This window comes from Squalius cephalus (assembly GCF_949319135.1).
Source record: "Squalius cephalus genome assembly, chromosome: 11".
Lineage (NCBI taxonomy): Eukaryota > Metazoa > Chordata > Actinopteri > Cypriniformes > Leuciscidae > Squalius > Squalius cephalus.
In genome coordinates this window covers 7,796,266-7,857,213 of record NC_137132.1, presented here as the reverse complement: position 1 = coordinate 7,857,213, position 60,948 = coordinate 7,796,266, and the positions used below count along the sequence as shown (strand labels likewise).

The 60,948-nt window shown below is 37.2% G+C and overlaps 2 protein-coding genes and 1 pseudogene across 4 annotated transcripts in view; 1 reads left to right on the top strand and 2 right to left on the bottom strand.

Moving 5' to 3' along the window:
• Nucleotides 1-2,097: 2,097 nt before the first annotated feature.
• On the bottom strand, nucleotides 2,098-4,086 carry LOC307167583 (NLR family CARD domain-containing protein 3-like). The gene is made up of 2 exons (XM_079886796.1): nucleotides 3,980-4,086; nucleotides 2,098-3,889 (listed from the first exon to the last, which is right to left on the bottom strand). The coding sequence occupies exons 1-2, from the start codon at nucleotides 4,024-4,026 to the stop codon at nucleotides 2,416-2,418; spliced, it is 1,521 nt and encodes a 506-aa protein (XP_079742922.1). The 5' UTR covers nucleotides 4,027-4,086; the 3' UTR covers nucleotides 2,098-2,415.
• Nucleotides 4,087-23,158: 19,072 nt separating this feature from the next.
• Nucleotides 23,159-27,163, bottom strand: LOC307167272 (NLR family CARD domain-containing protein 3-like; annotated as a pseudogene). Its single transcript, XR_013824085.1, has 5 exons — nucleotides 27,150-27,163; nucleotides 25,506-27,108; nucleotides 24,763-24,936; nucleotides 23,395-23,568; nucleotides 23,159-23,315 (listed from the first exon to the last, which is right to left on the bottom strand). The product of XR_013824085.1 is annotated as an NLR family CARD domain-containing protein 3-like (transcript).
• A 12,131-nt stretch (nucleotides 27,164-39,294) lies between these two features.
• slc8a2b (solute carrier family 8 member 2b) overlaps nucleotides 39,295-60,948 on the top strand; it is a 111,020-nt gene continuing 89,366 nt past the window's right edge. For both annotated transcript variants that reach the window (XM_079886740.1, XM_079886737.1), the window contains exon 1: nucleotides 39,295-39,507. The gene's annotated coding sequence lies outside the window, so the exon portion shown is untranslated. The remainder of the gene's footprint in view (nucleotides 39,508-60,948) is intronic.

Below are 60,948 nucleotides of genomic sequence, written 5' to 3'. Positions count from 1 at the left end.
AGTGTAAATTATGACTGACACAGCTGTGTAATTTTCACCACAACTAACGGTTCTTAAATAAAGTTTTTTTTTTTTATTAGTATACTTTGTTTACCAAGGAAACAACATCAGTGAAGAGCTTGAGAAGAAATATGAGCAGAGTATTTTTATTGTGCATTATTTCTAATTATTATTATAATTATTTCTAACGCTTTTGGACAAAGGTGTCTGCTAAATGACTAAATGTAATCAAGATGTCAATGTTTCTCTATGCAAAAGTGCCTTTAGATCGAGATACACCCTATTACTAATATATTTATTTGAAGATCCTTGTGTTTTGTTTTTTTTGACTTAATGAAGTGACAAATTATGCTGTAAAAATGTTTACTTTGATGCGATTTATTAATGACATTTAATATAAATGAATGTTCTTGATAATGATCTTACCTCAGTTTCTCTAGTACACAGAGAGAATCTTTCTGGACATCAGAAAGGAGCTTTAGTCCCAAATCTCCAATCTTATTTTCAGTGAAATTCAGTTCTCTCAGGTGTTCAGGGTTTGATCTCAGAGCTGAAGCTAGAGCAGCACAACCTTCATCTGTGACGCCACAATGGTACAGACTGCCAAAAGAAAAATGAAAACTCTTTTAGTAGATTTAAGTTAACTAATATGTTCTTTTTAAATTATAAATACATATCACTGTGCCACTGTGTATGTAAATGTGATTTATTTGGCCATGTTTATGCAAGTCTATTAAAGCAAGTGCTGATATAACAAATAAATACAGTCCATAACATAATGTTAAATTTTCCAAGTCCTGACTGTGACAAACAGTTTTATAAATAATTTGATTACGTTGAATTTTCTCAAATTATCTTCACAGATATATCAAATATCATGATATTAAATCCAATTTTCAATCTTGATTTTTAATTTGTTTTATAACCAGAAAATATTCATAAGAATTAATTATTGTATATGAAAGTCATGAAAAACATCAAACAGAAGATCTTACTTCAGTTTCTGCAGTTTACAATGAGGATCCTTCAGTCCATCAGATTGAAGCTTCACACCAGAATCTCCTAGTTTATTCTCAGACAGATCCAGATCTCTAAGTTGCGAGGGGTTTGATCTCAGAGCTGAAGCCAGAGTGACACAAACTTCATCTGTGATATTACAGTCATCCAAACTGTAGAGAGATTGAAAACAATACATTTAACAAAGTAAGAGTTTAAAAAGCCTCTTGCTGCAAATGCAACGGACGTTCAGTTGACGGATAACCTGTAGCATTGCACGGTCGTTACAGAGCCTTAATTTTCCTTGTCTATTATTTATAAATATATGTATGAACTGATTATTTCATTATATATTTAATATAATTATATATTTAAATTAGTGCTGGGAAAAAAATTAATCGCAATTAATCGCATCCAAAATAAAAGTTTGTGTTTGCATAATATATGTGTGTGTACTGTGTATAATTATTTTGTATATATAAATACACACATATGCATGTATATATTTAAGATTTTTATTTATTTATATATAAATTATTTATATTTATATATAATATAAATTATGTATAAATGCATATACAGTATATACATGCAAATATTTCTTAAATAAATACATGCATATGTGTGTATTTATATATACAAAATAATTATACACAGTACACACACACATATTATGCAAACACAAACTTTTATTTTGGAAGAAATTAATCGCGATAAATTTTTTCCCAGCCCTAATTTAAATTATTTCTCTAGGGATGCCCTATATTATTTTTTATATCAGTGATACTGATAAATAATAATAATAATTTAATTTTAAAGAACAACATTAATATTACAACAGTAATATGCATGGCTGTCTTAATTTCTTTGATTTTAAATGTTAAACCACAGAGGAGTATGGTCTCAAATATCAAAATATGGCATCAAAACTAGAACGAAGGCTCTGGTTATAGGTTGCATCACTATTCACTATTAAAAACATGGGTCAGTACTAACAGAAAATCATAGATCCTCCAGCATGAGGGCCAGCACTCTTTCTGTAAAATGTTTTAAAAGATCATCTGTCACTTACTGTGCTGATCTGAATTCTTTAATCACAGGAAGCAGTTTCCGAAGTACTTCATCTGGAACATTTTCTTTTGCAACAAATTTATTCAGCTCAAACACATCCATCACTTGCTCTGATGTCAACAACACAAAGACTACAGCTGACCACTGAGAAAAGGAGAGTTTGACTTCAGCCAATGTTCCATATTTCAGAGACTGTTGTATTTCCTCCACTAGTGAATGATCACCCAGTTCATTCAGACTGTGGAACAGATTTATGTATTTCTTTGGAGAGTGAATGGTTCTGATCTTCTTCTTGATGTACTCAACTGTTTCCTCATTGCTGTCAGATCTGCTTCTTGGCAGAGTCATTCATCCTTGGAGGAGAATCTGCTGAGACTCCACTGACAGACCCAGAAGGAACCGCAGGAAAAGATCCAGATGTCCATTTTTACTCTGTAGAGCCTCATTCACAGCTCTCTGATGCAGCGCAGATATTGACACATGTTCTTCTGGTGAATTGAGTTTAAACCTGTCCTTAACTTTAGGCCGCAAGCTCTGCTTTGTGTTTGGGTCTAATACATTTATGCTGAAGTTTGTGAAGGAGAGGTGAACATATAGAGCTGCTAGATGTTCCTGAACGCTCAGATGAACAAAGCAGAAGACTTTCCCCTGATACCAGCCAAACTCCTCTCTGAAGATCTGAGTGCACAATCCTGAGTAAACTGATGCTTCGGTCACATCAATGCCACACTCTCTCAGGTCTTCCTCATAGAAGATCACATTGCCTTTCTCAAGCTGCTGAAAAGCCAGTTTCCCTAGTTTGAAGATCATGTCTTCATCTGTCACGTTATTCTCATAGTCCTTCTCATGTTTGATGTTGGTCTGAAGGATCAGGAAGTGTGTGTACATCTGAGTGAGAGTCTTGGGAATCTCTCTACTCTCTGCTTCGCTCAACATCTTCTCCAGAACAGTGGCTGAGATCCAGCAGAACACTGGGATGTGGCACATGATGAAGAGGCTCCTTGATGACTTCAGGTGTGTGATGATTGTATTGGCCAGACTCTGATCACTGACTCTCTTCCTGAAGTATTCCTCCTTCTGTGGATCATTGAAGCCTCGTACCTCTGTCACTCGATGGACACACTCAGAGGGGACGAGATCGGCTGCTGCTGGTCTGGAGGTGATCCAGATGAGAGCAGAGGGAAGCAGATTCCCCACAATGAGGTTCGTCAGCAGCACGTCCACTGAGGCTGATTCACTTACATCACACAACCTCACATCGCTCTGAAAATCCAGAGACAGACGACACTCGTCCAGACCATCAAAGATGAACAACACTTTATATTTGTCACTGGATATTTCCATTTCTTTTGTTTCAGGGGAAAAGACATGAAGAAGATCTGAAAGACTGAGTGTTTTGTCCTTCATCAAATTGATCTCTCTGAAAGGAAGTGGAAATATGAGCTGGACGTCCTGGTTCTCTTTCTCTTCAGCCCAGTCCAGGATCAACTTCTGCACAGAGACTGTTTTTCCAATGCCAGCGACTCCCTTTGTCAGCACAGTTCTGATGGGTTTGTCTTGTCCAGGTAAAGGTCTAAAGATGTCATTGCATTTGATCGGTGTGTCCTCTGTTGCTGCTCTCCTGGATTGTGTCTCAATCTGTCTCACCTCATGTTCATTACTGATCTCTCCACTCTCACTCTCTGTGATGTAGAGCTCTGTGTAAATCTCATTCAGGAGTGTTGGGTTTCCACGCTGTGCTGTTCCCTCATACAGACACTGAAACCTCTTCCTCAGACTTGATCTAAATGTGTTAAGGACTTCAGCATGATTAGAGTCATGGCTGTAAAATCAATACAACAGAATATAAATACAAGAGGTACATGTATAGAGCCATAAAAAGAGGCTATTTTGTTTTAATATATTATTTTACCTGATGCCAGGATAAGTGCTTTCATCAAATTCTTGTGGTTGATTCATAAACTTGTCATATTTTATTTTTTTACAGATGGGTTCTCTTACATCTGGTCTGGGTCGCAGGGTTCGCCTTAAACAGCATGAAGTAAAACAGCAGAATTGATTATACTTTGAAAGTGAATTGTGAAAGTGAATTGTGTACTTTGAAAGGGAATTGTGCTACTAACTGAATAATTCTGTTGCTGGTTTTACACTTAATATTCAACAATATTCCTGATCTGCCTGCATCGACACCATTATATGAGAACTGAACTGAGCTGGTTGAGGACATCATTGTTTTCTCCAGAGTGGCTGTATAGATAAATGACCTAAATACATTTTTTACAACAGAAATGAACCATCATTGAACTTACTTAAGCTGGACTATGATGCTATTTTCTTCTAGATCTGCTGTACAGCCGCAACAAACATTATTTTCCTGTTATCTCTGTGAAGCTGGTTTAAATCAATCTGTACTGTAAAAAGTGCTATATAAATAAAGGTGACTTTTTATATTAGAAATATATAAAAAGGATAATTTCAAGTGGTGATAAAATGCTAATACTGTGTAAACACACATCGATATCCATTTTATATGAATGTACCCAAATGTTATTTAGCTTGGTAGCCATAAACCACTGATACAGTGAGGCTAATGAGATAGATTACTTGATGAAATGAATATGTATAGTGATTATTATTAATAAATGCAGCTATTTATTTAATTTATTAATTTATATATATATATATATATATATACAGTGTTGGGCAGTAACGCGTTACTGTAACTCAGTTACTTTTGACAGTAACTAATACTGTAAGGCATTACTTTTTAATTAAATTAACTCCGTTACCGGTACCATATGGTGCGTTGTCCGTTACTTTTTAAAATTAATTATGTGCGGCAGACCGGCAGTCATGGCGAGTCAAGTCGAGAGCAAGGCGAACAAAAGCGAGGCGAACGCCGCGAGCGCCCTTGAAAGTGCGCGAGAGAGACCGTTGGAGAGCGCGCTCGGAAGTGCGCGAGAGAGACCGATGTGTTGGAGAGCGCGCTCGAAAGTGCGCGCGAGAGACCGATGTGTCCGAGAGAGACCGGTGTGTATGTTGGAGAGCGAATGTGTTCGAGCATAATATAGTTTGTTTATAAATAAATTACACACTTCAGCATTTGAATAATATCTGTAGCATATTGGTATCATCTGCAAAGTTTTAATTAGTTTACATATGAAACAAAACTCCAAAATAACCTGCAGAGAACGTTCCCAGAACACATGACCGGTTGTGAACACGTGCGGCAAACACGACTAGAATTTGGCTTAAATAACCTCTGATGGTGAAGTTCTCTGTAGGTTATAGAAATAAACCCCCCCAAAATTATATTTTATTATTATTGTTTATTTTGGTACATTGTTCAGTATTATTGAGAGCACATTTTGTTAAACTGCTTACTTTCGTGAGGAAGAAAATACTTCAAGTAGGCTAGTTGTAAAGGTGTGTGAGTTTTATCATTTTAATTTGCACTACAAAGAGTGTATGTGTGTGTATATTTTTTATTACTGTTTATTTATTTTTGGTACATTTCTTAAGAAGCATCATTTATTTTTAGACTTATTTCTTGGCCAGTTGTTGACTGTGCAATAAATATTAAAAGTTCTAAACCTTCTATTGTTTTGTTGTTCCATAGTAAATATAACATTTTAATATTTAAGGTAATAGGTGTCTCTCACAATGTCCCACACCAAATTAACATTAAAATAGTGTGTACAATATTTTATAATAATAATTTATTCTATTTAGTGTCCATTTAATTCATTTAACTTTTTTTTTTAAGTAACGCAATAGTTACTTTCCCTGGTAATTAGTTACTTTTGTAATGATGTAACTCAGTTACTAACTCAGTTACATTTTGTGAGAAGTAACTAGTAACTATAACTAATTACATTTTTAAAGTAACTTGCCCAACACTGTATATATATGTTACTGTTTCATAACAGTATAAGACCTGCCTTCTGTCTCCACTCTTAATTTGGGGTGGAGGATCCATAGACCAGTCACTCTTCATGGACACACAGCTGGGCTCTGGAGAATCTGATCTCTTCTGCTGAGTCAAACTGTAATACAGCAAATAATAGGGCTTGGTGACATCAGATGAAAAGAGCCAAAACAACCTTTTCTATTTTGAAGATGTCCACTGTAGTCTTTCACAATAAAATCAGGAAGAGTGTATTAACAATTTAAAATGGTTGATATCATGTTGTCTTTATTGAGTGTACCTGCATCCTGGAGAACAATCTCCATCTTTGGATTGTTGTACATGACTCATTCTGTCCTCATGGAGCTGCACTCGTGCATCTGATTAGTCTGATCTCCTCCACTGACTCTGAATGGAAAGGACAGAAGTAGAGGTCTGCGCGGGACTGTTTTTTAAGTCCCGCTCCCGCCCGCTCCCGCCCGCTCCCGCTGGGGTTATATCCCGCACCCACCCGTTCCCGCTGCCTATACACTATTTGTTCACCCGCTGTCTGCTTAGAATAATTTTCTTCCCGACCCGACCATCCCGCTTTAATATAGATCTCCCAGAATTTCACATGTACATTTTCACAGAGAAAATAAAAATGTAGTCTGGACAAACATTTTTTTATTATTATTTTATTCGCCTTTTCAATATACAAAATTTAACATTTTGCTGCAGACAGTATAGGGGAAAAAATATCGCAGCGAAAAAAAAAAAGAAGTGGGCTATTATTTTTATTCGTATTATCAAAATTCGTAACATTTTGCTGTTAAGCAAATACAATCAATGCATGACAGAAAGAACCGTTACTGGTCCGTGCGTGCAGCGCGTGCATAACGGTCCTGAGTACAGGGCAGACTGTAGCCTATACCCAGCAAACATTGGTCCGACGGCAACGTCGTGTCCCTGGCCAAAAATAGTCGCGGTATGACGGCATAAATCGGTAAAAATATGTAACACAGAACATTTCCTAAAAATGCATTCAGATTGTACATGTCTACAGTTCTCTGGGGTTGCATGTATAATTGTTATTTTGACTTTTAGCTACGTGTAGTTCAATATAGTGTATGAGAGGACGTCACCTGGCGACGTCTTTTACACGTGCATTTATAGTCCATCATGACCCTCCATCATGGAATCCTTGTGAAATATGCAAAAGCTGTGCTTAATCCTTGCATGGTTAATACTGCAAAAATTAATTTAATTGCCCAAGTAGTTTTTAAGAGGTTGTGAAGACGTCCACTGACGTCCTTTACACGTCAAGGCTGTGAACAGACGTCCACTGATGTCTTTTACACGTCTAGTCAAGCAAGACAGAAAAAAAAAACAGGAATTATCTTTATGAAATACACGAATTGTATACAAAGTAAATATATTTACTTTATCTTGTTTAAATAAATTATAATCACACAGTTCCTAGTGTGGTTAAGTGAATGCAAAGCCTCTGCATTCTAGTCATTATTTCAACCTGTAGCCTACCTGATACGTTGTGTGTTTTTTTTATTTTTTTTTTTTTTATGGAATGTATGCATATACATGTAAAACAGAAATATATCTGGTCACCATTTATGTCTGAGTTGGATGTAATTGCCAAAACTGTGCTGCCAAGATGTAACAAAAGATCTCCCGACATTACCAAATCCCGCGATAGGTTAGATTATCTCACGAGATGTTAACGCGTTTTCCCCATAGACTCACTCTGGAACACTGAAGTTTGAATAACCACGGAGAGAGGAGGAATTGAGGCCCATATTATTAGAAATCTACTGTTGGGTACGTACATTTTGTATTATTAGATTCACGTGCTAGAGTTTTACTTGTTTGACATGAATGAACCGAAAGAAATGATGCCCACATTGTCAACTGAAATTGGCTAACTGAGTTTGGCTAAAATTAGCTAGTAGGCTAAAAGTTACTTTGAACTTATACAACGGTATACCATAGTATAAAGTATGTTTAATGATACAGTCAAAGTTATTACTGTAAATTATTAATGTAGCCTTTTGAGAGTTTCTTTCAGAAAGTAAATTATCTGAAGTAGAATGAAATTACCTGGATTTGAACATGTATGTTTTCAGTAACTGCTTTAAAAATATTTTGTAATTTTAGAATTGCTAAACATGTCTATTCAGGGGACATCACAGCCCACCTGTCTTTATCAGAAATGTCCTGTTCACTTTCTCACTGTTACACACCTAGTAAGGGTCTTTCTCAAGGGCACCACAGTGGTATTGAAGAGGCAGGGGACAAATGCTGTTTTGAATTTAGCTGAAGACCATAAAAATATTTTGAAAATAAGTGCATGTCATTTACCTCAAATTTTTAATTTTCATTTATTTTAAAAATAAATATATTCTCTTCCCTTAGATGCTGTGAAGAGGTGGAGCCCACATGCTACAGACACTGAAATTGATGCAGCAATGGCAGAACACCTGAAACACGCTCCAGGAAGAGCTGGGGGTGGTGGATACAAAAAATGAGCCAAACAATGTGTTTAAGGGATAGTTCACCCAAAAATGAAAATTGTCATCATTTACTCAACCTCATGTTTCCAACCTGTATACCTTTCTATGCTAAACACAAAGATATTTAGAAGAATGTTTGTAACCAAGCAGATGTCGCTTCCCATTAATAATCATTTTTTCTCCAATAATGGTAGTCAGTGGATGCTCTATTTGCTTGGTTACAAACATTCTTCAAAATATCTTCTTTTGTGTTCAGCAGAAGAAAGAAACTCATACAGGTTTGGAATTTGGTGAGTAAATTACATAATTTTCATTTTTGGGTGAACTATCTTTATATAATAATTCAGTATTTTGCTATTGGTATTTAGTTTGGTTAACAAATCGAGAGCTTAGAATTATAAGGTTCTATCTCCGTTTATTGTAGTTTATTGAGGATCAAAGTTTTTAAACTCGGTTTATGTTTTGTGAGATGGAACCTTTTATTTTATTAATAACTACTAACAAAATATTTTTTTTACAAAAATAACACCACACAGGCATTAATAAACACCTAATGAATCAGACTGTCAAAAACTCAATTTCGACCAAAAGTGGAGATAGAACCTTATAATTCTAAGCTCACGAAATGTTAAACATTGAAAAAAATAAAGAGAAATTTTGGCTGTTCAAGATCAATAAAATGTTGTGCTTAATCAGAACATGCTTCTTTTTTGCTTATGTCCACAAATAATGTGTTATTGTTTTTGATGTACACGTGATTAAAACGTTTTATTGACGTTCAGGTCTGACTGGACCAATTTTGGACCTTTTTAGAACCTTTGTCAAGATATGTAGGCTAAACCTCAAGACTTGATTGTCTTTCACGATGTTACACAATAGGTGTGTGATTATTTTATATGCAGGCTTATACACTTAAATTATGCAGCAACACATTTAAACACATATGACGACGCATTTAGACGTCCAGGGACGCGCAGAAGAGACGTGTAATTCAAGGCCAGAAGAGACGTGGAATTCACGGCCAGAAAAGACGTGGAATTCACGGCCAGAAAAGACGTCGGTTCAACTTCCATTTTGGAACAATTTTTCAACCATGACGGGACGTCTCGGACGGACGTCTTTTCAACGGTCATTAAACGTCCAAATGTTTGCTGGGTACCGGGTGGTCGATAAGATTAAGATTAGGTAAAGCGAAGATATGCTGTTCTGAAAGAACGTCGGCGTCGGGAACGTGATATTGAATGACCGACCGCTCCCGTTCAAATTACACCAGAGTTACCGACCGCTACCGTTTTTTAGTCGGAAATTTAATCCCGCGGCGCAAAATATCTGGTCGGGTCCCGCGGGACAGCCGCGGGAATGCAGACCTCTAGACAGAAGCACTAATTAGTAGTTTCTACCGTTTCCTGTTATGCCTCACTTTAAAGGCACACTATGCAGCTTTCCGTTTTTGTCAAACAGCGACCCCTAGAGTCGCTGTGGAGTACTTGTATTTAACGTTACTGTCGTAAATAGCACTCGCGCAGAGCCGTCTCTGCACTAGGATGGAAGCTGTAATGAGTGGAAATAAGGTGTGGCCCCTTTAAGAGCTGCTCGCGCCCTGTTGAACTGTCGTCGGCAGTCTGTATTGTATGTGCACCTCGAACACCCCTATGCGGGTTATTTCAGTTTGATGCTCATTCTTATCCTACTTTTGTTTATCAAGTAAAGATGTGGATGGTAGAACGGGTGACAGACAGTTACACGAGTTCGACTGCGGAATAAAGTGCAAGTTGTAAGATGCCAATCGCCTCCGTGAGTCTGTCTGGCTCTCGGTAATAACTTCATCTGTGAGCTATCCCTATTTCTCCTCCTGACAGAACGCGTTACAAAGCGTCGGACATTGAACAGGCACAGATAACCTCTGAAGATGTCTACTAGTCCATCAACAAGAACGATATTTACTCGAGTCTGACTCCTTGCTCGGTCAGTCTGCCGTTTCCTTTCTTTCGTCCTCCGACAAAGCTTTCCTAGCTTTGTGTGCAGTGCCGTAAAGCAATTTGTTACATCGCGAGACCTGATATCACACGATACTTCCTGACGCGACCCGCCGGCCCAAAGTTGCAAGGGTGGTTTTTCCGCTCACAGGCGCTCGGGGGATGCGCGACGACCACCATTCAACCCGAAACAAGTCATATAACTATTCCAATGACTCCGAAGCTGTTCGGTTAAGGTAAAAAAGTTACTTAGTGCACCTTTAAGGGCAGAAAACTAGTTGCTCCCCCCACAACTAGGCTTTACTTGGTATGATCCAAGTGATGGTATGGCCTAGCCCTATGCTGCGTTCCAGTCCACTTTTAGACACGGACTTGCAAACTTCCCTAAGCACTTCCCCTCGGGGGAATCCCTGCCGCCATTTTGAAGTGCGTTCCACTTCGTGAAGTGGACGAGGGAAGTTTATATGGACAGACCCTCGTTCCCTCGATTTTGACCGAGGGAGCGAGTCTACTTCAAATGTACACTTCAGGCACCTATATGTCCCACAATGCAGTACGATTGTCACGTCACCACAGCTGTGATCTCGTCTAATCACCACCACAACAGACAACTCTATGATATATTAATTATAATTTTTTTATTTAAAACAACCCAAACACACATAAACATTTAGTTGTTGCATTAAACAAATTCTTAAAGGAAAAAAAATGTATAATAAATCAACTCCACAGCTGATTCAAGTGATCAAGGGCTTAGTGCGTTCCAGTTCAGCCCATTGCAGTTTCCGCCAGTAGTGGGCACTCGTGCAACGTAAGCAATGACGTACATCCGTGTGAACGAGACGGAGGGAAGTTAGCGAGTGAAGGGCATGACAATTTGGACTGGAACGCAGCATTTTTTGTGTGTGTGAGAAGCAGTCAGTCATACCGAGGAAGAATAATGAAGGAGGATAGAAGAACTGTCACACGCTCATTTACAAGGAAACGATTTTTTTAAAAGAAGAAACAATGATTGGTTTATTCCTGTCTGCATTTGTATTCTTACTCATTACGGGGTTTATATTCTATTTTAATATACGCTATATATATATATATACATTACTTTTAAATGATTATTATTATTTTTTAATCTCACAAGTTCCGCATTTAATTCGATTATTATGGAGTTTGGTAAGGAAATAGGATAGGTCGAGTCAGCAACATACAGCAATATTAAAAAAAGAAAAAGAAAAAAAGAGGAAGCGATTGAGTAGCCTAATATTAATCCATCAATAGAGGAAAATCGTAGTTCGTATAAATTTACTTAAAGTTAAGAAAAATATTTACCCGCGCTAACGTCAAACGATCGCGACCTCAACTTCATCTCGACCAACTGCATGCTTTTGCGATCGATTTTACAGGCACAAGTTTACAAAATTGTACAAATTGTGTTTATCTACCAAATATAAACATAACGAGAGCTTTTGTGTAATACATCACCTTACTCACTTGAAAACAGCTACGTGACGCAGTTATTTTAAGAGAAAACGGCTTTCACTTTTGCTGGCTTAATTATCGATGTCAACATGGAAGAAACCATTATAGCGTCAGTGGGCTTTTTTCGGTCAACTTGTATTGGTAGTTTTGCATGAGACTAAAGCGGTAGCCTATTATAGCCTCGCGTGAATACCGGTGGTGGGGGATGAAAAAGTAGGCTATGATATTAATTTGGTTCCATTATTGGTAAACAGAGCGAATGTACAAGGTGAGGCTTGGCTGATGAATATTAATTACGTAACGTGCCCAGCGTATCTGATTGGCTGAAAGTAAGAGGGCAGTTTGCAGTATCCAATCGAATCCCTACTGAAGGCCTTTCCAAATACCCACACTTGCGGTCTTTGCACTTAACTACTTGTCTACTTACATGACATTTCCTTAATTCGGCCCAAGTGTTCAAGTAGGCGTGAAGACTGCAAGTGTGTGTAGAACTTTTGATTACCCGATGGGACACATTTATAGTGTTGCAAAAATGCAAGTGTTTACAGAGCTTTATTTTGATTTTCAATACTTTGCATTTTAACATAACTTCTACAGGGTTGCCAACTCTCACGCATCTGGCGTGACACTCACGCTTTCAGCATCAATCTCACGCTCTCACGCACACGCAAGAAATGTCACGCCAAAATCCATTTTTCTCCCCTCTCAGTCCGTTCATTTTCTGTTGATGACTAGACCACAGCGTATTAATGACAGGGGAGGAGTTATGGCCCACAGCTGCAATATCTGGGTCAGGGTATATTCTGGCAAACCAATGTCTTCTAGCCTACATTAACATTTGAATCTTCGGCTAAGCCGAAAGTATGACCTGAAACATCCTTAATACCATGTCCTCCAGTAAAATATAAAACATAAAAATGACAATAGCCAGTTCTGGCTCCATAGCATATCAAATGAATTATCAGGATGGCAGCATACTCTTGCACCGTTGCTTGGCGCCTGGAGCGGTAATCGGGAACACCTGGCTGCGCAATTAGGAAATCCTACGGAGGCTACATGGGCCCTGTCCCAAATGGCGCACTTCATGCGGACTTTCGGTCTCGTGGACTTGAATTGCGCGTGCTCGCTGAGTTTACGAGTCCGTAGGCTGTCCCATTCAGCATTTTAGCGCTCTGAAGTGTGCTCAGCAGCGCCCCCTTTGTACCCTTGAAGCGGTCTTCAGCGAAGCCCGCATAGAAGCAGGCTCCACGCACTTTAACTACCCAGGAATCCTTGCGAAAGGCCAATCAGACAACAGATGGGAGGAGATTTCACTCGCGGATAATTGTTGACATGGCTGAGAAGAAAATATTACGGTTTTTATGACCTAAATGTACATTTTACCAGTTTTTACCTACAGTTTATACAAACATTATGGTCTTCGACCAGTGGTTGATGTCTCAAACATAATAATAGCGCGTTTAATAATACGATCGCATTATGATTCATTAAATAAATAGAACCGAATGGGCAGGGCTTTACTGAGTCATATGTAAACATAGTATGAATATTGAAACCTGTAAATTCATCTGAAACGCATGCACATTTTCATTATGTTTTAAAATTGCAATCTTAGTTCAAATGGAACATTATGTATTATTATGTACAACTGTATACATCATTTAAATAAGCATGATATATCTATTGTCTAATGCCCAGGTGATATGCACAATATCAAAATATAGAACTGTAAAATTAGGCTGTGTAGTTGAGATAAGACGTTGGAGCGCAAAAAATGTGATTTCTCCTGTCCAACAACAACCAGGGGCCCGTTCTTCGTACGTTGCTTATTACATCCGAGATCAAATGACACATCCAAGATGATATTATCGTGCTAATCATGATCCGGCTAATTGGGTTCTTCGAACTCACCTGTTGTTTATGATTAGTATAGCTGGATTGAGTTATCTGAGATAACTGCGCGTTCATGCGCTGGTTTAAAAGGGGATATGTATCGATCGTAGAAACATTGATCAGCAAGGCTGCTATTGGCTGTTCAGCGTGGCCAAAGAGCGCGCACAGTTTTTCTCCTCAGCAGAGCAAGAACTTTTAGTCGAAGTTTATTCGGAATTTTAATGTTTAATCAAAACGCCAGGGAACACAAAGTCTGCAAAAGCCAGGAGGGCTGGCAAAAAGTAGCAGACAATTTAAATCCGTTAGAAGTGGCCATGTTAGATGTTTTTATCACTTATTAGCCTTTTTTGTATTTTAATAATTGCATAATTAGGCTACTTTGTTCATTGTAATGTCAGAGTCACCACACTAGAACATGGGAACAAATAAAAGTGAAGTACAAAAATATTCTACATAGCCTAATGGTAATTTTTAGTTATATTATCTCTTGTCTTCTATAAAAGGCACTGTTAAATAAATGGTTGTCTGTTTATAAAAGCAACCAAGAAAAAGGCTGAAAAAAAGAAAAGATCTTAGTAGCCTACACTGTAAAATAATTGTACAAATATTGCTGCATTAAATGAAGGCCGCATTAAAAGTAATGATGAATTGCTTTGACTTGTGAAAGTGAAAACTGATAAACTTATGTTAATGTAAAAATATTTTGCCATGAGTTATTGATCACATTTTCCCCCAGTGTAGTTCATTGTAATGACATTGTGTTTTCCTCTTTTGTGCACTTTTACATAATACACCAACACTTGTATCTGTTCCCAAGAAAGTGGTGGCTGAAATATGTGCAGTAAGTGGACATTTTCTAACTTTCCAAAGGAAAGAAAGTATAAGACTTTGTAATGTCCATTTGTTTCCATTGCACTGGACAGTGAATAAACCCTCTCAGATAACTGTCATATGGAGGAACTAGCCTACCTGCAAGAGCATAAATAACTTTACTTCATTTATACTTGTATGCTTTATGGCTGCAATATGAGTTGCAGGATTCCACATCTACAGAAAGGCCTACAGAAGAGTCTGCACAGACAGAGAAGACATAGGCCTACAGGTGGGCAGTGTATAGCCAACTTTTCCTTTTTATTTGTTGCATGAGGCATTTGTCTAATATCTCTTGTTATAGGCACTTGACCACTGGCTTTTCTTTACAAAGAAAAATTGAAATAAAACTCAAGGAACTAAGCATATTTGTCTTTTATTAAACATTTAATGAAAGGTGTTGTTGTTTTTTTGCAATGTTGTGTAATATGGCACATGCAACAATGTCACAGGCCCTGTCAGGTGTGCAACCCTCAGACTTTTCAGACTCTGAAATCTTCCCTTTAGTCAGCTGAAGTTCATTTCATTGTGTGCCCTTGTCCTGGCTAGAGCTGCATTGTAACTGGTTTGGGTCAGGGAATGGGGTCATAAAACACCTGTCTGCAGGAACATGTCATAATCACCTATGAAAAAATGCAGTTCTGTTAGGATCAATAAGTGTATGTAATACAGTGAGCTTGATATTTAATTGTGGAACTTTCCTTACCACTTTCAAATAATGTGCAGGAATGTGAATCTCTGAAAATTCTTAAGTCATGCACAGATCCTGGCCTTTTTGCTTTCACATTTGTGATTATGGAAGATTTTAGTCAACTGCCTTTTTTTTTATTTGATATAATATTATGAATCTGGAATATTAAGAATCCCAATTGTAACTGGGCTGCACATTTACATTGTGAACCCCTTTTCTGTTCACATAATCCCCCTTTCTGTTCACATAATCCCCTTCATTGAGGCCTTGATGGCAGCCTAGTCTATGGTACCAATCACGTTAGTGAAGCCTGAGTGACATACTGTAATCGGCATGGTCATGATTGTATGATCTTCATAAAAAATGATGATAGCCTAATCAAAAATTTGCTTTAAAAAAAACTGCTTTACAATATTGGGTCTTAAGTGGCTTGGAAATGCCAAAAAAAAAAAAAAAAACCTTTGTTAAACCTAAAAGCGCCAGGTAAACTCCAAATGACACGACAGACAGCACTTTCCATCAAGTTCTCCGCATCTCCAATAGTGTAAAGGAAAGAGCCACTCGCAAATAATCTTAGGGCAATGCAAACAGTTTGTGCTGCATTTAAAGCCAGACTCCGACAAGTCGAAAATAAATGTGCGTTTCCAACAATGTAATAATGTAAACGACAATCTCACGAGTCACGAGAAAAAAAAAAACATCTCAGAAAGTGCACTATCGCACTGCGCTGGACTTCCCGTATCAGCTCCGCTCATGAAGCCGGGATCTAATCCTGTTTAGGCTACATGAAATAAGACTGCTCCCGAGCAGGTTTAAGCTTGCGCACATGTTGCTATGACAGCAAGTCCAGGGGCCCGTTCTTCGTACGTTGCTTATTACATCCGAGATCAAATGACACATCCAAGATGATATCATCGTGCGAATCATGATCTGGCTAACTCGGTTCTTCGAACACACTTGCCGGATATGATTAGTATAGCTGGATTGAGTTATCTGAGATAACTGCGCGTTCATGCGCTGGTTAAAAAGGGGATATGTATCGATAGTAGAAACATTGATCAGCAACGCTGCTATTGGCTGCTCAGTGTGGCCAAAGAGCGCGCTCAGTTTTTCTCCTCATCAGAGCAAGAACTAATAGTCGAAGTTTATTCGGAATTTTAATGTTTAATCAAAACGCCAGGGAACACCTCAAAGTCGGCAAAAGCCAGGAGAGAGGGCTGGCAAAAAGTAGCAGACAATTTAAATCCGTTAGAAGTGGCCATGTTAGATGTTTTTATCACTTAATAGCCTATATTTTTGTATTTCAATAATTGAATAATTACTTTGTGCATTGTAATGTCAGAGTCACCACACTAGAACATGGGAACTAATAAAAGTGAAGTACAAAAATATTCTACATAATGGTAATTTTTAGTTATATTATAGTCTCTTTTATAAAAGGCACTGTTAAATAAGTGGTTGTCTGTTTATAAAAGCAACCAAGAAAAAGGCTGAGAAAAAAATAGAAAAGATCTTAGTAGCCTACACTGTAAAATAATTTTTGCTGCATTAAATTAAGGCCGTATAGTCATTTCAACTGTTAAATCTTGAGTAATGATGAATTGCTTTGACTTGTGAAAGTGAAAACTGATAAACTTATGTTAATGTAAAAATATTTTGCCATGAGTTATTGATCACATTTTTCCCCAGTGTAGTTCATTGTAATGACATTGTGTTTTCCTCTTTTGTGCACTTTTACATAATACACCAACACTTGTATCTGTTCCCAAGAAAGTGGTGGCTGAAATATGTGCAGTAAGTGGACATTTTCTAACTTTCCAAAGGAAAGAATGTATAAGACTTTGTAATGTCCATTTGTTTCCATTGCACTGGACAGTGAATAAACCCTCTCAGATAACTGTCATATGGAGGAACTAGCCTACCTGCAAGTGCATAAATAACTTTACTTCATTTATACTTGTATGCTTTATGGCTGCAATATAAGCTGCAGGATTCCACATCTACAGAAAGGCCTACAGAAGAGTCTGCACAGACAGAGGAGACATAGGCCTACAGGTGGGCAGTGTATAGCCAACTTTTCCTTTTTATTTGTTGCATGAGGCATGTGTCTAATATCTCTTGTTGCAGGCACTTGACCACTGGCTTTTCTTTACAAAGAACAATTGAAATAAAACTCAAGGAACTAAGCATATTTGTCTTTTATTAAACATTTAATGAAAAGTGTTTTTTTGTGGCAATGTTGTGTAATATGGCACATGCAACAATGTCACAGGCCCTGTCAGGTGTGCAACCCTCAGACTTTTCAGACACTGACATCTTCCCTTTAGTTAGCCAAAGTTCATTTCATTGTGTGCCCTTGTCCTGGCTAGAGCTGCATTGTAACTGGTTTGGGTCAGGGAATGGGTCATAAAACACCTGTCTGCAGGCAGGAACATGTCATAATCACCTATGAAAAAATGCAGTTCTGTTAGGATCAGCATAAGTGTATGTAATACAGTGAGCTTGATATTTAATTGTGGAACTTTTCTTACCACTTTCAAATAATGTGCATAAATGTGAATCTCTGAAAATGCTTAAGTCATGTACAGATCCTGGCCATTTTGCTTTCACATTTGTGATATGGAAGATTTTAGTCAACTGCCTTTTTTTTATTTGATATAATATTACTAATCTGGAATATTAAGAATCACAATAGTAACTGGGCAGCACATTTACATTGTGAATCCCCTTTCTGTTCACATAATCCCCTTAATTGAGGCCTTGAGGCCTATGGTATCCTATAGTCTATGGTACTAATCACGTTAGTGAAGCCTGAGTGACATATCTGTAATCGGCATGGTCATGATTGTATGATCTTCATAAAAAATTATGATAGCCTAAAAAAAAAAAAAAAAAAAAAAAAAAAAAAAAAACACTGCTTTACAACATTGGGTCTTAAGTGGCTTGGAAATGCCAAAAAAAAAAAAAAAAAAAAAACTGAAACTGTCTTTTAAACATAAAAGCGACAAAAAACGACAATCTCACGAATCACGAGAAAAAATATATATCTCAGAAAGAAAGTGCACTATCGCGCTGCGCTGGACTTCCCGTATCAGCTCCGCTTATGAAGCCGCAGTCTAATCCTGTTAACATGAAATAAGCCTGCATGCTCCCGAGCAGGTTTAAGTTTGCGCACATGTTGCTATGACAGCAAGTCCAGGATGAGCGTTGAAGAACCAAACAATCCAAGATCATGCCAAATCGCCAACAATCAAATCCAGCTAAGTGAGTTAGCGACGTACGAAGAACGGACCCCAGGATGAGCTTCGAAGAACCAAACCATCCAAGATCATGCCAAATCGTCAACAATCAAATCCAGCTAACTGAGTTAGCGAGGTACGAAGAACAAGCCCCAGGGGCCCGTTCTTAGTACGTTGCTTATTACATCCGAGATCAAATGACACATCCAAGATGATATCATCGTGCGAATCATGATCTGGCTAACTCGGTTCTTCGAACACACTTGCCGGATATGATTAGTATCGCTGGATTGAGTTATCTGAGATAATTGCGCGTTCATGCGCTGGTTAAAAGGGGATATGTATCGATAGTAGAAACATTGATCAGCAACGCTGCTATTGGCTGCTCAGCGTGGCCAAAGAGCGCGCTCAGTTTTTCTCCTCAGCAGAGCAAGAAGTTTATTCGGAATTTTAATGTTTAATCAAAACGCCAGGGAACACCTCATAGTCTGCAAAAGCCAGGAGAGAGGGCTGGCAAAAAGTAGCAGACAATTTAAATCCGTTAGAAGTGGCCATGTTAGATGTTTTTATCACTTATTAGCCTATATTTTTGTATTTTAATAATTGCATAATTACTTTGTGCATTGTAATGTCAGTCACCATACTAGAACATGGGAACAAATAAAAGTGAAGTACAAAAATATTCTACATAATGGTAATTTTTAGTTATATTATAGTCTCTTTTATAAAAGGCACTGTTAAATAATTGATTGTCTGTTTATAAAAGCAACCAAGAAAAAGGCTGAGAAAAAAAAGAAAAGATCTTAGAAGCCTACACTGTAAAATCATTTTTGCTGCATTAAATTAAGGCTGTATAGTCATTTCAACTGTTAAATCTTGAGTAATGATGAATTGCTTTGACTTGTGAAAGTGAAAACTGATAAACTTATGTTAATGTAAAAATATTTTGCCATGAGTTATTGATCACATTTTCCCCCAGTGTAGTTCATTGTAATGACATTGTGTTTTCCTCTTTTGTGCACTTTTACATAATACACCAACACTTGTATCTGTTCCCAAGAAAGTGGTGGCTGAAATATGTGCAGTAAGTGGACATTTTCTAACTTTCCAAAGGAAAGAAAGTATAAGACTTTGTAATGTCCATTTGTTTCCATTGCACTGGACAGTGAATAAACCCTCTCAGATAACTGTCATATGGAGGAACTAGCCTACCTGCAAGAGCATAAATAACTTTACTTCATTTATACTTGTATGCTTTATGGCTGCAATATAAGCTGCAGGATTCCACATCTACAGAAAGGCCTACAGAAGAGTCTGCACAGACAGAGGAGACATAGGCCTACAGGTGGGCAGTGTATAGCCAACTTTTCCTTTTTATTTGTTGCATGAGGCATGTGTCTAATATCTCTTGTTGCAGGCACTTGACCACTGGCTTTTCTTTACAAAGAACAATTGAAATAAAACTCAAGGAACTAAGCATATTTGTCTTTTATTAAACATTTAATGAAAAGTGTTTTTTTGTTTGGCAATGTTGTGTAATATGGCACATGCAACAATGTCACAGGCCCTGTCAGGTGTGCAACCCTCAGACTTTTCAGACACTGAAATCTTCCCTTTTAGCCAAAGTTCATTTCATTGAGTGCCCTTGTCCTGGCTAGAGCTGCATTGTAACTGGTTTGGGTCAGGGAATGGGGTCATAAAACACCTGTCTGCAGGAACATGTCATAATCACCTATGAAAAAATGCAGTTCTGTTAGGATCAGCATAAGTGAATGTAATACAGTGAGCTTGATATTTAATTGTGGAACTTTTCTTACCACTTTCAAATAATGTGCATAAATGTGAATCTCTGAAAATTCTTAAGTCATGCACAGATCCTGGCCATTTTGCTTTCACATTTGTGATATGGAAGATTTTAGTCAACTGCCTTTTTTTATTTGATATAATATTACTAATCTGGAATATTAAGAATCACAATAGTAACTGGGCAGCACATTTACATTGTGAATCCCCTTTCTGTTCACATAATCCCCTTAATTGAGGCCTATGGTATCCTATAGTCTATGGTACTAATCACGTTAGTGAAGCCTGGTGACATATCTGTAATCGGCATGGTCATGATTGTATGATCTTCATAAAAAATTATGATAGCCTAAAAAAAAAAAAACTGCTTTACAACATTCGGTCTTAAGTGGCTTGGAGATGCCACAACAAAAATAAATAAAACTGTTTTCTGAACATAAAAGCGACAAAAAACGACAATCTCACGAATCACGAGAAAAAATATATATCTCAGAGAGTGCACTATCGCGCTGCGCTGGATTTCCCGTATCAGCTCCGCTCATGAAGCCGGGATCTAATCCTGTTAACATGAAATAAGCCTGCTCGCGAGCAGGTTTAAGTTTGCGAACATGTTGCTATGACAGCAAGTCCAGGATGAGCGTCGAAGAACCAAACAATCCAAGATCATGCCAAATCGCCAACAATCAAATCCAGCTAACTGAGTTAGCGACGTACGAAGAACGGACCCCAGGTGTAGATTTCTTTCGTACCAACTAACATTTAGGAAATACGAACATTTTAATGAATCCGAAAATTTACGCCAGAACCACTTTACACACGATTTACACAAAAAATCGTTCTGCTCATGAATGAGACCCATTATGTGTAGGCCTACTGTTAATAAAGAAGAGAGATAAAGTTTGCCAGAAAACACTACTCATTTAGCCAGATTATGAGATGATAGGATTGAGTGACCAAACTACATTTTCCATCATTCTCTGTGGCAACATAATAATAATAATAATAATAATAATAATAAAAATGTCTTTTAACAATCAAACATACTTCTTTACATACTGATGCACATACACATATTTTTTTTATATATAAAGTTAGTTATTTAAATGTAAACGTTAAAAAGTGAAATTGATCTTACCAATTGGTGGCACTGTGTCCCATGTGACTTTGCTTCCAGAAAGGACTGCCCCACCCCCAAACAAAAGGCCACAACCACTTTAGCCCCTCATTTGATTGGACAGACATTTCAGGTGATTTTATAATAAAAAAAAAATAATAAAAAAAATTAAAGGGGCAGTGTGAGGTCCAAAAAGGTAGTTTGTTGCCTGAGGTTTAAACAAACTACAATACTTAACGTTCATTCGATCCCTAAACCTAACTGCGCATATCCATCAGATGTCATGCAGCGTTAAGCATTAAAACCAATTGCACACGTTTCTGTTTAGTTTATGAGTGTGATGGCCAATCAGAGGCATTCATTTCTTATATATATATTTTTTAATTATTTACATTATAAATGCATCATATTTTCAAGCTAGTTAACAAAGGCACATCTGCATGTACTGAAGTATTTAGCCAAGAGACTATCACTGTGCTGAGGAATGCACAGCCATTACTTTCAAAATATAGCAATTATAATCTTAATGTTCAGCCAATCGTCAACCGAACCACAGGCCCCACTCTTCAGCACAATGGTAACCCCAAAAACTCGGACATACCAGAAACCTTTTAAATTCCAAAATAATAGAACATTAAAACACTAACAAATCTCCCTATATATTAATATTGGGCAAAACCCATTAAATAATACTTAATTTTAACATTTGCTCTGTTTTAACAGTCAGAAGAAAAGCATTAATCTATAATCTGTTGTAACTCATTCAGTGAATGTGTGTATATACATTTACATTTATATTGAGAACATGTATGTGCAATAAGTACAAAATAAAGGATAAAACTTTGTGAATATTACATGTAATACTATTTTTGTCTTCATTTATAAATATTGTATATGTATTTATTATAGCCATACATGGTCAATGCATGTATGGCTATAATAGTATATATTGTAGTATACTGAAAAAAATAAGCACTAGCACTATAATACATCATGGAAATGTATTATGTAATATATTGCATTATATTTTGCAGTATATTCCCAAATATTTTTGTTCCGTAAGGAATCGCTGTGTGTCTCTGAGTCTTCAGTCTCTGTAGTGTAGTGGCTCTTTATTCACCATCAGCTGATCCTGAAGAAACTGAACTGACATCTAAATACTGAGAGTCCTACAATAAAACACAGACAGGCACATATGAGTATGAGGCATTACTGCTGTCACATCACATCACATTAGGAAATATAATCTACAAATATGAACTCAACCAAAAGCTGTTAAATACCAGTAAACAACTAACTAAAATCTGTTTAAAAATAAAATATTGATATTCTTTCAGGCCAGTCTCATTAAAATAATCAGAATTAAATTCATATTAATGCAATTTATAATTACAGCTAAAGCATAATTTATTTGCTTTACATTTGAACATACGATATGATGTCAGTGAATCACTTTCAGTCACTGTTTTTTCATCTCTATGGAGTGTGTTCACAAGAGCACAAGCAATAAGTTGCTGGCTGCAGTTCAATTAACAGCCACCAATGTAGCTAATAACAAGAGTTTTTGACTTCTACATATAACCCCCGTTAAAATTTTTTATCTGACTCACGGCTGATTTTAAATTTTTTCCAGTGTATGCTGTAGAGAAGAGACTCTGACTCGATCTAGATTATTAAGAGACAGATCCAGATGTCTCAGGTGTTCAGGGTTTGATCTCAGAGCTGAAGCCAGAGCAGCACAACCTTTATCTGTGACGCCACACTTCATCAACCTGCAATGAACAAACACACTGTTTAGCAACAACTTAATTATAAACACTAGTGAATCTCATGTCAGTCAGATCATTATACTTCAGTTTCTCCAATCTGCAGAGAGGATCCTCCAGTCCAGCAGAGAGAGCAATCACTCCAGAGTCTCTGATTTTATTCTGAGAAAGATCCAGATCTCTCAGGTGTTCAGGGTTTGATCTCAGAGCTGATGCCAGAGCAGCACATCCTTCATCTGTGACGCCACACTGACACAACCTACAGAGAACAGACATTTTTCACTCTCTGAAACTACAGACTTAAACTATGTCACAAACACAAACTAACACAAACTTTTGTTTTTACAGAACTGTCACAAAGACACTATGACAGAATCTTTGTTAATTCCATGTTTTACAATCAATAGTTTATTACTGGTAAATTTTATATTTGAAAAAAATATATAACACAATATTTGACTATTTTTGATCAAATAAATGCATCCTTGTTGAATGTAAATGTAAATGACTATTATTAGGTATTTCTTTAGCACTTTTATGTTAATGGGGTTTCTTTTTATTAAAACTAGCAGATTTCAAAAATGATTTACTATCTGTTATATGAAGGTCAATAATAAACTATAATTAAAAACGTATTACATAATGTATATATTTTTTTAAACTTTCAAAAATATAAACTATCTCAAAATGTATTGCTGACAATTGTTTACATACATTTTTACATACACTACCTTTTAAAAGTTCTGTGTTTTATGTTTTTAACACAAAGAAAGGCTCTGGTTTCACAGAGAGGGCTTAGATAAAACAAAGATTAGGCCTTACTTCAAAAAAGGACATTTAAGTAGCTTATTTTTAATCATGCCTTAAAAAATTACTTGTGTGACAAAACAATGGCACTGACATATTTAAAGATTTGTCAGTGCAAGTTGCTTTCAGTTAAAACATCTCAAACATGGCTAGGCTTAACTAATACGCCTGGTCTGTGAAACTAGGAGCATTATTCTTAACAAGGATGCATTTATTTGATCAAAAATAGTCAAATATTGTGTTATATATTTTTTTCAAATATAAAATTAACTGTTTTCTATTATATTATATGTTCAAATGTTTCCTGTGATCAAAGCTGAATTTTCAGCATCATTACGCCAGTCTTCAGTGTCACATGATCCTTCAGAAATTAGTATAATATGATGATTTGCTGCTCAATAAACATTTCTGATTATTATCAAAGTTGTGCTGCTTCATATTTTTGTGGAAACTGATACATTTCTTCTAGGATTATTTTATGAATAGAAAATTCAAAAGAACAGAACTTTGAAATTTGTGACATTATACATTTTCAATATTGATTTTTAATTTAATTTGTTTTATAACCAGAAAATATTCATAAGAATTCATTTTCATGTTTTTTTGTATATGAAAGTCACGAAAAACATCAAACAGAAGATCTTACTTCAGTTTCTGCAGTTTACAATGAGGATCCTTAAGTCCATCAGATAGACGCTTCACACCAGAATCTCCTAGTTTATTCTCAGACAAATCCAGATCTCTCAGTTGTGAGGGGTTTGATCTCAGAGCTGAAGCCAGAGTGACACAACCTTTATCTGTGATATTACAGTCATCCAAACTGTAGAGAGATTGAAAACAATATATTTAACACAGTAACAGTAAAAACAGTTTGATAAGCCTCTTGCTGCGAATGCAACGGACGTTCAGTTGACGGATAAACTGTAGCATTGCACAGTGGTTCCAGGGCCTTAATTTTCCTTGTCTATTATTTATAAATATCATATGTATGAACTGATTATTTAGTTATATTTAATATAATTATAATTTAAATTATTTCTCTAGGGATGCCCCGTTTTATTTTTTATTTTATTTTTATTTTTTTATATGATACTGATAAATAATAATAATAATTTAATTGTACAGAACAACTGTAATATTACAATAGTAATATTCATGGTTGTCTTAAATTCTTTGATTTTAAATGTTAAACCACAGAGGAGTATGGTCTCAAATATCAAAATCTGGTATCAAAACTAGAAGGAAGGCTCTGGTTATAGGTTGCATCACTATTCCCCTCTCAAGTCAAGTTAAAAACATGGGTCAGTACTAACAGAAAATCATAGATCCTCCAGCATGAGGGCCAGCACTCTGTCTGTAAAATGTTTTAAAAGATCATCTGTCACTTACTGTGCTGATCTGGATTCTTTAATCACAGGAAGTAGTTTCCGAAGTACATTATCTGGAACATTTTCTTTTGCAACAAATTTATTCAGCTCAAACACATCCATCACTTGCTCTGATGTCAACAACACAAAGACTACAGCTGACCACTGAGATGAGGAGAGTTTGACTTCAGCCAATGTTCCATATTTCAGAGACTGTTGTATTTCCTCCACTAGTGAACGATCACCCAGTTCATTCAGACAGTGGAACAGATTGATGTATTTCTCCGGAGAGCAAATGGTCTTGATCTTCTTTTTGATGTACTCAACGGTTTCCTCATTGCTGTCAGATCTACTTTTTGGCAGAGTCATTAATCCTTGTAGGAGAATCTGATTAGACTCTACTGACAGACCCAGAAGAAACCGCAGGAAAAGATCCAGATGTCCGTTTTTACTTTGTAGAGCCTCATCCACAGCTCTCTCATGCAGCGCAGATAATGACACATGTTCTTCTGGTGAATTGAGTTGAAACCTGTCCTTAACTTTAGACCGCAAGCTCTGTTTGGTGTTTAGGTCAAACACATTTCTGTTGTTGTTTGTACAGGAGAGATGCACATATAGAGCCGCTAGATGTTCCTGAACACTCAGATGAACAAAGCAGAAGACTTTCCCCTGATACCAGCCAAACTCCTCTCTGAAGATCTGAGTGCACAATCCTGAGTAAACTGATGCTTCTGTCACATCAATGCCACACTCTCTCAGGTCTTCAGGAGATCCAGCAGAACACTGGGATGTGGCACATGATGTAGAGGCTCCTTGATGACTTCAGGTGTGAGATGATCCTGTCGGCCAGACTCTGATCACTGATTCTCTTCCTGAAGTATTCCTCCTTCTGTGGATCATTGAAGCCTCGTACCTCTGTCACTCGATGGACACACTCAGAGGGGACGAGATCGGCTGCTGCTGGTCTGGAGGTGATCCAGATGAGAGCAGAGGGAAGCAGATTCCCCACAATGAGGTTCGTCAACAGCACGTCCACTGAGGCTGATTCACTTACATCACACAACCTCACATCGCTCTGAAAATCCAGAGACAGACGACACTCGTCCAGACCATCAAAGATGAACAACACTTTATATTTTTCACTGGATATTTCAATTTCTTTTGTTTCAGGGAAAAAGTAATGAAGAAGCTCTGAAAGACTGAGTGTTTTGTCCTTCATCAAATTGATCTCTCTGAAAGGAAGTGGAAATATGAGCTGGTCGTCCTGATTCTCTTTCTCTTCAGCCCAGTCCAGGATGAACTTCTGCACAGAGACTGTTTTTCCAATGCCAGCGACTCCCTTTGTCAGCACAGTTCTGATGGGTTTGTCTTGTCCAGGTAAAGGTCTAAAGATGTCATTGCATTTGATCGGTGTGTCCTCTGTTGCTGCTCTCCTGGATTGTGTCTCAATCTGTCTCACCTCATGTTCATTACTGATCTCTCCACTCTCACTCTCTGTGATGTAGAGCTCTGTGTAAATCTCATTCAGGAGTGTTGGGTTTCCACGCTGTGCTGTTCCCTCATACAACCTCTTCCTCAGACTTGATCTAAATGTGTTGAGGACTTCAGCATTAATAGAGTCATGGCTGTAAAATCAATACAACAGAATATAAAATACAAGAGGTACATGTATAGAGCCATAAAAAGAGGCTATTTTGTTTTAATATATTATTTTACCTGATGCCAGGATACGTGCTTTCGTCAAATTCTTGTGGTTGATTCATAGACTTGTCATATTTTATTTTTTTACAGATGGGTTCTCTTACATCTGGTCTGGGTCGCAGGGTTCGCCTTAAACAGCATGAAGTAGAACAGCAGAATAATCAGATACTTTGAAAGTGAATTGTGCTGCTAACTGAATAATTCTGTAAACAGATTAGTTGCTGTTTTTACACTTAATATTCAACAATATTCCTGATCTGCCTGCATTGACACCATTATATGAGAACTGAACGGAGCTGGACGATGACATCATTGTTTTCTCCAGAGGATAAATATAGATAAATTAACTAAATACATTTTTTACAACAGAAATGAACCATCATTGAACTTACTTAAGCTGGACTATGATGCTATTTTCTTCTAGATCTGCTGTACAGCTAGGGGCTGGGTATTGACACAAATTTCACAATTCGATTCGATTTCGATTTACAAGCTTGCAATTCGATTCGATTTCGATTCGATTCAATATCGATTATTTTGGATATCAGGTACAATGCATGGCAAATTTTCTCAAGGAAAACAAATCTCTTAACTAATGCTGTAAACTATGGGAGTCAGTTAGCCTATAGGCTTCATTAGCCTACTATAATATTGAAGGTAAAAATTAACTGATTTGTATACAAACACTTAAAATACACTTTTATTTATTTTTATAATAATAAAGTTATATGAAATTATATACAAATTTAAATGGTGGCTGTCATAAAAAACTTTCCAGATTTATTCAAACATGCATTAAATATTGAAGAACATTAAAAATTATAATGAATATGTAATATGGTGCATATATTTAACAAAATGCTCCTCTCTAGAGTTATTTTTTCTAGCTGACTAACGAGTTTATGGTCACTGGATAATATGTTTTTTCTGAGGTAAATGTGACGTTACATGACATTGTTTACTAACGTCTTTCCACGGTTGAAACACTGATTGAGCGATTCCATGTGACATGATACGGACTTCGATAAGTTGTACTCTACCTTTTAACACACTTTCAGAGATGCTCATTCATGTTTATTTCGCGCTGTAACTGGTGTTATTAAGGTGGAAGAGAAGATCACGTGCGCTCAGCGCTGCTGCTTCTCTTGAGCTGAGCTGCGCCAGATCGAGCGATTTCACGCCACAGCGCCAAAACGGTAATATGTTTTTGAATTTCGTAAGAAAATGGACTAATTTGAAATCTGATACTTTGTTTCATATCAATAATAACAAAGCACAAAGATTATTGCAATTTATTGGATGGGATGCGCGCTACAGTCTTCCATTCATTCGTCAACTGAAAACAGGATGACTAATCGATTCTTGGGATTTAAGAATCGATATCGTTTCGTAAAAATGAGAATCGATTAAAATCGAGAAATCGATATTTTTTACCCAGCCCTATGTACAGCCGCAACAAACTTTGTTGCATTTTCCTCCTGTTATCTCTGTGAAGCTGCTTTAAATCAATCTGTACTGTAATAAGTGCTATATAAATTATATTAGAAATATATAAAAAGGATAGTTTCAAGTGGTGATGAAATGCTAATACTGTAAACACACATCGATATCCATTTTATATGAATGTACCTAAATGTTATTTATCTTGGTAGCCATAAGCCACTGATAGAGTGAGGCTAATGTTTATAGTGATTATTATTAATAAATGCTAGGGGTGCAACGGATAAAAAAAACTCACGGTTCGGATCGTTTCTCGGATCAGAGTCATGGATCGGATCATTTTTCGGATCAGCAAAAAAAAAAACAACAACAAAAAAAACAAGACAAATAAACATAAGTTTTGTCTTTTTGTTTATTAACACTTTTAAACTATTAAATTAAAATACATAAAATCAACTTAAAGTGCACAAGGCATAATATCTTCTTTTTAACATAATTAATGAAAATTCATAATTAATGAAAAACAACTTAAAGTGCAACATAAAAAGGCATATCTCCTTCCTTTAAACATGGACCAATGACCGTTAATGAAAAAACTTTTTCGCTGAAGTGGGTGCACTCAAAAAAATGATTTTAGCTCTTTGTTCAATTTCATTAATTAAAATGAGCATATACAACACAACCCTTCGTAGAAATGATTCCAGCTTAATTTCATTAAATGTAATCAATGTAATTTAAAAAAAATTTGGTTTACCAAATTTTTTTTAATTGAGTCAACATGAATATTTTTCGTTCGTCTTAACTGGATGTCACTCAAAAAAATAATGTTGGCCTCTTGTTAAAATAATTAATTACAATAAGCAAAAGTAACACGATTGTTTAATATTGTCACAACTTAATTTAAATGTGTTCAATCAACCTAATTCATTTGTGTGAAAACTACATGAATCATTGTTGTTGACATCTAACTGGGCAGTGGATCTGTAGTTCCCAGCATGCTTTGCAAGGGACTGCATTAAGAGGGTCAATTTAGGGAAAAAGTGTTATTTTATGTGTTTTTCAGTAAATGGAAAGATGTTGTTAGTTAATGTTAGTGTTTAATGTTCAGTTATGTTAGAAACTTAGAGGACTTTCTGTAATGTTTTTGAATTTTGTGGTTACCATTTTGCAGAAGAGTGGCGACTGTGTTTAGGCTGTGGGCTCAGTATTATGCTATATGTGCATTAAACCTCGTGTTCAGGCTGTGGGCACTCAGAATACACTGTGTAAACCTCGCTCACAGACCTGCACAAGTAATAATTCAATTGAACACTAGTAGTGTCTATCATTAGAAGTGACCATAGAGTCAAATTAACTAAAATTATAATGTTGGTTATTTAAGGCAGGACAAAAACTAAATGTAGTTAACCTGACAAAACTTTATCTAGCAGGAATGACTAAATTAATTTAAATTCATACAACAAGATTACAACAAATTATTTCAAACTATTTCGATTTTGTTGGAAAAATGTAATTCAATTTCGTGGAAAACCTTTCCTTAATTTAATTAAGTTCGTTCAACAGATTATTTTTTTGAGTGTGCGCGACGGGATGTCATATGTCGTATCGTGGCTCAAGCACTTTCAGCATGTGTTTAAAGCCCTCGTTTTAAACAACCGAATATGGCCTGATTGGCCTCATGTCTGCACCTATAAGTGTATTGTGATTGTCAAACCATTTTAGTAACTAAACTGAATTTTATTAGGTTTAGTGACAACATGTTACAATGTTTACATGGTACAATTTCTGGTAAGCTACGCTTTTTTATTATTTCAATTCAATTCAATTATTGTGATTTGATTTAATATTGACTCATTTGGATAAATATTAGGTAGGCTACACAAGACAGGCATTCATTTTTCTCAAGAAAAAAAACATCTCACCTAATGCTGCAACATACAGAGAGCCCTATCAGCTGGCAGTATTAAGGTTAAAAATAACTCAAATTAAATAGAATGCGTTTTTTATTATAATAACAACTTTATTTAATGATATAAGTAAAAATATAATAAATAACACATATTTAGCTAAATAGCCTACTCTCTATAGCTCTTTTCTAGCCAACTAACGTGCTATAGCCCATATTATGGTCATTAAATGGCTTTCCTGAGGTAAATGTTATGTGACATGATTGTTCTCCAGCTGTTTTATTGACCCCTTTGTTTGACTGATTAGTCGATGTTATGTATGAGGAATATACATTTCGGTAAGTTGTACTGTATCTTTCAACAGTGTTCATTCATGTGTATTTACTATTAGCTAGTAGAGATGATCGGTTCACGTGCGCTAGGGATCTGTCGCGTCACATTTACAAGCGCCAAAACGGTATTTAGGGCCCAAGTCCTGAAAGGGCGAAGGCCCTATTGTTTCCGGAAGGATTTTTTTTTTTTTGCCTTTTTGCCACTTTTGGGGCCCTTAACATGCTCAAAAACTCTTGAAATTTTGCACACACGTCAGAACCTGCGGCCATCAGGGCCGGGCTGAAGTTGGTACCGGGGCGTGGCAGGGGGGCTCAACAGCGCCCCCTTGGACACGGTCTGAAAACTTGGTCTATATATCAAACACGCTTGCATGAATTAATATGAACTCTGTACACATATAGATCTCATCGGGCCGAACAACTTCCGCACTCTAAGTTATTAGCTCCGCCCAACAGGAAGTCGGCTATTATGGGTTGTTTGAAAAACGCATGCTGTGGAATTTGATGTACTCATCCTAGAGAATTCATCCAATCGCCTCCAAACTCGGTCAGCATGAAGTCAAGACATTGAGGATGATAAATTCCGGGCGGATTTTTGATATCTCGAACGGTTTGGCCGTGGCGTGGAAACAATGGCGAGAAAAGAGAAACACAAAGTAATATAACTTCTGCATACGTTAACTGATGTTGATGAAACTTCAGCAGTGTGTTCGTGGTAAGAGGCCGATCAGATGGATGTAACTATTGTGAGTCAAAGTTATAGCGCCACCAACTGGCATATATATATATATAAATAAAGCTGCGAGCAGCGATGGAGGGCCCAAGCCGGTGACACCGCCACCCCGGTGGCTTTAGGCACATTAACTGATCTTGATGAAACTTCAGCAGTGTGTTCATGGTAAGAGGCCGGTCAGATGGATGTAACTATTGTGAGTCAAAGTTATAGCGCTACCAACTGGCAGCAGGAAGTGTGTCACTTTCAACATGCTTTTGACAAAAGTGGGGGGGTTAGTTTTACCAACAGTTACAAACATCAGGATATATATTGGTCTCACCGAGCCGGACAACTTTCTAATTTACAGTCATTAGCTCAGAGCAAAAGGAAGTCAGATATTTTGGTTTGAATGTGGATTTTTTGGATATTTCAGACTCTGAGTTTTTAGCTACTCTTCCTAACTGGTTTATTTTATTCACACCAAACTTTTTCAAAATGATAAAGATACATTAAAGATGCTAAATTGTGAACGGATATTAAACATCTCAAACGGTTTTGCTATAGTGAGGGACTAAAGTAATGTACAAAAAGGAAACACTAAAAGCCTCATCTTCTAAAAATGTAATTAAACATTTATTTCTATATAAAAGTATAAAAATATCACAACTAAACCCATTTTATTCTTTTTTTTTCAATTTAATAAATATTTATAATAGGGCTGTCAAAAGATTAATCGCATCCAAAATAAAAGTTTGTGTTTACATAATATATGTGTGTGTACTGTGTATAATTATTTTGTATATATAAATACACACACATGCATGTATATATTTAAGAAAAATGTGTTATTTATATATAAAAAAATATATATAAATAACACATTTTTCTTAAATATATACATGCATGTGTGTGTATTTATATATACAAATTTAATTATACACAGTACACACACATATATTATTAAAAACAAACTTTTATTTTGGATTTTTATTACTTTTAATCGCGATTAATCTTTTGACAGCCCTAATTTATAAGTTTAAAAATAGTAATTGTACTATTTAGTCCCATAAAAGTCAAGTCATACATAGGGCTATACTGCCCTCTTGTGTTCAAAATCATACTAGGTCATACTGTAATCATACAGTATAAAAATATACTAGGTATATGACGGTGAGAATATTTTGCCACCGGTTAATCGACGTGTGACACCGCTGGGGGCTTTTAAATCGCCAACTTAAAAACGAAAGTAAAATATGTTCGTCTGCACTGACATTGATAGTGGTTGAGCGAGCGTTTCAAATGAATTCCTATGGAAGTAGGAATTAACTGAAAAACGTTCACTCTGTTCTGCTCGTTCCTCGCCGTGGACGCGCACCGTTATGAATGCCCGTGCAGCCATGAGCATTTTAGTTTAATTTTAAAATTAGCGCCTTTCGGGGGGTGGATTGCTTGAAATTATTTTACAAAAGCACAATGTTGTGTTTTATTGCGACTGTACACAAAGTTAACACTTTGCAGTTTGAATGTCGTCCTGTATAATGACGGAGTATGTTTTTATGTGTCCACTGTTCAATCGCGCCCACGCCACACACACACACCCACACACAAACACACACACGGTTTACTATCTTTGTGGGGACTCTTCATAGATTTAATGATTTTTATACTGTACAAACTGTATATTTTATCTCCTTACACTAACCCTACCCCTAAACCTACCCATCACAGAAAACTTTCTGCATTTTTACATTTCCAAAGAAACTCATTCTGTATGATTTATAAGCTTGTTTACCCATGGGGACCTCTATTTAGGTCCCCACTGTGACACGAGTCCCCATGAGTCTGTGTGCATTCAGGTTAAAGTCCTCACCGGGATAGAAAAACATGAACACACACACATACACACACACACACACACACACACATTCCAGCATTGCAATCTTGACATTGCAGCCTGTTCATTATAGCCTTAATAAAATATAATAATAAAATGGTCAACCTAACATATAAAAATTACACTGCTCTAAATAGTCAGTAGTACAATTCGTACATTCACAGTAAGCACCGCTCCACTGTGAATTTTCCAAGCACATTTTTGCGCATGTGAAGAGGATAATTTTTCCCTTCGATATTGGAACGTGAGTGAAGTACAAAGCATATAATAAACAATAGTTTAGCATCCAAAAAAAAGGTTTTGTATATATCCAAAATATATAAATATAGGTTATTTATATATTTTTAGTTTAGTTAGGTTTAGTTACACTAAAGGCACCGGGGTGGCGGTGTCACCGGCTTGGGCCCTCCATCGCTGCTCGCAGCTATATTTATTGTTTGAATTTCGTAATAAAAGTGACAGAATCTGAGAGCTGAGATTTTTTTTCATATCATAAGTAACCTGCTCTGTCTAGTCTGTCGGTCTCCGTGTCCTCTTTGCTCCGCGATTTTTTTTGTGCGTGAGAAAATGGATGTGTGGCGTGAGAGCGTGTGAAAAGTGTCAATTGCGTGAGTCTCACAGTGAATGTGTGAGAGTTGGCAGCTCTGCGATTTAAATGACGCGGGGCGTTCAAGCTCCTCCGTTCCTCCGCTCGCCATGACCACGCTGTGTGTGGACTGAACATGCGCACAACATTTTTTTTTTCATAAATCAATCTGCGGATCACGTGTGTGCCGAACCGAAGATGTTGATCCGAACGGATCGATGATGATCCGTTGCACCACTAATAAATGCAGCTATTTATTTAATTTATATATATTCATATTACTGTTTCATAACAGTATAAGACCGGGAGGGACCATAAACGGTCATGGCAATACCATAAGCAATTGTGTACCTGAGACTCTGCCTTCTGTCTCCAACCGTAATTTCGGGTGGAGGATCCATAGACCAGTCACTCTTCATGGATTCTGGTGAATCTGATCTCTTCTGCTGAGTCAAACTGCAACAGAACCTCTTTCTATGTTCGATAGTTCAATCAACCTTTAAAATAGAGTGCTACTAACAAAAGAGACGTTGGAATTTTTTTTTTTTTTTTTTTTACAGTGGAATGTAGTGCCTGATGAAGGTCATGAGACCGAAACGTTGCCAATAAATATTTTTCATACGTTTTTGCAAGTACAGATAGAGTGCGGGAGTTCTTTGTTTTTTATCAAATTTGAATGTAGAAAAGCTGTAACCTGAGCAATACAATGTAAGAACATCAAACCAAGTTAAAAGTACCATCAATTCACCAAACAAATTTCCTGGGGAAAAAATCAAAACATTCCAATATTTTTTTAAATATACTGAAAATAAAAGTAACATCTGAGATTGGGCTGTGTGTCTCCACCCTTAAGTTCAGGTGGAGGATCCATAGACCAGTCACTCTTCATGGACACACAGCTGGGCTCTGGAGAATCTGATCTCTTCTGCTGGACTGAACTGTAACAGAACAGAACCTCTTTCTACGTTAGATAGTTCAATCAACCTTTAAAATAGAGTGCTACTAACAAAAGATACCGTATTTTCCGGACTATAAGTCGCACTTTTTTTCATAGTTTGGCTGGTCCTGCGACTTATAGTCAGGTGCGACTTATATATCAAAATTAATTCAGACTGAGATGAACCAAGAGAAAACATTACCGTCTACAGCCGCGAGGGGGCGCTCTAGTTGGCGGAGTTGTTCAGAAGCGACACGGATGATGAAGAAAATGATGAGGAATGAGATCGCGGGAGCTTGGTGAACTTGTACTGGTAACTTGCTTGTTGGACTCGCTGGCTTATGTTAATTTAGCTTATTCAGCCTCCCAGATATTTGTTCTTATGCTGTTCGCCAGCAGCCATTCTTTGTTTTCAAGTAGCAGGAAATTCGGGGGTCTTCTTCTTCTTCTTCTTCTTCTTCTTCTTCGTTTTAACGGCGGTTGGCAACCAGCTTTTGGTGCATTACCGCCACCTTCTGCTCCGGAGTGTGAATCAGACAATAGGCTTACAATCTAGTTTCCACATAAAAACACACAAAAGAAATAAAAGAAAAAATAATAATCTTATAACACACACACACACACACACACACACACACACACACACACACACACACACACACACACACACACACACACACACACACACACACACACACATTCATTCATTACCCAACACACCTTCCCATATCCCTGTTTATCCTCATAACCTATAAAACAAACCAGTTTCCCTTAAGAAAGTTAACAATATTCTAACCTGTGCCCTATGCTCAGCCTGTTAATTCCTGCACCTCTAATTCCCTCAAATTATTCCTCATTATCACTCTCTATACCTCATACCTCCTACATCTTATAATTATGTGCTCCACTGACTCCTCTTCTTGACACCACTCACACAAGTGCCCACCACCTAACCTAGTTATTTTTACACTCTTTTAAATTTGATATAAATGCCTTCCTTTCTCCTCTCTGTTCCACCTTTCTTGCCACATTTGGTTAGCTTTTTCCCAGATGATACTTTTGACATCTGCTTTACTTAATTTAATTTGCATTTCTATATTTCCCATCTTTAAAGTCCTCTTTCATGTAGTATCCAAGATAGCACACGTCTATTTGATGTGCGTGTTTACATCTGGAAGACATATTTTTAAGAGTGTTTGCTCATCTGCAATACGTCTATAACATTTCCTGTCAGATGTCAAATAGACATTTAGAAGATGTCTTTAAGATGTACAGTAATGATTTAGAATGTATACATTCTAAATCATTACATCTTAAAGACATTTGACGTCTATTTGTAAAATATCTGCTAAGTGTAAATATCTTTCTGATCTGATTATGAAAAATAGGCATAACTCTCGTGTCCTCTTTTCCACTATTGACTCTGTGCTAAATCCACCTGTTAATCTTTTCCCTGAGCCTTCTGTCTCCCTTTGTGAAAGCTTTGGAAACTTTTTCACAAATAAGGTTTTGGATCTTAGATCTCAAATGGCTCAGACTGGATATACTATGTCAGAGATTCCTTTATACTCCTCCACATGGTCTGTGTTTGAGCCACTCAACTTGCACTCCTGTAAGGAAATTGTGGATTGCCTTAAGCCCACTTCATGCCCATATGATATTGTTCCTTCGCATTTCCTTAAACACACTATGGATGCAATTGGTTCAGGTCTATTATCTGTCATTAATAAATGCTTATATACGGGCACTGTTCCAGTCTGCCTTAAACATGCTGCGATCACACCATATATTAAAAAAACGAATCTTGATCCTTCATCTCTTTCCAGTTTTCGACCTATTTCAAATCTTCCTTTTATATCAAAGATCTTGGAGAAAGTTGTATTGGCTCAATTACAATCTTTCATGTTAAATAGTTCTATCAATGAAGTTTATCAATCAGGTTTTAAAGCATTACATAGCACTGAATCTGCTCTTTTAAGAGTCTTAAATGATATATATCTCACTCACCACTGACTCAGGCAAACAAATGGCTTTGGTCCTGTTAGATCTAAGTGCTGCTTTTGATTTAGTCGACCACAACATCCTTCTGTCACGCTTGGAGTCTTGTGTAGGACTTCGTGGTTCTGTTTTGCAATGGTTTCACTCTTACCTGACAGATAGATGTTTTACTGTTCATTTGGGACAATACTCATCCACTAACAAACATCTTGGTTGTGGTGTTCCTCAGGGATCAATCCTTGGGCCTGTGTTGTTTTCTCTGTATCTGCTCCCCGTGGCCGCTATTTTTAAAAAGCATGGTGTCTCTTTTCATCTATATGCCGACGATACACAGCTCTACCTGCCCTTGCAACGCAGTAATAATTATACTCTTCAGCCACTATTAGATTGTCTAAACGAACTTAAGTCATGGCTTTCAAGCAATTTTTAAAACTTAAATGAAAATAAATCTGAGTTTATTATTTTCGGCCCCAAGGAAAACTGTGTTTTTGATTTTGATCTGGGCTTTCTCTCCCATTATAACACAAAGTGTGCCAGAAATTTGGGCTTCCTTTTTGACTCCAGTTTAAAGTTTGATAAACAGATTTCAGCTGTTGTCAAGTCATGCTTTTACCAACTTCGCCTTCTCAGTAAAGTAAAGCCGATTTTATCTAGGAGAAATTTGTAAACAGCTATTCATGCATTTGTTACATCTAGGCTTGATTACTGTAATTCTCTGTATTATGGTATTTCTCAGGCTTCCATCTCTCGTCTACAGTTGGTCCAAAATGCTGCTGCTAGACTACTTGAAGGGAAGCGAAAGTATGACCACATAACACCCATCTTAATGTCGTTGCACTGGCTTCCAGTAAAGTATAGGATTGAGTTTAAAATTTTATTGTTTGTCTATAAATCTCGGAATAATTTGGCTCCTCAATATTTAACGGATCTTTTGACTCCGTACACTCCATCCAGAAACCTGAGATCGTCCGACCGTGGCCATCTTACAGTCCCTAAAGTTAAACTTAAAAAACGTGGTGAGCGTGCTTTTGCCGCTGCTGGGCCGAAGCTCTGGAACTGCCTTCCTCCTTCTATTAGGCATGCTCCATCCATCTGTAGTTTTAAATCTCAGCTCAAGACTCATTTATTCACCTTGGCTTTTAACACTCTGTAGTTTGTCTTCCTGGATTTTTAAATGTGCTCTATAAATAAATGATTGATTGATTGATTGATATTTGGTGCTCAGTAGCCTATTTTAGATGTGTGTAGCCTACTAGTAATCTACCCCAAAAAAGTTAATAACTTAATAAGGAAAGTAATTCATAAAGAATAATGTTTCTGAATTAAAATCAACATTTTAAAAACTTCTTTCTGATTTTATAATGACACATTTCATTAATGATATTTCTGATCTGATTTCTGAATTATCACTTTCAACTAAGTCTTTTATCACAAAAACGATCAGTCTTCTTCAATAGGCCTAATTTATTCATAAAGAACAATACAATCTTAATCTTTACTAAATTGAAACCATGTGTTCTCTAAAATGCCTGACGATGTTGATTACAGCATCCTTTTTTTGATTTTCTTTTCTTTTCTAATACAGATAAGATATTTAAGTAGCCTATGTTTAACTGTTGTTTTATTGTCATGCCAGCAGAGGGAGTTATTGAACTTTCTAATCATTTAACAGAATTTGATGGGAACTGGAATATTAATATTAATGTAGGCTACAAGGATATTAATGCAATTAAAATGAACATTTGGGTCTGTGCTTAATGATTACACGTTAGTTTTACATGTTTTTACAGTTACAATATTGTTCTTGGATACTTTCTTACCAGAGCAACTTAAAGGAATAGTTGACACCAAAATTAAAATTCTGTCTTCATTTTCTCACCCTCATATCATGTTGCAAACTTGTGTGATTTTCTTTCTTCTGCTGAACACAAAAGAAAATATTTGATATAGGCCTACATTATTTATTTGTGATTATTTATTTCATAATAATGTTTTTATGAAAAGCATCCACAGACATACACATGCTTTCTGTTGTTTAGAAAGAGTTTAATTCCACAGATATCCAACTGTAAGCATGTGATCACGATCTGTAATATAACATTTCATAAAATATGCACAGGTTGACATCACACAATAGCCTATATATTTCAGTAGATTAGTAAACTTTGCTAGTATACATGTCAGCTGATATTATCTTCATGTCAGTCACCTTTTAGATGAAACAATGCGCGTTCTCGCGTTAGGTTACATGCGCGTTCGCGACCACCCACCCCCCCCACCCAGGACGCGCCAGGCTGTGAGTGAGTATTTCCACCGCACGAAAGAGTGAAATAGGCTACAACTGTCAACCCGCAGAGAGAGAGAGAGAGAGAGAGAGAGAGAGAGAGAGAGAGAGAGAGAGAGAGAGAGAGAGAGATCAGCACAACCGGAGCAGTTTTTCAATGAATTACACAGCAGCAACATGCGCTTCACAGCCACGCCTGCCCTGAACATCACAGCAAACTAGGAAACAAGGTATGATAACATACGACACGCGATTGAAATGCGAACTTGTCTCATGAACTTTCATCTTCTGAAATGCGTTTTCATCCTTCAGATCTCAGTATGATGATGATGATGATGCATGCTTATGTCTGGGCTTGAAAAGTAAAGAACAGGTGCAAACTGTATTGAAATCATCATAACATCTTTAACTTGTTTTTCTTTTGAATGTCAGAGCATTTTCATTATTGGTCCGGATAGCATGCAACATTGCTGTTATTCAGTTTTGTGTGATAGTTCTCAAAGAATTGTTAGTGCATTTTTGTCTTTCTCGTAGCTTTGGTCATGATACTCCGTAGGTTATATAAGCTATTGCCTAAATATAATGTGTGCATGTATAGGCTGCTGCAGGATATACACATATATATGGGTTATGTTTTGCATATAGGGCTCACATGTGGGCATCCCTTTGGTGTCTGTGGCCACTTGTTTGTTTCTTTGTCAGATGTGAAAGCAGTTCGCACAGGGATCCACTATCATCCTTTAGCTTCTGGTTTATTTCATTGTTAACCGATGGCTGTAAATGTTTGGTTACATAAACGAAACGGGACGCTTTCTGCGTGACCTTCATCTTATAATCGTTTTAAATGTTTTATTGTTGAATCTGATATTAATGAGCTAGTGTGTCGGAGACTGTGCTTAGAGGTTTAAACGGTGTAAATGTCAGCGATGCGATAACGGGACTTTATTGCTCGGGACCAGACGGGGATGCTCCATTCAGGCGGGGTTTCCTCGGTTATTCTGCGGATGGAGGTTCCCTTCTCCTCCACTCCCCTTTAAAATGAGCTTTCAGGGGTTGTTCAGGATGGAATACTTGCTTACTGTAATGCATTTATTAAATATTTTTAAAACCACGCATAAAGTGACACTATTACCTGACAAACATGAATATATACGGTATTGTGATAAATCATACATGTCTCTGACAGAACGAGATTGTAAACGGTTGAGAGAGTGAGCAGGGGAGCGGCCCGCGCTTTCCTTAGCCAATGAGAAACGCGCTCTGACTGTTAATCATTTTGCGCGTGCATTTTTGCTGACATCAGGTTGGCTGGTGTGTGGAGAGGGCGTGTCACTAAGTCAACGAAAGGGTGGACATTTCTCACAGTTCTGTTTAAAAATGTGAAATAGAGAGTAATGTGCAATGATACAAAGTTTCAGGCTGTGGAATGATACAGTTTTGTCACATGAACTTGCAATGTGTGCATTTTTAATTCAGCGACTGACATCCATTTATTATCTCGTAAAATGTTTTTGGATTTTTCATGCAGTTTTGTGTAAAATTGTCTAGGCATTCTGAAATAATGAGTCAAAATGAAATAATTCAGGACTTTTACGCATACTGCAATATTTTCAGTCACGGAAAACCTGGAAACATCTGTGATTTCCAAGCCTGGAAATTTCATGAAATAGCTAAAATTTTAAATATTAATGGAAAATTCTATACTCAATATGTTTTTTTTCTTCCTAGTTATCCTTGACTCTGTCATATTTCATCAGCTAAAAATTGCCTCATGCCCTAAACCATGAATATTAATCAGTAAAGAGGAGTGATCAATCAGTAAAGAGGTGCCTGCTTACATCATATTTCAGAGTTTGATATTTCAAAGATAGCCTCTAATTCCTCTAATATACAGCTTGTCAAGCACACTCACCTGCTTGCCTCTAGATTAATAGATTTATATGAGTCATGCCGCATGCAGGAAAATATTGAGGTATCTGAATATGCAATTGCTACAGTGCTCAAGAAAACATGCTATTGCAATACATGTATGTTTGGAGATGGTGAGGGGCGCACACTAAGCCAAGAGCTTCGCCTCTGAGTCCTGATGTGCATCAGTGTTTGAATCCTCTGAAGATAAGCACATGATCCTCAGACATGGAGGCAGTGTGTGTGCATGTGTGTGTGCTGGAGCTGTTTGACATTCTAATCGCATTCACTTATCAGTCAGCCTTATTCTGGGAATGGAGCAGCCTCTCCTCTCCTCTCCTCTCCTCTCCTCTCCTCTCCTCTCCTCTCCTCTCCTCTCCTCTCCTCTCCTCTCCTCTCCTCTCCTCCTCTCCTCTTCCTCCTCTCCTCTCCTCTCCTCTCCTCTCCTCTCCTCTCCTCTCCTCTTCCTCCTCTCCTCTTCCTCTCCTCTCCTCTCCTCTCCTCTCCTCTCCTCTCCTCTCCTCTCCTCTCCTCTTCCTCCTCTCCTCTCCTCTCCTCTCCTCTCCTCTCCTCTCCTCTCCTCCTCTCCTCTCCTCTCCTCTCCTCTCCTCTCCTCTCCTCTCCTCCTCTCCTCTCCTCTCCTCTCCTCTCCTCTCCTCTCCTCTCCTCTCCTCTCCTCTCCTCTCCTCTTCTTCCTCTCCTCTCCTCTCCTCTCCTCTCCTCTCCTCTCCTCTCCTCTCCTCTCCTCTCCTCTCCTCTCATTTCTTCATTCTCTTAGTTTGCTGCTTGATTGCACTATTGCAAATGAAATTGTCCCAGGACTGTGATGGGGGATGCAAGACTGCAATGGCTGGTTGCTAGTTGTGTGCATTGAGACGTGAGTGAGAGTTTAAGTCAGTAACTGCTGCAGTGTTCACACACACAGACACACACACACACACACACACACTGAGGAATTCCTCTTCTACACGCACTGAGTGATGTGGTGTGTGTGTTTGTGTGTGTGTGTCTGTGTGTGTGTGTAGACAACAACATACCCTGCCCTAAAGCAATTCCTATTGAATGAAAGTAAAGCGAATGCTTCAGTGTAAAAAATGCGCTCATGCTCCTCGTATTTATTTCCCTAATGAACATGCAAATGATTGATCTAATAATTCTAATATATATGAAAGTGTCTGTCTGTCTCTGTCTGTCTCTCTGTCTGTCTGTCTGTCCATCCGTCCATCCATCTATCCATCTATCCATCTTTCTTGGATATGTGTGCTCTGCCTACTATTTAAACACCGAACGAACACATTGTGCAACATTAGTATTGCTCTGTTTCACATAATATTTAATAATAACATTTGCGTATTTAATTCAGTTAAAAGTAATAGCATCCAGTTATATTAGAGATAAAATGGTTATTTTACATTTTAAAGGGATGGTTCAGAGTAATTTCCAGTGTTTAGCTCGAGGTCATGGTGCAAAGTACCCTAAGTTGAAATTACTCCAAACCATCCCTTTAAATCCAGTTCTGTGTAAAATTGTAATAATCATTCATCCTTCCATTGGGAAAAAGTGAATAGTAGGAAAGCTCTTTCTTGACTTTAATTATTTTTTTCTGGCTATTTTATAATCCATTTTTTCCCTGTTTTGATACATGTAAAGATTATAATATCAGAGATTACAACCCTCTCAGAATCGAAAAATATGTTCAGGACATCAAACAAAGACCATAGGAATCCCTCTGAAATCTCTGGTATGGAACTTTACCACAATATCCGGTCCCTTTACCTTATTACCTGGCATGTGCTTGGTGATTCTGTGCGGCAGCAGAATGAGGAACAGGAACAGGCCCAACGCCTGCTGGGACCGGGACGGCAGGCACTATACACACTCATACACACTCATACATATGCATGTGTAGAGTCAGCCTGGACCCCCACGGTGCCCACCCACTCTCTCTCATTGGCCACCAGCCCGTCGCTGTAGGAGCAGGTGTCGTGCAGTTGGCAGATTCATCTGTCGTCATGACGGGGGCTCCTCTCTCTCTCTCTCTCCCTCTCTCTCTCTCTCTCTCTCTCTCTCTCTCTCTCTCTCTCTCTCTCTCTCTCTCTCTCTCTCTGAGATCATTGTGTCCCCCTTCCACACTTTATTTCTCAACCAAACTCAACAGATTTGCTGGTTCAGGGAAGATGGGACTGTCCGGAAGGCTAATAATCCAAAGCGGTGACCTGTGAAATTAGGGGCCAGGAGCAGAAAGCTGAGCTGTTCCAGGTCGTGAGCAAAACTTGCTGATAAACAATAAGTTTGACAGAACAGAAGCTGCTTCAGGCCAGATCTCGCCAACAAGCTTCTCTTCAGATTAGTGATGTATACTGGACTCCTGCAAGAGTGTGCCATCAACACCTATCAACATCTATCTATCTATCTATCTATCTATCTATCTATCTATCTATCTATCTATCTATCTATCTATCTATCTATCTATCTATTTATCTATCTATGTCCGTCCTTCCGTCCGTCTCTCCATCCATCCATCCATCCATCCATCCATCCACCTGTGTTATTTTATCCATCTGTCTATCAATGTTATTTTTTCCATCTGTCTATCTATGTCTGCCTATTTGTCCTTTTATCCATCTATCCATCTATCCATCTGTCTATCTGTCGGCCTGTCCGTCTGCATGTCCATATATTCCTCTGTGTGTGTGTGTGTGTGTGTGTGTGTGTGTGTGTGTGTGTGTGTGTGTCTATCTATCATTCTATCCATGCCCTGTAAATACATAAAAATCTAAATAATATGTGAAAATTAATGCAACTTGTTGCATAATGTTATTTTGCATTTTAATTTGTGTGTAAAATTGCATTAATCATCCACTGGGGCAAAAGTTGTGAATATTAGGAAAGCTGGCTTTCTAGTTTTCAATCAGTAATCAGCTCCCTAGCAACAGCATAGCAAACCATTTACAGCACCTGGCATCATGGTGGGTTTCGTATGAGCGAGCTCCACTAGCTCTGGTTAAAAAAAAAAGAAACTATTTTGAGAGTTTTCTGTAAAAGATAGCTTTAGGCTTAGGGTGCAGCAAATATAATTGGTATAGTAAAAAACAACAATAACAACAATAGAAGTCAATGGGAAGTCCCACCACGATATAAACGCGCGCTGCAGGGTTTTCACTCTCTCATTCTCACTCTCACATTGTTCATAATGCTGGCCAGAAAACAAAGCCGATAACCTTTCATACGGTCAGTATGACAGAGCAAGCGTCGGACACGTGCTCACACTGCATGCCTCTGCCTCACATGTTGTGTTTTCTCTTAGCCGACAGTAATGCGTGCGGCTCTTCTGTTGTGTTGCATGTTAACTCTTTACAGTCAAAGAGCACGACCTGTCTCTCTCCTCGCTCTCTCTCTCAGTCCTATCTCTCTATGTGCAGTGGAGGGAGGTGAATGTAGAAAGGAACAGGAGGGGAAAAGCACAGTTATGGATCCATTAGCCTTGGTCGTTCCAGTCAGGCCGACTGAGATGGGAAATGACGTGTTTGTTCACCTTGAGGATGTCTTGAGTGAATCTCATGCTTGATTTCTATCCGCTTGTCTCTCTCTCTCTCAGGCCTATTCGTAAGAGCGTACACTTTTAGCACAGCACAAATGGTCTAGATTGTAGTTGTATTTGATGCTTGATTATTAACATAAAAGAAATGTGATTTGAGCAATTATGTAAAGCTGAAGAAAACATTTGAAGAAAGCTTTGCATGCTGATGCAAAACATGATTAAATAATCAGATATAAACCATGCTAGGTGGTTATTATTATTTTTTTAAATAAACATTCTCTGAAAAGGACGCCGTGTCCCTGGCGATGCTATTCAGTCCTTTCTGCTGTGATTCAGTGTGTCAGACTCTCTCTTCTAGAGTTTGAAGCACAACCTCCTACAGAGCAGATATAAATGGCATGTTCCTGAAATGTCAGAATAACCGAACGAGCCGGAACGGTGAAGTAGCGGCATGTGTGATTGTGACGGACACGTGTCTCCCACAGCAGATCCTGAGACCGGAAGAGTCGGCTGATCTTTCCTTCAGCACCAGTAACGCGGACTCAGCGAGGTGTGTTGACGGGTGCAGAGAGAGAAGGAGAAGGACATGCATTCGAGTGGGGAATAAAAAAATAGGTTATTATAGCTCTGAAGGCAATGTCAGACAGCGGGAGAGAAGGTGAGGGAGTCTGAACAGAGAGATGCCACTTTCTCCAGGGACGAGCTGAAGACACGGCCTGTTCAACTTCTCTCTCGCTCTGTCGTTTTCTGGCAAAGTCATGACCTCATTTTGCAGCTGAACTCAAAGTGTGTCAAAAGGGCAGAGTCACTGCAGTGTGTTTCAAAAGTGGAAATGAAACTCTATGATATTTGTGTGTTTCTCTCTGTGTGTATCTGTGTGTGTCTCTGTGAGTGTGTACCTTTCACAAAAAATCTATAATTTTCTAATTCAAAATATAATTTTGTATTGATTTGTTCTTGGATTAAAATGCATATTGTTTGTGTGCAAGATTCTCAACTTTCTCTTTTTGTAAACTTCAGTTGCTTAGTCATGATTTGAGCACAGAAGAGCCTCGACACACACACACACACACACACAGATCCCCTGTGAGGGCTGTCTGCTTTTCAGTCCGCTAGAGCAGAGGTTCAGAGGCGTGCTGATGTTCTCGGCTCTGACAGCTTGTGACAGAGAAAGAAAAGACAGAATTTCAGCCAAATTGTCAAACACGACGGCCTTCAGTTGAGCTCCCTGTCACAAATCAGAGATCAGGTCTCTCTCTCACACACACATACATGCACACACACACACACACACACACACACACATGCACACACACATACACACACACTCCCTCACAGAGATGACTTCTGCTTCTTTCTGAACCCAAAGTCTAACATGTTTGCAAAGTTCTTGTAAAAGACAAGAACTACAAGTCACATTTTTTGGACAAGTCTTGAACATATTAGTAGAGGATGATCCTAGTTCAGTTGGATCTTAGGGTGTGTTCACACTTGTAGTTCGGTTCTCAAAGGAGAACCAGGTTCTCGGTCTGGAAAAAAAAAAAGGAAATTATACATTTAGTCCTGGTTCGCTTAGAGTCATTTTTAGCACACAAACCTAAAGACAAAATAGAAAAAAAAGAGACATATTTCATGACGTATGTTTTGCAACAGAACTTACCGAAAATCCAACAATGCTGTGTGCTGGGCTAAATAGTTTAGATGGCAGCGTTCACACTTAAAGGCACACTATGCAAGATTTCTACCTTAATATAACAGCTTCGAAGTCATTTCGATGGTAAACGAACTCGTATTAGGGCGAATCATCCGGATAGCAAAGCGGATGGGGGGGGGGGGACGCCGCTGGCAAAACCAGCACGCATTTCAAACATGAATCATGGCAGAGTCGACGAAGAAAGCGAAGAAAGCGCGGAAGAGTCAAGGAAAACAAAACGAGAAAGTAAAGTAAGTATTTACGACAGTAACGTTAAATGCAAGTACTCCACCGCGACTCTAGGGGGCGCTGTTTGACAAAAGCGGAAACTGCATAGTGTGCCTTTAAATGAACCGAACTAACAGAGCAATCGAGCCAAATCTGACAGGTGTGAATACTCTTAGAAATGGCTTTTAGAAGCTCTACAAACACTTGAATGATTTAGCGGAGCCCATCGCTGCTCACAGAGGTCGCATGTTTGTTTCCGATCCGCTGAGATTCCCAGCTTTGTTCATTTTCAAGGCCAGTAAACTCACACTCACAAGAGAGCAATTACTTCACACACGGTTAAACACAAGATTACAGAAGCTAAACATTCTTTATTGGCACATATTTGATCATTCATTGATTTGCTGCAGGAAAAAAAGCATTTTCTCTGTATTAGCTGATGTTTTGTTTTTACCTGAGAAGCTAAACAGCTATAAATGCTTGTTCAATTTATTGATTTTTTCCCCCTCTAGTGTTTTATGCATAAACCTTACAAACAACTAAACTAAACTAAACCTTTTGTTATTATTATATTATATTATATTATATTATATTAATTGCATTCTTAATTGTGTCATTATTTTGTGACAATTAAATGATTTACTTCATTAAATGGATAAATTAATGTTATATATATTATTATATTATTATATATTTAGTTAATACCTATTTAGCTTATAATTCAGAATATAAGTATTTTTTTTCTTGATCAATTTATTAATTTCCCCCCTCTTGTTTTATACATAAACCTTACAAAAATGTAGGCCTATTTAGAAGATTTTTTCCCTGATATGATTTGTTTTCTCATTTATTTGTTCATTCCACTTTTAGAATAAAATGTTCCATATAGAACATTAACCATCTTCTGATGGTTGCTAGGGTGTTTTTGGGTGGTTGCTAGGTGGTTTCTTACAGGTCCAAGTGAAAAGAGTTTCAAGTCTCTAGATATGACTTGGACTTTAATAAATAATAAAGGAAATTGAGGATTTAAAAAAAAATTAGTTTAGTATATATACAAAATATAATAAATGACTGATTAAATGACCAAATGTAAATGAAGATTCCCCCTGACATGCTGGTGTTGTGCTGTATGATACGCTGATAAACAGATACGCTGATAAACAGCTACTGCATCTGTCAGTGTTTCTCTCTCCCTGAATGCTTTTGATTTAGTTTTTCTATCTTCCCTCGGTGTGGAAGCAATTTTTGGAAATGTAATTTTGTATTTCTCTCTGATACCCTGATTTATTTTTTTCAATTTTAGGAGGAAGGGTTTCATTTCTGTTTCGACCTCGTCTGTGATTCAGTCTCACATAATCTTTTATCTTCGCGGTTCCAGTATTTTTTTGGATTCTTTGCCTTTTCACGGCTGAACCATAGTTACTTAGTCAAGATTTGTCTTAGCTTACAGTCCTGAGGTATTCTGCCAATTTTGGTTTCAATTTGGTTTTGCTGGTTAGATGTGATTTACAGTATATGTTCATCAGTGTTTGTACAGGATTGTTCAGTTTCTCTCTCAATTTGAGCATGCATCAGTTTTTTTCTTGTCTTGATGAGAAATCTCCGGTCTTCCATTTTCCTCCAGAACGCGTGTCTCTGGGGAGATGAACAGTAATGTCACTTCTTCATCTCCCACATCTTTCATTCTCTCTGTTCTCTCTCACTTCACCTGCTCTTTATATCATCCCTCCATCCTTCTGCACGTCACTCACTCCTCCATCAGTCTGCGTTGGCCCTGGCAGTCGTTCAGAGATTTATGGACATGAACGACGCTTTCTGTACTACAGACTCAGAAATGTACTTTTTATTAACGGCCAATATTTGCCCTCTGGAATTGATTTTCAGCTGCATTTTTTACCTTTATGACCATATTGGAAGCAACTCAATGCATTTGGGTGTCTAGACATTGTCAAGATGATCTGATGAAGTTCAGACTGAGCATCAGAATGGGGAATAAAGGTGATTTAAGTGACTGGTTGCTGGTGGCAAACGGGGTGGTCTGAGTATTTCAGAAACTGCTGATCTACTGGGATTTTCACGCACAACCAGCTCTATGGTTTACGGAGAATGGTCCGAAAAATAGAAAATATCCAGTGAGCGGCAGTTCTGTGGGTGAAAATGCCTTGTTGATGGCAGAGGTCAGAGGAGAATGGCTAGACTGGCTCGAGCTGATAGAAAGGCAACAGTAACTCAAATAACCACTCGATACAACTGAGATCTGCAGAAGAGCATCTGTGAACACACAACACGTCGAACCTTGCATTCGACGAAAGACGAGCATTTGAGGTTAAAGTGTAACTCTCGCCAAAATGCAACCTAGGGTCTTTTTGTTAATCTACCCGAGGCAAACTTTCGTCTAAAAGCATAATTAGAATGGAAACGCCACTTTTAAGTTTAACCGTTTTCGTTTTCGGTCAAATTGCCTTTTGAATGGGAGTGCTTGGGGCACGACTATGATAGCATCAAAAATGGCTATTTTTAAAACACTAAGGAGGCTCGACACAACATGAAACTGTGCTGGAAGTATCGCCAGGGGCTCTACACATGAACTCGAGCATTGAGAACATTGTTTGTGTACACAGAGTTTACTAAAAAGAAAGATTTTGAACAACTCACTGTCGCTGTGTCCGCCGGCATTTTGACAGTCAAAAACAGTCGATCTCCGAATGCGAATGAACTGACTCTGAATTTTAGTATTGTTTCTTATATGAGGATCCTTTTTCAAATACAAGGTCAATATTGATTTTCACTTAGGACAAAACAACAAGTTATCCGTGAATTTATATGTAACTAAGCTTTAGGAGCTTTCCATCTTTACTCTCCTCCCTGTTACATCGCATTCGGAGATCGACTATTGTTGACTAACAAAAGCTGCATTGAAACTGCAATTTGGACCTTCAACATGTTGGTTGGAACCCAGTGAGGTCACTATATGGAGAAAAATCCTGGAATGTTTTCCTCAAAAACCTTAATTTCTTTTTGACTGAAGAAAGAAAGACATGAATATCTTGTATGATGTGGGGGTGAGTAAATTATTAGGAAATTTTAATTCTGAAGTGAACTAATCCTTTAAGGTCCTCGCACACTGAGTCCGAAATTCTCATCCAGAATTTTCGCACGTTAAAAAATGTATATGACCTAACGTTGTGTCAATCACGTTTTCACACAACTTTCGTCATAAAAAAACATTTCTGCGTTTTTCACATCCGTAGCAAGCATTTTGAGAGGTGTTTTGACAATTCAGAGCCACCAAATGACGAATACAAAATGTATTACTCAGATCTGATTTATTTTTGTATAGCTGTTCACATCGATTTTGTGGCCAATATCAGATTCCAGTGTGAACAGATGATGGACCTGAACTGACACGCATGCGCAAAAGAACGAGAAAAATCCGTCATGCAGCACGCTGTCAAACGGAAGTGAACACGGAGGACATTAAAGTAAGTGATTACACGTTTATTTATAGTGTGATCTAGCGAATTTATGCACAGGCAATACAAAACTAAACAAACTAAACAAAGACGATGATGTGAAAAAAGAGAGCAGAGTTTTCAAACATTTATGTTTTGCTTGTATATAGAGCTGTCACTGTAATACTTGTGAGCTCTGACACATCACTGTCCTTCACTGAATACCTTGTGTCTTAATAACTTCGGGTATGTGACTCCCATGAGTGCAGAATTGTGTCAAATGTCGATCTAGTGTGATGTAAAAGTTGCATGAATTCATTGCATTGAGGAACATCTGACCTGTGTCGGATTTAGGACCACATATGGCAAAAATCATCATTGTGCTGTTCACACTGTCATGACAAAAACAGATCTGAGTCACATGTGAGCAAAAAAAAAAAATCTGATTTGGTCCACATTTGCTTAAATTTTGCCTGCAATCTGAACGTAGCCTTAATGTAGCCAAAGAGTTCAGTCTCCAGATCTCAATCCAACAGAGCAGCTTTGGGATGTGGTGGAACGAGAAACGTATAAATGCTCAGCCGACAAATCTGCAGCAATAATAAAAATGAAATATATTTATTATGGTAATATAAAATAATGAATCATTGATATTTTTTTCTCCTGATTAAGAAATGTGTATTTTTATTATTATTATTATTACATAAAATTAATTAAATTAATAAATATCTAGTTATTCCATTATATATATTATTATTATCTTTATTTAATTAAATATATTTGGGACATTTATGCCCCAAACTCTGCTTCATTTCAAAACCCCAGTGCTGTGTCTGAACAGAAGGTCCTTTTAAATCATGGAGGAAGACATTTGGCAAGAAAAATTAATCAGTGAAATTAAATGAGCTCCCTTTTCTGCAAGTCAAGCACTGAGATCTCTGGCTGAGAGAATCGAGAGCGAGAGAGATCTGCTGACATCCGTCTACTTTTCCTGGCTCGACTTCTTCCCGAGAGTCAGCGCTGTGAAATATGGCGTCGTCCCCAAACGCTGCCTCCTGATTGGCTGAGCATCATTGTGCATTCAGGACCTCTTCATCAGTCTACAACCCCCCCGCCTCTGTTTCTTAATCCTGCTCTGTTGGTTGACTCTCTCTAATCTCCCCGTGATCTATAATGGCACACCTGGGATCTGATCCGGCTCACAACCATTAAGAAAAGGTTCTGGAGATGTAGCGTTCCCAGTAGGTGGGAGTAATTAACGCTGTGTGGGTGTGTGTGTTCATGGAGTTTTGGATCCCATAGCTGAGAGAAAATGAAAACAAATAATTATGGGAGTCTTGATGATCTGATGTCTTTGGACTTAATTACGAGCCTTGAATAGATCCATAATGAACGTTTAATGCATATTAAAAACCATAAGTTCTCCCATATTGCTGGAGTTTCTTAATGTAATCTCAGGGTGACACTGCAAACATATGCATGGGGATTTTTCATTACAACTGCAAAGTGAAACTTTAATTTCACACTGTTTGGCTTCATTGTACAGAACAATAAAACTGTGACATGCAGTTACTAAGAAAATCCATAGTTAAACATAAATGCATCCTGCAATAGACTGTAAATTGCAATTTAGCCAACTATAAAGCACAGTATAATCTCCACTTCTTTTAAACCAGCATCAGTGTTAAAATCGTAAAGCTTTACTGGTGCAATGATTAAGACGAATGCTATGTGTTTAGCAAACTTCTATCAATCTATAAACTCACACTCTCTGTCTTTCCCAGTTTTCCTTTATTTCTCTCCTCCTGCGACTGAGCAAAGAAGTCAATATATTACCAATGCAGATCTTCAGTCTTGATTTTTAGGCTGTATAAATCTGGTTTATTGCATAATTAGCTCAGTACTTTGTTGATGTCATTTAATTAGTTGTGTGGTTTCAGAAGCATGTGAATAATTGGGTTTTGGTTGATCAGCAGATATTCAGCATTTCATAAATTTTATTAGTCAGTTTATCAGTATTATGTCAGTAATGTGAAAGTTTTTCTGCATTGTGTCTTTTTCTGTCTTCTGCTCACCAAGCCTGCATTTATTTGACTGAAAACACAGTAAAAACAGTAATATTATTATTACTATTTAAAAGGAATGTTTTCTATTTTAATATATTGTAAAATGTAATTTATTCCTGTGATCAAAGCTGGATTTTCAGCATCATTACTCCGGTCTTCAGTGTCACATGATCCTTCAGAAATCAGAATAATATGTGACCATGGACCACAAAACCAGTCACATGGGTAATTTTTTTGCAATTGAGATTTATACATCATCTTAAAGCTGAATAAATAAGCTTTCCATAGATTTATGGTTTGTTAGGATAGGACGATATTTGGCCGAGATACAACTATTTGAAAATCTGGAAACTGAAGGTGCAAAAAAAATCGAAACATTGAGAAAAATAAATTTGTCCATTGTCACAAAAATAAATGTTTTATATATTTACGGTAGGAAATTTACTAAATATATTCATGGAACATGATCTTTACTTAATATCCTAATGATTTTTGACATAAAAGAAAAATCAATAATTTTGACCCATACACTGAAAAAAATGATTCATTGACTAGTTGAATTTACTAAAAGAAATTATGTTAATTGGATCCACATAATTGATTTTAGCTACATTTAAACAAATGCATTATGTTGAACTAAGTTCAGCTTAATGCATTTGTTTAAATGTAGCTAAAATCAATTGCGTGGAACCACTTACGATAATTTTTTTTAGTAAATTCAATGATTTCAGTAAATTCATTGAATTTTCTAAATGTTTTTATCGTAAGTGGTTCCACGCAATTGATTTTAGCTACATTTAAACAAATGCATCAAGTTGAACTTAGTTCAACGTAATGCATTTGTTTAAATGTAGCTAAAATGAATTATGTGGAACCAATTAACATATTTTTTTTTAGTAAATTCAACTAAGTCAACAAATAATTTTTTTCAGTGTACAATGTATTGTTGGCTATTGCCACAAATATACCCGTGCGACTTGTGACTGGTTTTGTGATCCAGGGTCACATATGTTGATTCACTGCTCAAGAAACATTTCTGATTATTATCAATGTTGAAAACACTTGTGCTGCTTCATATTTTTATGGAAACCGTGATACATGTGGGTAAAAGCATCTGGCAAATGCAGAGTGTAATGTAGTAGTGCTGTCGTATATCAGCGCATTCTCATACCCAAATCGTCACTTTTTCGTCACTTTCTGACATTCGTCAATATCCGACGCACAAAGCACCCTTTAGCGTCCATATGAGACGCATAACCCTACCACAGACCTAAACCTACCCATAACCGAAGCGTCTCATATTGACGCCAAGGGTGCTTTGTGCGTCGGATATTGACGAACTTCCGAAAGCGTCAGTTACATGACGCCTAAACCTACCCATAACCCGAAGCGTCTCATATGGACGCTAAAGGGTGCTTTGTGCGTCGGATATTGACGAATGTCAGAAAGTGACGAATTGGGTATGAGAATGTGATGCGTATATATACGTATCGGTACTTAAATATATCTGAAATGATTCCAATACTCTTTTTCTGCATTATTGATACGCCGATAACAGCTGGCGAACTCACTCGTCTCATTCGCTCCGGTTGAATAGTGTGTTACAGGTCCTGAATTTCGGTGCGGGGTTGATGGTATTGTGCATAATTTTACTCATTCCCACAGGTTTTGCGCTCCGCTCACACCAAACGTGTGCGCATCACTGATCTATATAAGTGGTGCGCACATAAAGCCGCCTCTCAAACAGATCGTGAATACCAAATTTACTTATTTTTTGTGTCTTATTGCGCTTAAATGGTCAAATTCTGTCAAATAACTCGTCTTGATGAGTATTCATAAACAGTCTAAATAAAACACAGCAGTTTGGAAACGTAAATAGTTGAGAAAGTCACTCTTTGCTCTTTACTGAATAACTTTTGTAACTTTAATTGTAGGAATTAATCTGTATTGATTTTTTTACCCAACTCAACTCAACTCAACTTTTATTTATAAAGCACTTTCAAAACCATTAGAATGGACCAAAGTGCTGTCCATAAATAGTAAATAACTTATAACATAAAATAACATCAAAACATGACGTTTACAATGAATATATTCCAGTGTTGTTTTACATCTTGATATTTCTTACCCGAATACTACTGCTAGACCCAACTGAAAAACTGAAAGCCTTGTATATTTCATTTATCTTTTTGTTCTATTGTGTTTATTTGTGCTATCGTTTGCAATTTGTTCATTTGTTCTTATTTATTACTGGCCATTTACTTGTCTTATAAATTGTTAATTCAAAGGTTCAAATAAAGCCTCCCTGTGCTGTGGAAAAACTATTGCAACCAAATAATCAAAAAATATGATGATAAAAGGTAACGTATTGAATGAATGAATGAATGAATGAATTTTATTCTTTTTTTTTCTTTTTCTTCTTCAGAACATGATTATTAGCAACAAAACATATTTTAACAGAAAACAATAAAACTAAAAGTCTCAGCATGTTCAAAAGAAATGAAAAAAAAAACAAGAAAGGAGAAGGAAGAAGCTAACTTATATTTGCCTTCCCCTTTTACACATCTAGCTTTGAAACGGCTACTGTGTTTACTCTTGCAAGATATCATAATTTATCCTTATTAAGAAAAAAACGTAATCATTTAAAGTACATTTATCTGAATATAAATCACACAATATAATATAAAAAAAATAGTAATAATGGTTAAATATATGCAAAATGGCAAGAAACAGACGAATGGTAATTCAAATCAACCTCTTGAAGAGGAAATGAGATGTTTGTCCCATGTCCACCTTAATTTATATACTTTTCTAATATATACATTTTAAACCTTCTTTTGAATTGCACAATATGTTTGCTTTCCTTAATTGTTATAGGTAAATTATTCCAAAGCCTCACCCCGTTGACAGATATGCACATGTTTTTAAGTGTAGTACGTGCCATTGATTGAGAGAGATTTCCTCTCCTTCTTAAATTATATCTACTATCTCTTTCCTTAAACCATTTTTGAATATTATTAGGGAGTACTTTGTTTTTAGCTTTATACATAATTTGTGTGGTCTTAAAATCCACTATGTCTTTAAATTTTAATGTTTGTAATTTTAAAAATAAATCATTTGTATGTGCATGATAGCCAACATTGCAGACTATTCTTATTGCCTTTTTCTGCATAGTGCATATCGTCTTTAGGGTGGTTTTATAGGTATTGCCCCACACCTCTGTACAATAGGACAAATAAGGAAGAAAAAGCGCACAATATAAAATATACATTGTTTCCTGGTTCAACATGGGTCTCACTTTACAGAGTATACCAATGATCTTTGCCAATTTAGAACTAATGCAATTGACTTGTGGTTTCCAGCTGAGCTTATGGTCAATTATTACTCCCAGAAAGGAGTTTTCATAAACTCTTTCTAATCTGGTGTTATCACACAGTACTTCAATAGTTAAGTCTTCAGGAATTCTACGTTTCCCAAAAATCATAAATTTAGTTTTCTTTAAATTGAGAGATAATTTGTTTAAATCAAACCACAATTTAAGCTTAACCAACTCTTGAGAGACAATCTTCAACAGATGTTGAAGATTCTCTCCTTCACAAAATATATTGGTATCATCTGCAAAGACTACGAATTTCAACAAATCAGAAGTTTTAACAATATCATTTATGTATAATGTAAATCATTTTGGTCCTAGTATTGAACCTTGTGGTACACAATACATTGTATTTTGGAGCTTTGACTGTACCTCTCCCATCTGCACAAATTGTTGTCTATGTTCTAAATAGCTTTTTATCCAATTTAGGCCTATTCCCCGAATTCCATACATTTCCAGTTTTTGAAGGTATTGAAGTTGGAGATTCCTGTGTGGTGACAACACTATGAGCAGCAGTAGGCCAGCTGTGTGGTTTCAGTAGGTCAGTAGTGTTTGATGTGGAAGTGTCCTGTGCTGGACACTCATGCAGTGAGCTCAGCAGTGTGTTGCTCTGTTCTTCACTGCTTGCCAAACCGCAGATTTATAGTGTAATCACTCCACAGGCTCGCCAGCTGCTGAGCAAACCCGCTTGCGAAGCAGAACGAGCGTGTGCTATACTGACAAATGCAAACAAACACCGGATCTCTCCTGATGTTACACTTCTGGAATTGTACCTTCTTGGAAATGACATGAATAATGAATTGATATACTGAATGCTGTGTATGTTATTGCATGAATAAATAAAGTGGGGCTGAAATACAGAAAGAGTGCACTGGTGTTTAAGTGTGGTCTGTCCTAACCTGTTTGAGGAATGGAATGGAATGGAATAGAATAGAATAGAATAGAATAGAATAGAATAGAATAGAATAGAATAGAATAGAATAGAATGGAATGGAATGGTGGAATAGAATAGAATAGAATAGAATAGAATAGAATAGAATAGAATAGAATAGAATAGAATAGAATTGAATGGTGGGATGGAATGGAATACAATAGAATATAATAGAATAGAATGGAATGGTGGGATGGAATATAATAGAATAGAATAGAATAGAATAGAATAAAATAGAATAGAATAAAATAGAATAGAATAGAATTCTAGTGTGAGATAGACCCCCGGTTTCATAGACCAGGTTTATAGTCCCAGACTACAATGTTTAAACTGTTTTAGCTGAAAGCAACTTGCACTGATATATCTTTAAATACGTCAGTGTCATTGTTTTGTCTCCAGATGCACTTCAGTAATGTTTTTTACTAAGGCATGTTTATAAAAGCTATAATTGAACTAAGGCCTAATCTTGGCTTAATCTAAATCCCGTCTCTGAAACCGGGCCATAATGTTTCTGGGAACATAACTAGATTCAATTAAATGCGGGAACCTGTCTTTTCTTACATGGTGAGGCTTTAAGATGGTTTTGTTTTAGTTTTTGCATGTAATAATCATTTTCAGTGTTTCATTTTGGATTGTAGAAGAAGGTGGTTTTGTTTGTCATCATGCCTGCCCTCTTTCGGTTATCAATCTTTTGCATTTTGCTGTGTATTCAGACGGATATACGTTCATTGTCCATTATTGTTATTCCTTCAGCCCACAAGCACTGCCTCCTGATTTAAGGCACTGATTGATCGGAGACGACTGATTGGATGCGATGTGATTTAGACCTGATTAGGATGTTAACTGATTGAATTCAGGTCAATATTTCCCTTGTGTGGTGCATACGTGGAAAACTCCTTACACTGGCTGGATTGAATCTTTTACAAAAGCCTAATAAAGAAAAAAGAGAGAGAGAGAAAAAAAGTTTTGTGCCTTTTTTATGTGCATTAATCAGATCCGTATTGTTGTTGTTGTTGTTTTTTTGCATAAAATGCATTTTAATCTCTGCAAGTGTTGCTGAAAGTGCTTGTTTTTCTATGTTAAAGTGCCCCATTACGCTTTTAAAAAAATATATCACCTTTAATGTAGTGGCTCAAAGATCAAAGTGCACAATAAATGGAGTTATTTTCTCCTAAAAGAAAGAATTGATTCTGAACTGCTGAAACGAGTCGTGAGTAATGTCAGTCTAAGGTCTTCATTGGCTGTCAGTGAACAGGATCTCCTTTGCCCCGCCCTCAAACACTGTAGTTGTATCTGAGACTGGAAGAGTTTGGTTTGTGCTGTTCATGTCGAGAAGACGCTGTTTTCTGAGTTGCAAAATGAAATCCACTTTGCTGCAGGACTCATGAGGACTCATGGACTCATGCTGGAATTGATACGGTAAAACCGATGCAGTCGTTACTTTTCATGTCACTGTGTATCTGTGTAAGTGCAGAGGAACATCCGGAGCTGAAATTCAGATATGGTAATGGCGTTTAGTTTCTAACACGCGTTGTAAGCAGTCGACCAATCACAACAGACTGGGCCATCTGACCAATCACAGCAGAGAGAGCAATCTGAAAGGCTGGGTTTAGAGAGACTGAATCTTTGATTGAACCGCTTCAGACACTGAGAAAAGAGCTGATGCTGGAATGCAGATTATGATCAAATGTAAGTGTTTTTTGATCTTGGATGCATGTAAACCAATTGCAGGAGAAGCCTAAACAACATTCGCCTTTAAAAATGCATAATGGGGGCACTTTAACGTCAAACTCTGTTTAAATCAATTGTCAATCCAGTCTTATGTGCTCCACATGAGCAGTGCTGATTGTGTGGTTCATCTTTCAAATCGGTCACTAATGTGTATCGAGTTAGGATGCTGCTTTAGAAGGGTTTACATCAGATCCTGCTTTGTTATTGAAGTGCATTAGCGTATGATATTTGTAATCTCATGTGCGAGTGTAATGCACCTCATGACAAAAGAATGGTATATGATGGATGTGATGCTACAATGTTTCTTTATTTTCCTGTACAAACCACGTCCATTTCCCACTCAACCCAGAGTGAAAGCGAATGCAGTGTCAGGCTTCTGTCGTTCTGTGAGAGATGATTTGATGAATTGAGAAGCTGATGATGGAAGATGAGATGGTAGAACGGCGTGTCTCTCTCTTTGCTGTGGTGATGATTGTGGTTTGATTTAGATTTAGTGCAGTGAGTTTTGGCAGTAAGTGAAGACATAATGCCGTGTCATTCTGTCACAGATGAGGAGGACTCTCTAAGGTACTATGAATCAGACCTCACATGCTGCTTTTCCTCTTAATTCGAGTGTTTGCCTCATCCAGAAACATTTTTATTAAGTTTTAGTGGGATTTTATGTCAGTAGATTGCTGTGGGCCAAATACAAACAATTACGTATTATTGTAGCTTTGCAGCATTCACGTTACTCCTTGTGCATTCTAGTTAGGATGGATTATTTTGGCTTGATTTATTTGTTTATTTGTTTGTTTGTTTGTCATATTTTGCAAGAAATTAAATTAATATTAAAATCTGCTCTATAGCCATTGTGCTCTGTTGCTGTCCTGTTTTGTTTATTCATCATTAATAATTGTGATTTTATTATTTTAACTCATTAACATATATTCAGGATTTTTATGTGGAATATCAATGCTATAGAAATGAAACTCGCCAAAAATAAACTGTGATGCGTCAAGGCAGAGAAGCTTATTTTGGAAATGGCCTTCAGTTGAACAAGAGGAGGAGGATGAAACTCATACTCAGTTATCAAAGTCTTGTTAATTTCTTTTTTTTTTTCCAAGCTGAGCTGATTCTTGCGTTTAATTACTCATTTTTGAAGACCAAAGCTCTCTGTGCTCGTGTGAAATGCATAAAAAACAGTGCTCAAATATTAGACTGTCAACACGCTGGCTTATAGTTGTGTGTATTATTATGTCAGTTCACATTGTGGCTAAATGTAACTATTATACAATGGGTAAATATAATAATGGATGAATCTCACAAAGAAATGTTTCCTAAAATCAAATGCATAAACATTTACTTTCTCAAATTCTTATCACTGTAATTCAAATATAAATATATATATTTTTTAAATTAAAACCAGTTTTATTAAATCCAGAAAAACAAATACTTCCAACAAATTGCACTTAAATGTATGCACTTATATCACTTATATATTTATTATATATATTTTTTTTTTGCATTACTGTAGGATGCTGTGCAATGGGGAAATGTGCTTATTGTGTCACAATATGACAATAAAATGAATGGACCTTAAAATAGGCTTCATTTTCTTTACGCAACATATATTGTATAATTTTTTTATAAAAAAATAGTATTAATTTTTTACTTGAACATTTCTCAACAGTAGGGATGCATGATATATTGACCACCATATCGGTATCGGCCGATCTATGTTAATTTGTAATGTTATCGTTATCGGCCCGATAGGAAAATTTGGCTGATGTATTAAAGCCGATAGATAACGTATTATTTCCTTCAGCTGAGACGCTTCAGAAGCGCACTGTTCGCCATGAATGATGGTTTTGAATTGCTTAAAATATGGTTGGAATCACTTTAAAATAGGAAAATACAGTTTATTGCAAGTCTGTCTTATAGGCTACATAAAATTATAATGAAAACATTTTAATTGTGTGCTTGAGACATGGCTTTTTAATTGTGAGACTTTTGTTTCTGTAATCAGGCTCTCAAAAATAATGTACAAAATTGGATTTAGATTTATCAGCCAATATATCGGTTATATTCAGATATAAAGAATTATCGTATCGGCCAAAATTTTCATATCTGTGCATCCGTACTTGACAGTTTTTATTGGATTCACTCAGAGTTGATATTGAAATTCTTGCACTTAGGTAAAGTTTATTTTTTTTTATTTTTTTTTTTTTAAATCTCTAATGGATTTCAATTTTGGTTCATTCGTTTCTGTTTGGTTGAACATCGGCATAATATCACACGCGCTCCGAGTCGCAGCAGGACGGCCCGATGAGGGAAGGTAACATGCTGAGCAGGACTCTAGGGAACGGAGACTGGGATTGTCTTTAGCTCTCCCGATCTCCAGGGAAACTCGACCGGTCTGGTCTGAAGGAAATCCATTCTTCTCACGCAGGCCTGATGTACGGACATGTCCCTCGTTTGGCTCTGGTGTCTCACTGGAGATCAAGAAAATGCTTGAAATCAATTGTCTGTATGGATGAGCCACTGTGGGCTGTTTATGGATGCGGATCGTGGGTTTCTTCTGTTCCCCGGGAGATTTCTGGTTAAATGAAGTTACTGCTGGGTCACGACTGCAGGAGAGGAGGGGAAATCAATAGAAAGAGAAGCATGGCGTGTTTTCTTCTGGGGAGGGAGAGAGAGTTTCATCAATGACCTCATTTCATCGAGTCGGTGTCAGTCTCGAGTCCTATTTAAATGGTAATTGTTTTTCAA

What these genes read in the sequence shown, in the direction of transcription:
- LOC307167583 (XM_079886796.1), bottom strand. Translation starts at nt 4,026, where the DNA reads ATGAATCAACCACAAGAATTTGATGAAAGCACTTATCCTGGCATCAG. An exon ending in AGCACTTATCCTGGCATCAG is followed by an intron (nt 3,890 to 3,979) that starts GTAAAATAATAT and finishes TTGATTTTACAG; the next exon opens with CCATGACTCTAATCATGCTG.